The sequence below is a fragment of the Puma concolor genome, chromosome B4 (genome assembly GCF_028749965.1).
Source record: "Puma concolor isolate L17-30 chromosome B4, mPumCon1.1.hap2, whole genome shotgun sequence".
Lineage (NCBI taxonomy): Eukaryota > Metazoa > Chordata > Mammalia > Carnivora > Felidae > Puma > Puma concolor.
Window position 1 is genome coordinate 44924361 of NC_141673.1, and position 72089 is coordinate 44996449.

A 72089-nucleotide genomic window follows, 5' to 3' on the forward strand; every position below is an offset into this window, starting at 1 on the left:
ACAATATTTGTAGATTTGTGTTGGGAACTTTGCTGGATCAAATTTGTCATCAAAGAGAACAGGAGAGGCTGAATTGCATAGACAATCATAGATACATCCATATTTCCAGGAAACAGTCTTTTGATGGTACAGAATGAAGAAAATGTTGCTTGTTAAGGAGTTCTTTGTGTTTAGAAATCTATTAGATGAGCAAAAGCAAAGACCCAACAAATCAATCACCCATGAAGCTTTATGTCATAAGAAAGAAAGTCCCTGAAATATGGAAATTGGCCCAGGCCTACTCCAACAGGAACTTCCTTTAGACAGCTGCTCCAGGTAGCAATCACCTTGTTCAAAAAATAAATAAATAAATAAGTAAAAAGAAACAGTGCAGAGTCAATAAAAAGATAATTCTTGGTAAAATAAAATGGGAAGAAAAGAAAGACTAGCAGACCAAGAAAGCCCCCAGGAAAAAAATACTATCATGGGAAATAAATAGGCTTTTACACAGAAATCAAGGTGAAAACGGCACCTCCATAAAGCAGAAATTCAAGAATTTGGGGACTATAAAGCAAGATGGTAGAAGGAAATTTAAAACTAGTACAATTGAAAATAAATTGAGGGCGCCTGCGTGGCTCCATCGGTTATGTGACCAACTCTTGATTTTGGTTCAAGGTTTGATCTCACAGTTAGAGACACTGAGCCCCAGCTCAGGTTCAGCGCTGACATTTCGGAGCCTGCTTGGGATGTTCTCTCTCCCTCTCTCTGTCTTCCCCTCCCCTGCTGGCGTGTTCTCTCTCTCTCTCTCTCTCTCTCTCTCTCTCTCTCTCTCTCTTAAAATAAATAAATTAAAAAAAAAAAGAAAAGAAAAATAAATTCATTTAGAAACGAAGTCCACATTGGTAGCTGTATAAAGGAGATAGACATTGCTAAGACGTAATAAGAGGCAGTGAGGTCAAGATTAAGGGACGTCAACAAAATAAAAATGCAAATCAAAGAAGAAGGTTAGGAAAAAAATCAATAGATACAGAAACTGATAGAGGAACCAAAATGCAAACCTTTTGTTTTTGTAAAATAAAAATCCAACCTAATGGAATAAAATACAATTTGAGAAATCTTTCTAGAACCAATACTTAGTTTGAAGTGGGAAACCATATTCTAGGGGGAAGTATACACAGAATTATTAACACCCATAAAAGAAAAAAAGGGATGAAGAAAGAATCCTTCAGGTATTTAAACAATGATCTTACAAGCCTAGTCTCTGACTTCCCCACAGAAATATCCAATACTTACAACAGCCAGACAATGACTAGCAAGGGCTCAAGATAAAAGAGCACTATAAGGGAATTGCGAATACCCAGCTAACATTTGGTTTGGAAGTAGAGACCAGTGGGATTAAACTCAGCGAGTGCTTCTTGAGAAAGCTCCTAGAGGGCTAACTAAAATGCTAAACAATGAATTAGGAAACTACTGCAAAAGGACTGCTGGTGAGCAATGATTCCTTTTAACTGTTTAACTCAGTCTAAGGAAAATGTGGGTGAAACACAGCCCCCTGTGCTATGAGGGATGTAGGCCATACAGAGAGGTCACGTGTAATCTGGTCCACAGCTCCGGATAGGGTCTCAGCAAACAGCCAACATCAATCACCAGATGTGTGTAGATACTTCAAGATGCTTCCAGCCCCCAGTTGGCAAATCAGTCCCACCATTGAGTGTTTCCAGGTGGGACATTATATGCAAAAAGATGCCATCCCTGTCCTGTCCTATCCAAATTCTTGACCCACAGAATCTGTGAGAATGATAAAAGTGTTGATGCCACTAAGACTGTAGTAATTCACATGAAGCAACAGTAACTGGAAGAGCATTAACCATTATACAAAGTCTAACCTTCCTAGTCATTAAATATAACACACACAGGCACACACACACACACACATGCAAGAAAATACAGAATATATGGTGGCAGATATGGAAATATAAAAAATAATATACATCTGTCAAAATTCACGAAGAATTTTTGCTGTACTTAAATTATGCCTCCATAAAAAATTAAAAAATAACTAAAAGTAGATGACAGAATTAAAAACATACTAGTCAATAGGCCAAATTCACCTATTAGATCAGGTATGACATCTGTACAATGACATGATAGTCAATTATTCAATATTCAATTTTTTTAAATAAAGCCTTTCTATATGAACCATTATAAATGATTTCCAAAAATCATTTAAAGTGCAGAGTAGTGGCATTTGTAGTCCGCTGTTGTTTTAAGACAAAATTAGACAACAACAAAAACCCCAAAATAATGTATATGCAAAGTATATATCTTTGAAAATATACATAAATGATAGCACTGATTTCCCCCAGTGGAGGAAATTGGATAAAAAGAGTACAATAGATGAAAGAGATTTCCTTCTTAATATATGTTCTTTTATACCTCTTGAGTTGTTATATTCATTTGCTTCTTGTTCAAATTAAAAAAAAATAAGCTATTTAAAAATAGTTTATTCAGACTTACCTAGAGGAGGTTATTTAATAAGTTCTATGGAAGAAAATTAACAAAACAACTAAAGAAGGCCACCTATTTCGTGAACAGTGAGTGAATTATTTACTGGAAGTGAAATTTAATATGCAATCCATTCTATTTGGTTGGATTGGTTAATCTCTTCCAATATGTACTTATTTAAATTTACTCCCATGGGAAGACTCTCACTCATTGCTGTCCCAAAGGATGAAGTTAAAATTTTTACACAGTTACCTCTGAATTAACTCCATGAGGGTCTTTGACAACTAAAATTGGAAAAATCTTAACCCTTCCAGAAACATTCATCTTTAAAATAAATAGTTTTATGAATGAATGTCCTGCTGATAGAAGTATCACAAAATCATATATATACCAGGACTATGAACTAGTAAAGGGGATATCATTTAAGCAACTAAAACTATGATTTTTCTTATGTCATTAAGAGTCTTGTAATAAGGGTCCTCGGGTAGCTCAATCTGTTAAGTCCAACTCTTGGATTCAGTTTAGGTCATGATCTCACGGTTCATGAGATTGAACCATGCTGTTGGGCTCAGCACTGACAGTAGGAAGCGTGCTTGGGATTCTCTCCCTCTTTCTCTGCTCTGCCCCCAAAATAAATAAATAAACTTAAAAAAAAGAAATTCTTATAATATAAAGTAATTCTTAATTTGTCAAAACACATTTTCAGATGTTTATGAATACAAGCAATTACAGCATAACATAGGACATAATGTAATATAAACATGGATTCATTTTGCTGATGTACATAATCTAAGGATTCTTGAGAATCTAGAATAGTAACATTCTTTTAAATGCAGTAGTTCTGAGACATTTTTGGTGGTCATATAACATTGTTTATAATCTATAATCCTTTCTGCCTGTAACACACTAATCATTGCAGATTTATGATGCAAAAGATAATTTAGATAGCTTGTTCTTCAACTCACTGGGATAGAAAAACATTTTTAAAACATCAATAATAAAATGCCAAGTAAGAAGGTTTCAGACACTTCATTGAATTTTTTGAATGGCAGAACAAACATATCTAAAGATATATAAAAGGGACAAATGGATATTAACTTTATATTTATTTTGGGATTTAATAAAGCTCAAGTTGACTATTTTAACTGGATTCACTTTCTTCACTTATTATCATATTTAGCTAAAGCCAAACAACTAATAGATATGTTTTATGAGTTTTAAGAAGATAATATTTTTCTTCATTAAGACAAACTCTTTCTTCTAAAAATATGAAACCCTCCTTGTTTCTCAGTGAAAATATTTCCTTTCATTCAAGATATTTTCTCATAAGATAAATTTTCCTTGTTGAGTATTATTTCTAACATTTTCCCCATTATACTAATAAGATAAATATATACTATTATAAAAAAAGATGTGTTCGTGGTTAATATTAATTAAAATATGAAGCCAAATTCCTACATAATATATATTGACAGTCTCATCTGAACAAGCATCTTACCTTTACCTGATTAATTCAAACCAATCTTATATATGAAACCTAGCGCTGTCACTCTTATATATCAAATGTGGATATCTACATCTTTTTATCCTTTTTTAAAATGTGAATATTCAGAAGATGTTGTGTTTTGTACTACCGATTCTGAAAGAGAGCTCTTTCTCCCAACACACTTGTCCCAACCACATCAAATTTTCCCCAAACCTGATTCTATAATAGCTATAGTACATATACATGACAACTATAATAACTTCCTGCCATCATATTTTATTATAATGGTCTGACTTACATTTATGACTCGTGACTATATTAGGCTCTTCAAGAACACATTTTTTTGGGTCACATTCTTTTTAGTTCTCCATTATAAACTCTTAGTTTGGAAAAAAATTATTAACAATTTCAAGATATTTTACCAAAGTGTTAACACAGTAATTGCTTTTGGCAAGTCAGCTATCCATCGTCCATTTTTAATAAATTTAAAATAGTAAGTCTACAAAAGAACACATAAGATATGTATATTTCTTCTATAATAAAGACATAAATAAGTAGCAAAAAGACACTTTTATTAGTAAGATGGATAGGAGGAAGTAATGCTGAGGCAAGGAAACTGAATGCTTTAAAATATGTGACTTTTTTGAGGCTGACATTTTAATAATACTTCTTTGGAGTTGCATTGTCCCCATTTTCTTTACAATTCCCATAAAGAGAGATTATTATCCTAATTAGAGCTGTTAGATCTTAGAAAAATCTGTGAGCAAGCTCTTTCTTTTTCTTCTTTCCCCCAAAATAAGTCTCCTAAGTTATGAAGATAAAGTTGATAAAATTGTTCATAGAAAAGATAATTTTACTTCCCTTAGAAATAAATTGGGTCTCTAAAATGAAACTCAAAATTGATAAACCTATATAACACTTTATGTTTGAAAACTCTCTTTGGCTAAGGCTCTTAGGAAATTATCCCCTCTTGAGCCAGTCCTTAAGAATGGACATATTTCCTAGGGTTCATTATATTTAAATATATGACCCATAGTTAAGAAGCAAACAAAATCACTAGTATTTAAACCTAAAGAGTGAACATAAAATACTTACCTTAATTTTGTATTTCAACTTCCTCTTCAATGACCCAATGCAATTTACCACAAACACTACATAAATATTTATTCACTTATATGTATTATACCTGGCTGTTGTTTTCTCAATATCACCTCCAGGATAGGACCAAAAAAAGATCACAACTATTTTAGATACCAACAGTTCATTTGTTTTCCTTTTATTTATTTTTTTTTTTTAATTTTTTTTTTCAACGTTTATTTATTTTTGGGACAGAGAGAGACAGAGCATGAACGGGCGAGGGGCAGAGAGAGAGGGAGACACAGAATCGGAAACAGGCTCCAGGCTCTGAGCCATCAGCCCAGAGCCCGACGCGGGGCTCGAACTCACGGACCGCGAGATCGTGACCTGGCTGAAGTCGGACGCTTAACCGACTGCGCCACCCAGGCGCCCCTTGTTTTCCTTTTAAAATTAACCTACAATTTTGTTGCTTATATAATTTGATTGTTTTTTCTTTTTAATATACTCTGGGGGGGTGCCTGGGTGGCTCAGTCGGTTGAGGGTCCAACTCTTGATTTCTGTTCAGGTCATGATCCCAGGGTCATGGGATCAAGCCCTGCATCAGGCTCCACACTAAAGGGAGCCTGCTTAAGATTCTCTCTCTCTCTCTGTCTCTCTGTCTCTCTCCTCTCCCCAGCTCGTGTTCTCTCTCTCTCTAACAAAAAAATAAAAATTAAAAAAAGTATTTATATAAACAAGGAAAAGGTTTTTTAATCAAATTCAGAAAACTTACTCTTCTATGTTACCGTACCTTAAAAGACCTATTTTCTCCTTTGTTTCACCTTTAGGTAGAGCACAAGTCCAATCTTCCTTTACCTCTCAAAATACCCAGTGTGGTTCAGAAAAACTTTGAGATTTCTTTTACAAACTCACAAACCCTGCTCTAGTAGGTTAACAGATATAAACATAAGAAAAATGGCCTCAAACAAAAAATATATACTGCCTAGTGAAATAAATGAAAATAGGGATTGAAACAGGCACTCACACACACACAGACACACACACACAGACACACACACACACACACACACAATAAAAACAATAAACAACAATAAGTAATGCAAAAATGTCCATGTTTTTATCTGCTCATTAAGTATCTTTCACTTCACTATAGTTTTAAATAATCTATATTTGTCATTTATTCATTATTCAAGTTATTCCTTTATTCAACTGTGAGGTATTTAGAGCCTAATAGGTGCTAGACATTATATTACCTATGCAAGGCAAATAGAGAGAAACTCATCTTATATTTCTCAAGGAGCCAATAATTTAGTAGATAAAATTTATCAAATTTTGATCATTATGAAACCTTACAGATTAGACTTGCATATGGTTAATACTCAGGTTTTTTGATCAAATAATTTTCCATCATTCTAATGTGACAGTAATTGTTATTTTGTATGATTGGTAAATAGCACATTTTTTCACATTGGAAAAAAAAGATTCAAGTTCCAAACATATAAATATCCATTTTATCATTTAAAATACATTTTTGGTAGAGAAAGTGAATGGCTATTGACTTTGGATTCTGGCTCATAGTTATGACTATATTTGATATACATTCATACATTTTTATTAATTTCCTTTTCTTTCAGATACTCATCCAGGTCATAGATATTTATGTATATAGTTGGAAAAAATGGTATGCGCCTTCATAAAGTCTCAAATTTAAGGGGGCTATATTTCAAACACAGAAACAAATATAATGGGATTATAATAATTTGATATGAAAATTATAATGAAGATACATAAAAAGTAAAATAGGAACTGAGATGTGTCCAAGTGGACCCATGGAAATCAGAGCAAGTTTCAGAGAGTGACTGATGTTTGGGATGACTCTTAGAAGATAACATATGAGTGTTTCAAGTGGATAGAGCCACACATTCCAGAGAGAGAGATGGACACTGATGAAGGCATGGCCTAAAGCCTTCTTCAGCACTCCCAATGATTGTGTGAATGCTTATTTCCCTGTACTATGGCTCTTGAAGATAGCTAGACTGGTTTCGGTTTCTTAACACTAAAACATAATTTAAGAATCCAGACCTAGCCACAGGTAATCCATAGATTTAGAGATATAGGAAAATTAGACAATAACATGGAGTTAATGATAATTAGAAACCAAGGCAGGTATGCAGAAGTAGGTCTTTGAGTGTTATATAAAATCATGAAATAACATGTACACTATGAATGGAGGCTTAGAATTTGTATTAGGTGACAGAATGTCAATGGCACATTTTACACAATTCAATACCATACATAAAGATGCATTTTAAGAAATAAGACTTTAAAAATGTCACTGAATTTTCTGAAGAGAGTTAAACCTAGAAATTGTATGATGATCTGCTACTATATATATATATATATATATATTCATATCATTATATATATATATATATATATATATATATATATATATTCATATCATTCTAAAGAGAGATGAGGAAGATATGAATGATGGCTCCTATGATTACATTGTAGATGAGACAAAGTGAATATGAGTGATGAGAAAGACGTGTGTCTCTAAAGAACACTTTGGTTTTCCTTTCTGGCCTGGGTCAGAGTGAAGAAGTGTGCACATTATCTAGGGTGGAAGAAGGCAGTGGTGATTTTCCAGGAAGGACAGAGAAAGTCGTGGTTCATGCGTGTGCAATTGGAGAAGATAATACTGAGTTCAGGTTTGATGAAGATTCAGCATTGATTCATGCTTCCTCTTTTATCCGTAATTCATCTCTTTTTTGATTATTCTAAAAACTCCCAAATTCACAACATGGACTTTAATGTCTGTGTTTTAGATCTTCAGGTAAGGAGTCACTTTCCTAACCATCTGTTTCACCTGCTTACCTGCATGGAATATGCGGTTCCCTATCTCTGCTACAAAGCTGAGAATGCTATTTTCACGGGGGACTCTGGAACTGATGTCAGGCCTTAAAGATATTTTTCATGATGGCTTACCATCCAAATGGAAGTGAAAGTTTTGAGGGCTATTGAACAGTAAATGTTCCCCATGTATCACATTACAAAACACAGACCTGAGTTAAAGAATTTGGTGTCCACTTGCTGTGAAAATGTAGTGTTCAATTGTCCAAAAAGAAAAGTCAAATCTATACCTGTGGTAAGATATTCTGGTACTTACAGAGAACTATATAAAACAGTCAGTGACAGATGCTGATGAAATATTTTTTAAGGATATATTTAATACTGCCTTTGAGATAGCACGTTCATCTCTGTTTTATGTATCAAGGTATGTTGGCACACAATCCTGTATTGGCTTCAGGTGTACACTATAGTGGTTTGACACTTACTGCATACCTTGCAAACTAGTCACCACTACAAATCTAGTTACCATCTGTCACCTTACAAAGTTAATGCAGTAGTATTGACTATATTCCCAGTGCTGTACATCATATTCCTATGACATTTACTTATAACTGCAAGTTTATACTTCTTAGTCCCCTTCACCCATTGTGCCCACTACCCTCCTCCCCTCTGGCAGCCACCAATCTTTTCCCTGGATCTATGAGTCTGGATTGTCTTTTGTTTTGTTTGTTTGCTTGTTTTTGGTTCTTTAGATCTCACGTATAAGTGAAATCATTTGATAGTTATCTTTCTTTATCTGACTTATTTCACTCAGCGTGATATCCCCAAGGTCCAACCATGTTGTTGCAAATGGCTAGCTTTCATTCTTTATTTATGGCTGAGTCATATTCTATTGTATATATACGCCACATCTTCTTTGTCCATTCACCCATCAATGGACACAGGTTGTTTCCATATCATGGCCATTTTACATAATGCTGCAATAAACATAAGGGTGCATACATTTTTTTCAAATTAGCACTTAATATTTATAATATAAGTATCCAGTAGTGGAATTGCTGGATCACATGGTAGTTCTATCTTTAATTTTCTGAGGAACCTCCCTACTGTTTTACCTAGTGTCTGCACTGACGTACATCCCCACCAACAGTGCACAAGGGTTCTCTTTTCTCCACATCCTTGCCAACACTTGTTATTTCCTGTATTTTTTATAATATCCATTCTGACAAGTGTGAGGTGATACCTTACAGTGTTTTTGATTTGTCTTTTCCTGATGATTTGTAATGTTGAGTATCTTTTCATGTGCTTGGCTGTCTTCTTTGGAAAAAAGTCTACTCAGATCATCTGTCCATTTTTTAAATCAGATTACTTGTTGTTGTTGTTGAGTTGTATGCGTTCTTTATATATTTTGAATATTAACCCCTTAAATATGATTTACTAATATCTTCTCCTAGTCAGAGGGCTGCATTTTTATTTTGTTGGTTTCCTTCATCACACAGACGCTTTTTGGTTTTGTGTAGTCCTATTTGTTAATTTTTGCTTTTGTTTCCCTTGCCTTTAGACTTAGATCCAAAAAAACACTGCTAAAAATGATGTCGAGGAGCTAACTGCCTGTGTTTTCTTCCTAGGAGTTTTTGGGGTTCATGTCTTACATTTAAATCATTAGACCATTTTGAGTTGATTTTGTACAAGATAGTGGTAAGTTTTAATCTTTTGCATGTAGCTGTCCAGTTTTCCCAGCACCAGTTATTGAAGAGACTGTTCTTTCCTCCATTGTATCTTCTTTTTTAAAAAAAAATTTTGAAGTTTTTATTTATTTTTTTTTCAAAAATTTTTTTTTAACGTTTACTTATTTTTTTGGGACAGAGAGAGACAGAGCATGAACGGGGGAGGGGCAGAGAGAGAGGGAGACACAGAATCGGAAACAGGCTCCAGGCTCTGAGCCATCAGCCCAGAGCCCGACACGGGGCTCGAACTCACGGACCGCGAGATCGTGACCTGGCTGAAGTCGGACGCTTAACCGACTGCGCCACCCAGGCGCCCCGAAGTTTTTATTTATTTTTGAGAGACACAGAGAGACAGAGCACAAGCGGGGGAGGGGCAGAGAGAGAGAGGGAGACACAGAATCTGAAGCAGGCTCCAGGCTCTCAGCTGACAGCACAGAGCCCAACACAGGGCTCAAACTCATGAACTGCGAGATCATGATCTGAGCTGAAGTCAGATGCTTAACCGACGGAGACACTCAGGCGCCCCCTTCATTATATATTCTTGCCCTGGCTCTTGTTGAATCTTTGTCTACAACACCTGACTTATTCTTGAAATGCCCCCATTCTTGAAGGTGTGCCAAGACTCATTTCAATGTCAATGTCATCCTTTTATCCTTCATTGTGGAGAGTAGTTCCTCTAGTTTCAGGGGTTTTTGTTTGTTTGTTATTGTTATTTTTTCCCCAAAAGGAGATGATCCATATGTAGCTATAGATTTGATGTATTTCTGAGAAGAGGTTCTTCCTATAGAGGATCTCCCCATGTCACCATCTTGGGTTCCTTACATGTTCATCTCTTTTTTCCAACTGTCTTGACTTCTTAGGTTTTATATTATGTCCAGACATATTCAATGGCAGTTATAGGATATTTCAAGGTAGAAGAATGTCATGGACAAAAACGACAAGGTCTTCCTTCACAAATATAACCAAGCAGCCACAAGTCACATATTTATCCCATAGATGAATTATAACAAGGAGTGCTGCTCAATTTTCACTTCAGAGCACAGGTAATATTAAATTAAGAGAAGAGATATGGAATCCAATCCTTGATCTGGATGATTTTGTTTTTTACATCAGTCTCTGCCTTTCTATCAATTCATGACTTCACTTTAAAGAGCTTCACCTTAAAGAGTGTTTATAGAATTGTTGTCTGTACTGTGCCTTCATTAATGCAGAATTCAACAGCAACACAAATATTCCAGATGTCCAGAAAGATTTTTTTAGCACAGACATTATCAGAGAAATGAAATCATCATAAAAGAGAAGATAAAGCTCAAAGTTCAAATATGTGAAAACTACTATGGGTGGAAGGCATCACAGAAATAGGTTGTTTTACAACAAAAGAAAGAACAAGATGAGGAAGGAAAAAATCAGTTTCAAATATAAAACCAAGGTTGGGCTTTAAAGAATATGTGATTTGGGATTAAATGTTTTATATTATTTCTTCTGTTTCCTCCCTGTTATGTTGGAAATTGTGTTGGAGCACCTGGATGGCTCAGTCAATTAAGTGTCCAACTTTTCATTTTAACTCAGGTCATGATCTTGCAATTTGTGAAATTGAACCCACATCAGGCTCCTTGTTGAAAGGAGGAATTCTCTCTCTCCCTCTCTCTCTGCTCCTCCCCCATTCACACTGTTTCTGACTCTCTCAAAATAAAGAAATCAACTTAAAAAAAATGTCTGTGTTGAGAAAGTATGTATTACTTTGCTAAATCAAAATATTAAAGTATCATTTCACCCCTCACCCCAAATTTGAGGTAATCTGAAATGTCATCATTAAAAAACAGGTAATATAAAGTCGTCACTACCATACCTAATGGGATCTAAGTTAATGTGTGGTTTTAGTCAGAATACTTTAATCTACAGCTATTATAGTAGGTAACTGTCTTGATCTTCCTCATGATTATATTAATATTGACAATATATCAAAGGTATATGTTAATAGCTACATATGTTAATATGTACTGAAGCTTTCCTTATCAGAAAAAATTAATATGAATGCCAGAATGTTTATAATTCTTTCCCATGGAGTAATGAAGAATAAAGGGAAGGAATAATCTTCAGTTTATTCAATTATAAGTATGTCTTCTATGATCAAAAGGTAGGCTTGAGAAATATGGATTATTCTCTAATAGACACACTTTATCTTGAAAAACAAGGAACTTTTTATTGAATTGCAAAATAAATGGACCCAAGAATTACACATTATTGAAGGGAACTTGCTAATTTTTAAGTTATAATGGTGCAGAAACTATTTTGTATCTTAGAGTAAATGAAAAGTAAAGCTGTATGAAGACTTCTAAAAAATTAAAGAAATTTTTCCTTGAAAGACTCTACCTATACAAAAGTATATGAATCAGATGTGTACAGCCTGATTATTTCAAATGAATACAACTGTGTAACTACCACCAGAGTTAGAACATTACCAGTAGCTCCCTAACATTTCCCTTCTAATATATGTCCTTTTGTCCTACTTGAGGTAATTCCTTTCCTTGACTTCTAACACCATGTATTAGGATAAATATGTTTGCCTTTAAAAAAAAATAGAACTCTACTTCATGATTTTTCTTTTTTGTCTTCATCTTTTGTCCTAGCTGTTTCTTATGTATGAAATGAATCTATGTTGTTGTATGTAGCAGTAGCTACTTTGCTGATTTTTGTATTTTTGCTGGTACCTGTTAATCCTTGAACGACTATATAAAGATTTTTGTTGTTGTTTGCTTTGCTTTGTTTTGTTTTATGTTGATGGGCATATAGAATGCTGTCAACTTAATTGTGCTCTCCCTCCCCAATTCATATGTTGAGGCTTTAACAAGCTTTAACTTCCTAGAACTGTTTCTGGAGATAAGATCTTTAGGAGGTAGTTAAGGTTAAATGAAGTCATTAAGGCTGGGACCCCAATCTGATAAGACTGTTACCTATGTAAAAAGGAAGAGGGGAGCCTGGCTAGCTTAGTCAGTAGGGCATCCAGCTCTTGATCTTGGGTTGTGAGATTGAGTCCCATGTTGAGTGTGGAGATTACTTTTAAAAATTAGATAAAAAGAAGAGGAAGAAATCTCTCTGTCTCTGTCTCTCTCTCTCTCTTTCTATGTCAAATAAGGACACAACAAGAGAATTATCTGCAAGCCAGGAAGAGAACTCTCACCAGAAACCAAAGCCTGTCTAAACCTTGACTTGAACAGTCCACACTCCATAACTCTGAGAAGATAAATTTCTCTTGTTTAAGCTACCCAGTCTATGTTATTTTGTTATGGTAGTAAATAGGAATATGGTAGTTTGAGCAAACTGAAACAGACATGTAGATTGTTTTTAATTGGGAACTATTTAAAATAATCGTGTCATAGACATTCTTAACATTTCTTGTTCTTTGGAGCATGTATGTGTACATTTCTGTGGTGTATATATCAGAGGGTATGCATATGCTCACAGTTTATAGATAATAACAGGTGTTCCAAATAATTTTCAACTCCCTTTATTAACATGTGTTAACAGTTCCGGTTGATCTGCATTTTAATCAGAACTTATAAGTGACAGTCTCCTTAATTTAAGCTATTTTTGGTTTGTTTGTAGTGGAGTCTCCCGTGACTTGTAGATTGAAACACTTCTTAATGATTATGGGTTATTTGGGTATCATTTTACCTGAGGTTTCTATTCAGTTTTTCAACATTTCTTTCTATTGGATTATTATTTAATGATTTGTAATATCGTTTAGGTATTCCTTTTATTTCTTGACAAATATATTTTCCTAAAGACCTTCTGATATTGCCTCATATATTTTAAAGTAATGGATGCTTAAAGTAAGTACTAGCAGCTCCTGGTATTTGGTTGTGTGTACAGTGATGGCATGAACAAATTAGTTTGGGTATTCACTTGAGAACAAAACAGGCCAATGGTATCCTTAAGGTGGAGAAAATATTCTTTATTTAGCAAATGTCTAATGTGAGGAAAAAAGTTCTACCACTATACACAGGTGGAACACCTGTGATGCCTGGCTATACATCTGATACCTTATAAAAAAGGAGACCCCAGGACTCATTTATTTCCACTTCAAAACAGTCATTCTTGACAAAAACTCATCCAGCAATGCTTAGTAATGGTCTCTTTTCCTTGCATGACAGTTATCAACTCATTGAGAGAGAGAAGATATTAAATGAGAACTCTTTCACATACTTTATAATGAAATAGGAGTAGGTTAAGATATTTGCTCCAGTAAAATTTATTAACATATCAGAATTTATGTCTGGAACCAGAAGTTGGAGATTGAGAATACATGCTGGGTTTTTGTTGTTGTTGTTGTTGTTGTTTGTTTGTTTTGTTTTTGTTTTGGTTTGGTTTTTGTTGTTGTTGATTTTTTTCTTTTTTACAGAAAAAGGAAACTTTACTCTCAGAAAAAATAGACTGAAAGGAGTTCATTCAGGACCAAACTTTCCTGGGTTTTAAATATATTATTCAATCAAAGCTTGTTATAATCATTATGTATGTTCCTGAAAATAGGACCTATTTCTGCTGAGCTCTCACTTTGAAAGATAAGCTGATGGGTAGAAAACTATGCAAATTTTTCAAAATTATATGAATTATTCCTGTAGGCTGAATTTTAGAGTAACAAAGATTTTCCTGTTTCATTGAAGGCTAAAAAAAAAAATTAAACATTGCAGAAGTCTTTTGAAAACACTTCTACCTGATGAACTTACAATCAACATAAAGATTTTTAATTATTTTCTTCCTAAAATAGTCAATAACCAGGTAACGTACTTTGTGAAGATGAATTACTTGGATCGAAGACAAAGAAAATAATTCTACCCTCTGTCAATGCAAAGAATCTTGGATGGGGTGCCTCAGTGGCTCAGTCAGTTAAGCATTGGACTCTTGATTTCAGGTCAGGTCAAGGTCATAGTCTCACAGTGGAGAGACAAAGCCCTGCCTTGGGGCCTACACTAGGCATGGAGCCTCCTTAAGACTCTCTCCCTCTCTGTCTGTCTCTCCCTTACTTGCACTCTCTCTCTCTCTCTCTCTAAAATCAAAAACAAAAACAAACAAAAAAAAAGAAACAAAAAAACACGAAGAGTATTGGAGATTGTTGGTATTCCTTGACCCAGGATAGTCAATTTCTGACTGTAGGAGCTGTGAAGTTTCTGATTTTGTTTACCAGATCTTACCTTTGAGAACCAGAGTTTAACAATAATTACAGACAAAACCAAATGCTGAAATGATTAGATTTCGAAGTACTATTATTTAATATGCTAAGTCAAAGTTGCCACCATAATTTAATTTTTATGATTATCTAGTAAGTTATTGTGAAAAAGCGAGTCTTCACAATGAATACTTTATATTAGAAAAATTAATATTTATACAATGAAATAAATTGCATAATAGTTGGCATTTATGTTTTCATGTAAACATGTAGATGAAAAAGTTCCATTACATTAATAGTATTACATTCTTGATTCCTAAAAGTAGAGAAGAAATGAATCTAATTTAAAAAAAAAAAAAATATATATATATATATATATATATATATATTTGAGATTTGTAGAGTGAATTACTTTTTATATGGGAAAATTTATGCTAGTGATAACATTTTAGAGATATGTATTATTGCACAAGGTTTTAGGATTCTGTAAAACCATCTTATAAAAGATACCATCTTATAACTAGGTTCTTTGGTATACTACTATGGAGAAATAATAGATGGAATTTACAAGGACTGATCCTGCATTATGCTACTAGAACAAATAGCCTTACTTAGGTTTAGAGTTTGGATATCACAGCTTTGTTTGTTTGCTTTGTTTTGTTTTTAAGTTATTTATTTATTTATTTATTTATTTATTTATTTATTAAGAGAGTGCAATTAGGGGAGACGTAGAGAGAGAGGGAGAGAGAAGATCTCAAGCAGGCTCTGAGCTGCCAGCACAGGAGCCCAAGGGCTCAGAGCCCAACTCAGGATTCAAACTCGGGAAGTGTGAGATCATGACCTGAGCCCAAAAAAGAGTCAGATGCTGAACCAACTGAGCCACGCAGGTGTCCCTGTTGTTTGTTTTAATAGGAAAAGAACTTGTAAGAAAAACTTTTGCATGAATTACAATACAACATATTTTTCAGGGTCAATCAGAAAGCAGAGTTCAGGTAAAGGTTGTTTTTATCTGCTCTTACTGCATTTTGTCTGGAAGTTCCATGTTGTCCTTGATAACTTGAGAACCTCTTTTTAAAAGCATATATTTTGAAACCAGTACCTCACGGATAAGAACAAAAGTGAATGAGCTGCAAAGTTTATCTAAGGCTGGGTTTAAGGATAGTTAAATACAAAAATAAAAACAAAAACTAGTCCACAGGACACTGGTTGACACATTTCTGTTCTCTTAATATTTTTTTTCCAAGCAAAAGAAGTCTAGCACTCAGACATTTTGGACCATAACAATAAATGAATAAACCATACATGCTTTTTTTTTCATCATTCTGAACATTTCTAGAACTTTTCCTAAAGACTCATGTGCCATGAGATCCCAAGCAAATTCTTCCTGACGGGAGAGTATATATGGTTCAAATGAGTTGCTATTGGGATTTTAAAATACTTTCGGCACAAGGTCAAAACTATGATTCCAGTATTCACTCCTGACAAGATTTTACCTATCTTCTGCTCCCCCCAACCGAATGGATTGGCACTTTTGGAAACTTAAACTAAAAGATACAATAACATTTCAATTGTTTCATGCTCCATTGTTTTCTAAAAGTGGCTATCTCTACATGGAGGCAGAAAGATAATCAAAAAGGAAGACAGGGTAGGGAATGCGCTTTTGAAATTGTAGACATCATGATAAAGCATCGCCATGCATGATGACCCCTACCATATTCACAAGAAATACTTTTATAAGTTGAAGAAACTACCTTGAAGGCTCCCTGCTGATTGAATTCCAAAAAAATACATAGCACATTTGTAACCAGGATAAAAAATGTACAACCAATTAGAGGAAAAAACATAATTCTGGGGAAGAGATAAACTAATTTCATAGAGCTAGTTTTCTAAATTCAATGTTTATATTCCAAATTTTGGGCTTTTAATTCAAAGGAAAATATACATTATATATAATATATATGTTTAATTTGTTAAATCATGGTTGTTCACGTATATATGTATACATATGAAGTATGTGTAAATATCTGATTTGTTATAGCATGGGTGTTTTGATGGCAAACTATAGATTAGGGAAGAGGGAAGAAGTTATTATTGTAGATTGCCATATCTTTGAAAAAGAGTGCTCAGAAAGACAGGGATTTTTGCCTCTGCTCTGTTAAAGGGACAATTCCAGAGAGGATCAAGAGCAAGTCTGTGCCTGTCAGGGGGAAATTGGAAGCAGAGTTAATCATTTTGGGAAGTCTCAAAACAGCCTAGAAAAAAAATTGCAAAATAAATCTCAAACAGATTGTGTCCAAGAGAGAAATTCCACACCTATAATGAAAAAGTTTTGTTTCAGTAGCTAGTGCATTTATCCTTTTTTATTAAAATTGATTATCTTTTTTTTTTTTTAAGTGAATGAAGGTTTCAGGTATTTTTCTGCATTGATTCCTTGGTGAAAGTACTTAGTTCTACTAGATCTAGTTGAGTCTTTCATATTGCTATTGATCAATAAATACATTGGGATGAAATCAGTCATCTAAACTTCTCTAGACAGGTATTTATCTACCAAATTACATAGGACAAGTAACCTTTAAATGATTTAGCAAATTGTAGTTTATCATATTTAGTAATATGGATTAGTCTTCTGGTAATATGAGTTCAACCTTTTCTCATTTCCTTTTAAAACTTAACCATTTAACTGTAGATTTGGACTGGTCAAAATAATTTGCATGTTTTTGTTTTAAAAATATTATATGAGTTCTGCTCCATTGCATAGCACTTATGATGAGAGTGAAATAAGAGTATGGAGTCAAAGTTTTAAACATGTTTCAGCAAAAGGAATAGTAAAGGTGTAAGAATTTAACCCTTCTATTTTCAGAAATACTACTGGAGGAAAAGGCATTGTTTTAAAGATAATAACGGTGGCTACTGTTTATTTACTGTTTATGGAACCACAGGCACTGTATTAATCTTTTTATTTCTATAGGTTAAATTTACCTGCAAACAAAAACCAGAAATCCATATGAAGAACTTCTGTGATTATCTCCACTTTACATATGAGACATTTGAAACTCAGAAATCTTAGTAAATGGGCTAATGATTATATATCCTGCTATTGGCAAAATTAGCAGTTCTAGGTAATTCTGATTCAGTTCTGCCCAAGGACAGAAGCAGACAGTGAGCACACACCCATAGTTAAAAATAAGGTACCCAATTTTGAGCTAACTACTCACCTTAAACCAACAAAAGAGAAGGATAAGGGATAAAGGACTAGGGAAAACTAACTGAACTGTCACTTCTTAGAGCGAGAACTCTTCTCTGAGCTTGGAAGCTGGTTACAGCAGATTAATGTCTACATGTAATATTTTGAAGGCTAAGGATTCTCTTTAGATGGAGAGTGTCGTCTTCAGTTCTGTGATACGGGTGATGATTTTTCTGGCTGTATGTTTTGTATCTCACCCTTCAGTCCCTGGTTCTCCGCGGTTCATATTCATGAACACTATCCTCCATACTTTCCTTTTTCCAACTCAAAGGACCAGAAAGAATGGTTAATAACAAAAGAAGACAGAAAACAAGTCATGAACAAAGAGAAGAAGCTAATCACACACCCCTTTTCCATCCCAGGACCTCGTCTAACTCACACCATATTTTTGTTTTTTATTTTTTTTTAACGTTTATTTATGAGCATGAACGGGGGAGGGTCAGAGAGAGGGAGACACAGAATCTGAAACAGGCTCCAGGCTCTGAGCTGTGAGCACAGAGCCCGACGCGGGGCTCGAACTCACAGACCGCGAGATCATGACCTGAGCCGAAGTCGGCCGCTTAACCGACTGAGCCACCCAGGCGCCCCCTCACACCATATTTTTAAAGGAGAACAGATATTTTTAGTGAAGTTTAGACTTTGATTAATATATTACTAGACATTTTAATTTCTCAAATGAAACTGCTTTTGTTGTTTGAGATGACTAGAGGAAATTTGGTTATCTGTGTGTCCAGAAAATTCAGAAGTTCTGCTCAACAATTCATCCAAACAATGAGAGTGAACTAGCCTAACAGATTGGATTTGGACAAGCGGTATAAGCAGGAAAGAATAAAGTTGATTTTGTTGTAAACAGCAATCCCTCTTGAAACATCCAGCATTATATGCATGAATGATCTAGTATCTTCATCGATCTTGATATATAGACAGATACCATGCATGCTAACCATTCATTAAAAATATTAAATAACTCCCTGCTATTATCAGGTAGTATGTTTGGCCCTGGGGATATAATAATAAAGAGAAAAACAGGTATGAATGAATCAGGCACACACGAAATATAAAGGTATAACTGTGATTTTGTTATATCTTGCCTGTAATATAGGGGTTTATCCTGTTCTTGTTCATTATTCAAGGCATCCCTGAATAAACCCTGAATATATCCCTGAATATATTCCTGAACCATACCATGTTTTCTATCTCACAAGTGAAATGACTGTCAGATATGGAGAACTAAAAATAAAATTAACTCCAAAATCTTTCCTTTGTCAGAGGCTCTTTTTCTCTTTGCCTGTTAATTAGATTAATGAGATGATCTCAGATTGCACCGTGTTCAGAGACCTTTCTAATCACTTCAATAAACATGACTCTGGACAATAGCAATTAGAAATGCAATTATCATTTCTATTATAAATGATATGATAATTATATATTGAAAAATTATATACTGGCCTCTACATTCTTTTGTTATTTTCTAACTTCCATCTACCCATTAGTAGTATAAAAAATTAAATAATACCTAGGCTGACAGTTTTGTAAAGCAGAATAAAGGGAAAATGTGGCTACAATTTTTCCTGTTTTTTTTTTTTTATTTGTCACCATCTTTTTAAAAATGACAAGGAAGAATTTATTGAAGTTTTGAAAAGTGAAAGGGAACTTTGGAGATTTATCAAATGGGGAGCAAGCTATTTGAAGAGTGGAAAGAAAAATGGTGGTTATCTTGGGAGGTGTTTACAGAGAAGATCCTCAGAGCTCAGGGATACATACATCAAATACATTGGTGGTTTAGGAATTGCTGAAAATAGAATATTACTACTATACAACCTAAGATAATAGGTACATTAATTATCAGTAGGAAAGAGCAAAGTCTATTGTCCCCGATGTGATCTTAAACCTACTAATTTTTGTTTAATCTGTATAATCAGGCTTTTAAACTCTCACCATATATTTAAGGCATATCTAATCTGCTCAAGTTTAGGGCATATTAAATCATTGAGATGCCCATTTCTCATTGCTTACAGAAAAAAAAAAGAAAGAAAAGTATAGAAAAAGATTCTGAGTGTACTATTAGAAATAAATCAACAAACTCAATTAAATTCTCAAGACATACAAAACACAATCAATCCATCCATAATGATATAACACCATTTCATGAGTGTGATTCATTTCTTATAATAATAAAAATCCCAGTGAATGGTACGTGGCCAAGGTGGTTTGAGTGCTATTTTTTTTTATATCTAGTAAATTAAGATAAAAATAGCATATCAAATTCTCAAATATTTATTGTTACAAACAAGTGATTAGAACCTGATGACTGAGAATCTACCTCTCTGGATAAGTCTCCTGTTTTTTAGTGACACCAGACCCTACCCCCTGCTGAGATTCACATATCTGTAATAAGTTGTTACCTCCATAGCATTATTACCGATCAAATAAAATGTACTTCATATGAAGGCATACTTTGTAATTTATGTATTTTAATATTAACACACAATGTATATATACAAATATTAAATATTTAAATATTTAATATATGCACAATATGATAATAATTCCAACAAGCTTTTATTAAATTAAATGGAATGTTTTGTTGTTAATCATCATATAGTTGTGTTCAAGTAAATAATGCAATATATAGCTTAGTTAAAATTACCCTATAAAGACAGCATTTTGTGAGGAAGTTTGCCTATTCTTACCCATGAGAATAACAATTTTGAGTGACATAAATAACATAATTTTAAGGAACAAAAATTCATCCTATTGAAACATTAAAATCCCAGATTTAGTGAAAATGACAAAAGGATTTGTATCTGAATCTGAAATAAAAATATTTTAAGAGATATCCACTCCCAGTTTATCCTTATTGGAGATTTGATGATGACCATTATCCAACATGACTAAGAAAACAGTACTAGTGACTAGGGTCCTTGGCTTTCCCAACTCTTAATATTTCTTTTTTTTTTTTTTTTAATACAGAACACTTCACGCATTTGCATGTCATCCTTGCACAGGGGCCGTGCTAATCTTCTCTATATCATTCCAATTGTAGTATATGTGCAGCTGAAGCGAGCACCGAACTCTTAATATTTCTGATCACATGGCAGCTTTCCCTATTTCCATCCTACTGGGGTATCACAGTCCCACTTGTAGGCCCTCAGTATGGCTAAGTACATTGTGTGTGTGTATATACATATTTCTATAGTGAGAATGTCTAATATATATGTAATAGGTACCCACAGGAAAAGGAGAAAATGAACGGTGCAGAAGTATCTGACAAAAAAGTAACCGAAAGTTTTCTAAAACCAACAAGTCATTAAGCTACAGATCTAAGTTCTAAAAAAACCAAATCAGATATATAAAAAAGAAAGAATGAAAAACAAAACCATATATAGACACATCATAAGACTACTGTTAAAAAACATGACAAAGGGAAAATCTTAATAGTAAATGGTGTATTATTTACCACCAAATCAATGAGTACTTCCAAAGGAATGGTCATTTGATTCACAACTAACTTCTTAACAAAAGCAGTATAAGCTCAAAGACAGTAGGCTGGTATTTTCAAACTGTTGAATGAGAAGAACAAGAACTGCCATCTTAAAATTGTATGCCTGTAAAATAGTTTTCAAAAATGAAGGTGACATAAACATATTTATAGATAAAATTTTTGAACATTCACCAAATCAAATTTTTGAATGAGGGGATTTTTAAATCAGAAGAATGATCCTAGATAAAAACTTCTGGATTTAAGAAGGAATAATAAACATTGAAAGTATGTCTAAAATATACTAATATAATATATGGTAAAATATTATCTAAACAGGTATAAAACATGTATTAAAAGAATTAAAGTTCACAGCAATAATAGCTGTGCTATGTTGGAACATGGTAAATGGATTTAAATTGTGCTAAGTTCTAGAAAGAAAAGTGTAATTAATATTGAACATATAATTAAATGATGAATGTCGCTATCTCTGACTAAAGCTTAACCAAAAATACCATGCTTGTTATGCTATGCTATGTGAATTATCCTAAGTAAGGTTTAAAAAAGGGTGAGAAAAAAGAACATAGAATATTTACTTAGCAAAGAAAATATGAGGTCCTTATAAATTTCCATGAGACCAGGCAAATTCTTAGGAGAACAAGGTAAGACAGTTTCCAAAATTGCACTCAAAATGAAATCTCCACATCTACTAATTTAGCAGTTAACTCAAGTATCCACCTAGTCACATTTAGGGAATAAACTAATATTTCTGGGGTAATAAAAATATATTAATTCAAATTCAGGGAAAGGAATTAAATAGAATTCCCTTTTAACAAATGTTTATGGGTACAAATGCTATCCAGTATGCACATTTGCTTAAACTAGAAGAACAATTAGAAATGTAGAACTAAGCTGTAAGAATTGAAAACAACAACAACAACAACAATCCAATGCTTTTATAATCCAGGATTCACTTTATGCAGGTTAAAATAAACAAATGTGCAGATCAAAAAGTTATGTGTATAATTTAATTTAATTGCTCAGAGTTACTTGTCTCCTGAAAGGCATAAATACCAAAAGTAATGGTGATTTTGCCCTTATCCTCTGTTATCTGGGAAGTAGATGCCATGTTGAGTGAGTACTTGACAGGTTGCTGGATTTGTTGGTGCCTAAAGTAGTCTGCTTCCCCCAGGCTTACTGCTGGTAAACGGGCGCCAATCAATCTCTTTTCTCTATTTTACCATCACTTTTTATCACACAGGAGGCTTACTATCGACTTTTCTATTAATTTTTTTTTGAAAATTTTCTTCTCTGTAAACACTTAAAAGCGTACTTTTTTTTATCTTTGCTTATTTACTTCTCTTCCATCCCACAGCATTTTCTCTTAGCAGTTCAACTCAGAAATCAAAAATGTTATTTTGTACACCTAGCATGATATTTAGAAACCTAAAAATCTAAGAACATGCCAAAAAGTACTGCAGTACTATGCTCTTTACTTGGCTCTTCTAGCTTTACTTACTCATCAATGCATTATTTCCCAGTAAAACATTGAATACTGTGCCAAATAATGAGAGTTTGAGAGGAAAATAAATGTACAAGAGTTTATACTTCCACGTATTTTGCCAATCAAATTTAAAGCATGGAGGGAGTCCATGGTTTTCAATGATGCTGCTGTTACTCAAAATACTGTTGAAAAGTTTATCTTATAAATTCTAAAAAGGCTATTTTGAGGGGCACCTGGTGGCTCATTCAGTTGGGCATCCAACTCTTGATTTCAGCTTGGGTAATGAATGATCTCATGGTTTGTGGGATCAAGTCCCACATCAGCTGTGCTGACAGCATGGAACATGCTTGGGATTCTTTCTCTCCCCTTCTCTCTCTCAAAATAAATAAATTAACTTAAAAAAATCAGTATTAAAAAATAAATAAAAAGGCCATTTTGATATAAAAGCATGAAACTGGATAATTTTTCAAGTTACACATTTGTGTTTTCCTCTTTCCCCCTATCTCTTCTCAAGCAATTAGGAACGATTTTTTTTTTTTTTTTGGATGTAGCAGAATCTAATGAAGTAGTCTTCAAAGGGTGCCTGGGTGGCTCAGTCAGTTAAGCATCCGACTTTGGCCCAGGTCATGATCTTGTGGTTTGTGAATTCCAGCCCCGCATCGGGCTCTGTGCTGACAGGTCAGAGCCTGGAGCCTGCTTTGGGTTCTGTGTCTCCCTCTCTCTCTATGCCCCTCCCCTGCTCTCTCTCTCTCTCTCTCTCTCTCTGTCAAAAATAAATAAACATTAAAAAGAAGAAGAAGAAAAAGTAGAAGAAGAAGAAGAAGAAGAAGTCGTCTTTAAGACTTCATTCCCCAGATACTATGGAAAACAGAGTGGAGTTTCCTAAAAATATTAATTAAAAATAAAACTACAGGGATGCCTGGGCGGCTCAGTCGGTTAAGCATCTGACTTCAGCTCAGGTCATGATCTCACGGCTTGTGGGTTTGAGCCCCGCGTTGGGCTCTGTGCTGACAGCTCAGAGCCTGGAGCCTACTTCAGATTATGTGTATCCCTCGCTCTCTGCCCCTCCCCACTCATGCTCTGTCTGTCTCTCTCTCTGAAAAATAAATAACATTAAAAAAATAAAACTACAATACCATCCAATAATCCCCACTTCCCACTTCAAGGTAATTTTACAAAGGAACTGAAATCAGGATTTTAAAGAGATATTAGCACTCCTATGACCACTGCAACATTAGTCACAAAAGTCAAAATGTAGAAACAAATGTCTATTGACAGATGAATGGATAAAGGAAATGTGTTATATACATACAATAGAATACTATTTAGCCTTAGAAAAGAAGGAAATTCTGCACTATGAGACAACATTGATGAACCTTGAGAACATTACACTAAGTGAAATAAGCCAGTCACAGAAAAACTAATCCTGCATGACTCCACTTATATGAAGTATCTAAAATAGTCAAATTCATAGAATCAAAGAGTGGCATATATGTTTCCAGAAGACTAATCAACAGGCTAAAGTTCCCATGAAGCAAGATGAATAAGTTCTAGAAATCTGCTATAATATAGAGTACCTATAGTCAATAGTAATATATTACACACTTAAAAGTTTGTTAAGAAATCAGATGTCATGTCAAATTCTTCCCACAATTAAATTAATTAAATTAAATTAAATTAGATCATTTAACTTATAGATATTAAAAAAATAAAAAAGACCTCATTTCCACCTCCACCAGGGAATCCTAACCCTATTGAAGGGAATAGAGTTTGAATGGAGACTTTCTTCAGGCCAGAAACTTATTTTAAATTCCGATGAGCTGGAAAGAGTAAAAAGTTTGATGATTGCAGGAGAAACAGCATTTGGTTCTTTGATTCTGGTGGCTCTCCAAGGGAGGAAGCAACATCTCAGAGGAAATGACCAACCAGCACATCTAAGAGAGAAGAGTAGGTTGATAAGCCAAGGTTACCAAAGTCATACAGTTTTCTCTACCCACAGCTTGAATGAAAACAGCAGAGTAAGTATACCTGAGGGCACCATGACAGGGAACATCATTTGTCTATCTTAGTGGTAACCACACTGAGCCAGGAGAGGACACTCCGATTACATTTGCATTTAGTAAAATCTCAATAATTTGGCCCATTGTTACAGAAGGAGAAAATTCAAGTATCACGAGTTTTCAAATTTCTGTCTGTTAGGATGTAGGGTTGGAGGCAAAATTCATCTGACTAATTAAACACAAAAATGTGACATTTCTTGAATGACTATGAAACTACTACAAACCTAAACCTTTTAGTTTTATTTCTAATCAAAGGAAATGATTCAGACTTCTGTTCAGTTAAATAAGCTAATATTTAGAATGGGGCTGTATCTTTTATATGTCAGATACACTTCCAGAAGAGCAATTAAGGATAGTGGTACTAGATTGTTTTTGTAGTGGTCTTCATTTATTTTGTCTTCCCCTATCCATTTCCTCGAATAGTCCCTTTCCATATGAACTCTGGGTTTGGTTCATATGACTAGTTTTGGCCAGTGAGATCTGGGAAAGCAGACTCGAAAAATGTTTATACTTAGGGATTTGTCCTCCTGTGCTCTTCATTTGAAACCTGGGGATGCCATGTGATACCTGGGCTTAACCTGCTGGCGAATATGAGACCACTTTGAGCAGAGGGATGCCAACCCATAGGAGGCCTACCCACGTCTATTAGACATACGTGTGCCCACCTTACATCATTCAGCCTAGTTTTCCCAGACTAGAAAAACTGATGAAGCTGGAAAAGCTATCCAGCAAAACCACAGAAAATGAGATAATACATTATAGCTCTTTCAAGTCACTATATCTTGCAAAACTAATTGATGCAGTATTCCATAGTTACTAAAGAGGATGGCTAATTATCGCTAATGCTCCCTTTCATTCTAAACATTCATGTTTGGATGGTAAATTATATGACCACCCTAATTAAAAAATAAGCACCAATATCCCAAGGTGCAATCAAAAGCAATTTGTTATATATGGAGTTTGAGAGATACCTGTATAAAACTCCTCTTTTCTTCATGAGTTAGGAACTAATTAAGAGATGGATGCAGAAAGAAGACAGATGAAATTAACATATCAGCTTTGTCATTGGCAAATGCTATTTTAGAAAATGCAGTTTATGAATTTGGAAACACTTGACTGGCTAACCCATCAACTCAGAATTAAATTTACCCACCCTGTCTGAAATAGAGTAGAAAAACTGCAGAATCATAGGGCTATAGAATAAGTCCAAATAAAAGAGGGCATATATGGGCCATGTTTGTAGTTTGCCATTAACTAATAATTAATCTACTTCGGTGCATTTGTGGTCCAGGTAAAGAAAATAAGAATTATTATAAGTAAAGGTCCTTTGTGTGTGCTGTCTGGCATAAGTGAACATTTGATTAAGTTACATGTTATATATTCTTGAAAAGACATCTCCTTATAAGGACTGGGGCACTAGAAAATACTCTGAAGTTATTAATGAAAACCGACAGACTTTGTAAAAGCAGGTCACATAGAGGTATCCTTCATGCTGCAGTTGCTTGTGTATTTATCTTACCTTGACAACCATTATTCTTGCCCACATAAGATTGGCTAGTCTGGCTCTTTGCCCACTCCATGCTACTTGCTTGAGCTTTGATGACTCTGAACTTTATTGGCTTGCCATAATCCAATGTAATTGCAAAACTCTATGTGCGTCAAACCATTGGAATACCAGATAATCAATTTCCAAATCTTTTGTTATGGAAGGAAGGAAAAATGGAAGGAAGGGAAGGAGGGAGGGGGGAAGGAAGGAAGAGAGAGAGAGAAGGAAAGAAAAAGAAAGAAAGAGAAAGAAAGAAGAAAAAAGAAAGAAAGAAAGAGAAAGAAAGAAAGAAGAAAAAGAAAGAAAGAAAGAGAAAGAAAGAGAAAGAAAGAAGAAAAAAGAAAAAAAGAAAGAGAAAGAAAGAAAGAAAGAAAGAAAGAAAGAAAGAAAGAAAGAAAGAAAGAAAGAAAGAAAGAAAGAAAAAAAATCTCAAGCTTGAATATCAAGCCCCTCAAGCTTCTGCTCTGTTTAGTTTAGTGTCATATCCAGCCTTGTAACACAAGAATCTTTACAGGAATCGTAAAGACCATCTTAGAATTCTGCCTAATATAATCAATTAAATACAAAATACGTAGACAAAAATATGATTAGGTAAAGATATACAATGCTGTTAGAGATTTTCAGAGTATAATTTAAATATTTTAGTAACTGGGATCGGATTACACTGATGAGAATCAAACATAGAGAAAAAGTGACAAAGTTAAACAGTTTTCATTAGTAAACTCAATGGAAAAAATTAAGTATGGTATAGTGTTCATAGGTGTCAAGGATAATTTTGGATTTTGGACTTCAAAACTGGGTATTATTGAGTGCAGGGGATTAACTACTAATCAATAGAACATGGCAAACGTAAAGGGATTCTGTGTAAATAATTAAGGTCCAGGTTTATTGTGAACTAATCAAGAGATGGAGCTCCTGCATGGTGTTAGTCAGTCAGGTGGAAACCCTTAAAGAAAAGACTTGATGAGGTGAAAGCCCTTCAAAGGACTCAATCAGGTGAAAGCCCTTAAAAGAAGCCAGACTCTCCTTGTGGTGAGGGATTCTGTTGGAGAAGTTTATCTTCAAGTGATTGTGTGCAGCCTCAAGGATCCAAGAGAGAACTTCAGGCAACAGGCAGCACTAAGTCGGGGTCCATAGTGACGCCGCTGTAAGGAAACAAATTCTACCAACAACTCAAAGAAACTTTCCAGTGGATTATTTCCCAGTCAAATCTCCAGATGAAGGTATAACCTGAAAAAACCTCATTTACAGACTTTGGGACACACCAAGCAGAGGACCCGGCTAAGCTGTGCCTGGACACCTGAGCCACAGAAATGGTGAGATAGTGCATGTGTGCTGATTTATGCTGCTAAATTGTAGTAATTTGTTATGCAGCAATAGGAAAATAATATAATGGTATTTTCATATTCATGAGTTAGTCTGAATAACTCAGGTTTTGTTATAGAAACAACCCTCAATTTCAAGAGCTATCAAATTTCAAGTTTATTTCTTGCTCAAATTCAGCAGGCCACAGGTTCTGGTGTACATTCAGTGATTTTAGCCTTAAATGGGAGTAAAGTCAATTCATCCGTTACCATAAGATGAATATATATGGATACAGAAATAGTAGGATAGTAGCTCTGGATGTTGAGAATAAGTTCCTTTCAGAACACTTACATTTCTCAAGGAAATTAGAAGCAAGTAAAATAAGAATACAGTGAAGAGTAGGTGTGAAATATTCCTCTCAGAGAGTAAGAGCGTAAATTGCCTTGGGAAATGCTGCAGGATTGCCAGGACCTTAAAAGGAATCACCTGCGGTTTGTGGTAACACATTTAAAGTGAGGCCAGTGTATATTTCGCTTAAAAGTTTTCTCAAGCCATTTTTAGCTGGTTGGGAGAAGAGGTGGTAGATGCAAATCCTATATTTAACAATATCTGAGGTTGTTCTTGGAAAGAATGATAAGAAAAGAGAAAAGAGAATTGAGGCACATGCGATGAAGTGATTTTAATGATGCAAACTGAAATCAATTGGCTAAAAAGGCAAATGAGAACATGAAGCAGCTAATGGATGTGAAAATGAGGGATATCAGTGGATAAGAGACACTATTAGGGTTAAGGAACTATTGGATTACAGGTTTAAGAAATACTAAACTGGAATTATAAGAAGCAGTGCCCAAAGATTGGAATACTTGAAAGTGAGACTTACAAAAGGTGTACAATTATTGCTAATGCCAGATTTGATAGCACGGATGTGGTAGCTAACGGAATGGACTGAAAGACAAAGTTATTTGAAGCAAACAAGTCAACTGGATCATAATGCAACATCTATAATGCAAGGAATCATCAAGGATGCTGTCAGGAGTAGTGGCTGAGAGAGGGTGATATAAATGACAGGCAGTAGCTATTGGGTGATAAATAATTGCAACACTGAGGGCTTATATACAACATAATCTGATGACATGTACTTTGAAGACTTGAGCTGTTCAGTTTCAATTGTTCAAAACAATTAATCTGTTTTTAATTTTTGAAGTTTTTTTTTCATCTGGCCTGAAAACGGCAATGAATTCACATAACATACTTTATCTCATGGTTCAGTTTCATGTGAGGTATCGGAGGAACAGAAGTCCCTACAGGAGACAGTTCCCAGAGAATCTGGGACCTCAGGGTTCTCACCAGAAATATTGACTTCTGTCACTTCTCAGCTGCTGCTGCATTGGTTTTGCAGCCGTGGAAGGTGTACAATTACCAGTAATGCTGTTCTAGTTCAGAGCCATTATTTTTTCTTTAAGATTTCAAAAGGTTCCTAATGATCCCTGCCTCCACTTTTACTCTCTACCCTTCTATCTTCCACACTGTGGCCAGAAAGATATTTCCATATTGAAAATTTCAATTAATGACTTTCAGTTATCCCCCCAAAGAAAATAGAATTAATTTCCAGTTCCTTACATTTGCATTGATTAGTACTCTAAGCTTTTGATATTCTGACATGACCTCCTTCTCTGTTCACTCTCTCCTCACTCAGCACTTAGCCCTAATACCAGTTTTCTGAATGTCATCGTCTTTCATGCCAAAGTGCCTTTTCACTTCTATCATTCCTGCCTAGAATTCTGAGTTACCTCTAACTCATAAGATAACTGTGCAATTAAAGAAAAGGGTGGGGGGGAGGTGGCATCTCTACATTGATGTAGCCCTTTGGAAACATGACTTGGCCTAGCAATGATTTGAGAATTCAGAAAAGGTAATCCCTTACTTTGGGTAGAGCCAGCTGCTGAGGGGTCCGAGGTGTGTTACAGTGGGAGTGATTGCTTTAGATACACGAAGTAGGTGGAGCCCATTGTCCTTAGAGACCTCAAAGGCAGCAATATAAAACTAACAAATTTGGTCTTCCTTTCATCACTGTGCGCTTCCAATTGTAAACATTAGCACTGGGAAAATACTGTTCCCTAAAAATCCCTTTTTCATGTTTTAAACAATCATTGCAATTACTTTTTAGTTTAAATTTGCACACACATATTTATAAGTTCTATATTTAATTACATATAATATGTAAATATACACTTTGTATATACATATGTATATATAAGTATATAACAAATATTTATGTGTGTATATGTTTTATAATACATAAATATTTAATATATAGATATGTATGCATATTTATATGTGTAAACACACATATATTTATGTGTTATACACACACACACACACACACACACACACAAGTGTGCTTGTGTTTGTAAACACTGATGTCTAAGAGCCGGTTTTTAAAATATTTACAATGGTAATATAAGCAAGTGACCTAACTTTGTTTATCTGTAAAATAAGGTTATCATATTCCTCATAACATTTTGTGTGTTAAGTGAGGTAAAATATGCACAGCATTAGTAGGGCATTTAGCACATTGAAAGTGATATTAATGTTTGCTATTACAATGATAACCAGATTCCAAAAGTATCACCAGGCCTTAGGGCTACAGAACTGAAAAAGGAGTCTCTCAAGAAGAAAAGGAGGAAAGAAGGAAAGGAAAGAAAATCTGCCTTCCTATGGGGTGCCTGGGTGACTCAGTCAATTGAGTGTCCAACTTCGGCTCAGTTCATGATCTCGTGGTTCATGAGTTTGAGCCCAACGTCGGGCTCTGTACTGACAGCTCAGAGCCTGCAGCCTGCTTCAGATTCTGTGTCTCCCTCTCTCTCTGCCCTCCCTCTGCTTGAGCTCTATCTCTCAAAACTAAATAAAAACACTTAAAAATTTTATTTTTAAAAAATCTGCCTTTCTAAAATAGGTGTTTACATGTAAGCAAGTAACAACACAGTGTGACTAAGTGTTTGAGTAAGAGTATATATATGCAGGTACAATAGTAGCTACAAAGAGAGATGTATCATTTCTTCCCAAGACGTGTCGGGGGGTATTTTCCAAAGGTGATAACTCATACAGGTTATCAAGAGTGAGTGTGAACTCAAAGCCAGCATCAGGATATCAGAGCTGTGCCTCCATGTACATTGGTAAGTATTAATCGCCACACAAGGGTATCTGGCAATGTTGACATATTACCATATGGTCGAAATTGGCACATGCTCTGGCAAGTTGTACGTCCTTGTGCTGGCATTATTCACCAAAGAGGAAGAGATACCATTTATAATTTGCAAGAAAAAATGCTTTATGATATCTAATGGCACCACAAGGATGGAGAAGCTATTTAGGAATGACAGTCAGGAAAAAAGAATTAAGAAGTACTGAAGTAAACATGACACATCCAGAAAACTGTGATGAAAACATAGCCTGTGTTTGATCAGAGATCTAGAATATAGAATACTTCATGGGGAAAGCAATGAGAGCTCAGAAATTCAACCATTATCAAAAAAGTTTTGGAGAAGCACTGAGTGGTTTTAAACAAAAACTGATGAGAAATATTTTCAATTTGAAAGATTTCTCTGTCTGAAATGTGTAGTATAGAGGGAAAGAAAATATTGCTAGAGGCAAGGAGATTCATTATGAGGCTATTGAGCTAATGAAAAAAAAGAAGGAGGAAGAAAGGAAAGCAAGTTCAGACAAAAGCAGTGCTCCTAGTCAACCACCTCATTCAGCTTCAAGATCACCGAAGCATGGGCTCCTAGGTGGCTCAGTTGGTTAAGCATTCAACTCAGGTCATGATCTCACAGTTCTTGAGTGTGAGCCCCATGTAGGGCTCTGTGCTGTCAGCTCAGAGCCTGGAGCCTGCTTCAGATTCTGTGTCTCCCTCTCTCTCTGCCCCAACCCAGCTCAAGCACACACATGCATGTGCATGTGTGCGTGCTCTCTCTCTCTCTCTCTCTCTCTCTCTCTCAAAATTAAACATTAGGAAAAAAAAAAAAAAAAGATTACCAAAGCAGGATTTAAGGGAAGTCCAGAGAATTCTGAATGTTTCTGGTGGGAGCATTTGTCTCCCAGAATAAACCAGAAATGTCCCCATATACTATTGGGCAAGCCTGTGAATGCTTTCAACCAATACAATATGGCAAAAGTAATGCTATTTCAATTCTGGCCCCATCATTTAATAAGAGGACCAATAGTTTCCATTTTACTACTCTTAGAAAATTACCATCATGGAAGAAATCCGACTGCCTTCCGGCCACTTTGCTCTGAGATAGTGGAAGGTGTCCGTGTAAAGAGAGTGATGCAGGCCAGCCCAGGTACCAGTGAAGAAGCCGTTTTAGACATTTCAGCACGATCAAATGCCAAGTGGATATTTGAGGCCCTAGAAAATTGACCCAGTTGAGCTATCTAAAATCTCTCTAGTTGTTTGAGCTACGTCAGCTGATGCTGCAAACATCATGCAGCAAAGAAAAGGCACCACTGCCTGAATCCCTGACCTCACAGTTGTGAGTAAAATGAACTAGTTATAAAGTCACTAAAATGTATCTATTGTTCAGCAACAATAGATAATTGAAACAATTCATTGATTTGTCCATTTGTTTATTATTTTTCTACCTTCTTGTATTGAAAGTTTCATCACTATCAGGACTTGCCTATTTTTCTCACTAATATTGACAACTCTTACAGAAATAGCTGGAACATAGTAGTAATTAATTCGTATTTCTTGAAGGAACAAATAAAATGGATTAAAAAGAGTATCAAAGCTCTCTTTAGAGGATTTATAGTACTTAGTAACTAACTGGATATAGCCGATGGGTAAAAGATATGGATGGCCTCCATCTGGGCCACTGGACTGATAGCTGTACCACTAGTAGAAACCAAGATAAGGAGAAAACTGGTTGGGGATTGTAAAGTGATAAATGTGGTATATATTGGAGTTCAGCCATCAGGACATCTAGGGGGAAACATTAAGCTGTGAGTTTCATGTAGAAATTTGGGTATCTACCAGTTGTATATTTGACACAAAATGAGTAGGATTTTAATAAAGAAATAATAGATACATTTTCAAGTTACAAAAGGAAAAATAGGAAGAAAGTTTGAAACTGAATGACATCTATTTGGTTTGATATATAAGGAGGCTCTCTGGAAATTAAGTTAAAACAGATTCAATGAAATAAGGCAAAACTACTCCAATCATAGTACATTGAGAAATTAACACAAAATTAAGAATTAGAGTGATTGAGTATATACTACTTTTTCAAAAAACCTAAGACAGGTAAGAAAAATACAGAAGAATGAGTTCTAAAGGATTATATGATCCCACCATTTGGTATAAAACATAAGAGTTCATGAAAGAAAGAAGGAAAAATCAGACCTGAACCACTCCTAAACTAAATGAGGAAATTAAGAATCTTGTGGCATCTCTTAATATTGAATAACCAAAAAGTCATGGGGGTAAGTGAGAGCATAATAGGCGCAAACTGTTAACTGCTTAGTAAAATTTAAAGCATCATTATCATTGATTTAAAAATACTATGGGGGCGCCTGGGTGGCGCAGTCAGTTAAGCGTCCGACTTCAGCCAGGTCACGATCTCGCGGTCCGCGGGTTCGAGCCCCGCGTCAGGCTCTGGGCTGATGGCTCAGAGCCTGGAGCCTGTTTCCGATTCTGTGTCTCCCTCTCTCTCTGCCCCTCCCCCGTTCATGCTCTGTCTCTCTCTGTCCCAAAAATAAATAAACGTTGAAAAAAAAATTTAAAAAAAAATAATAAATAATAAATAAAAATACTATGTAATTGCTTAGAGAAATCTGTAATAAATCCAAGATTTGCTTGATGTCTAGACTATAAAAAAATCTGATATAGGTAACAAAGAAAATAATAGTTACTTAAAAATAATTTCTCTTCAGACTTTACATGAATTGTTACTAATAATAAAAAATCTAATAAAAATTCTATTTTTGAAAGCACTAAAAAGCAAGTATTAAAATTATTAAAGCAGACTAGAGACTACTAAGTCAGGTTGGTGATTACACTGCTTTCTTCTAAAAGTGCAAATAATGTTATCTCATGAGTCACTCCATTATTCTGTCTAGAGACAGGAATATGCTTATATTATCCTGCTTTTACTAGATAAGTAAATGTAATTATAGTAATGTGTGTGTGTGTGTGTAGTCATATAACATTAATGTTTTGGAGAATCAGGACCGTATCCTAAGCTTTATAATTTGGGAGGTATAATAGGTACTTTAAATGGTTTGGAAATATTTGTCACTTTTAATTAGTTCAATTTGATCTCAAACATTCATAGAACATTCAGTTCTTAAAGTTGCCCCATTTATAATAAAACAATCTTGAAAGATTTGGAGAATAGAAGATAAAAACAATATTAGCTAATTCTCTACAATGCAAAAGAAAACAAGGTTGGGGGTGGGAAAGAAGAAAGAGAGATGTAAGTGTTGAGATGAAGGGGAGAAGATACGATATTTTCAGCAGACAATTGGCTGGAAAATTAATCTCCAGGTTATGGTATCTTGGAATTCTGCAAGAAAGAGTATAATAGATTAAAATCAAAGATTTTCATCAGCTTCCCAGTCTTCCCTTAGAAGAAAATTGCTGGCATGCTAGTTCACTGGGCTAGATTTTCCTTTTTCTAGAAATCGCAATTTATGAATTATATCATGACTCATAGTGACATCTACTGTGGGCAAATGAGTGGGAAGTGATGGCCTATACCACACATACACATATAGTTCACTTTGAGACTATAATCTTGAAATATATATAATGCTCTCTCTGTGCCTTGATTTTATTATATATACCAGCAGAGTAATGGTATCAGGCTTATGTAATCCAAAGGATGTTATAGGAATTGAATAAAACAAAGTGTTTAAAAAAAACTTTTCATTTGGGGTGCCTGGGTGGCTCAGTTGGTTAAGCGTCCGACTTCGGCTTAGGTCATGATGTGACAGTCTGTGAGTTTGAGCCCCGCATTGGGCTCTGTGCTGACAGCTCAGAGCCTGGAGCCTGCTTCAGATTCTGTGTCTCCCTCTCTCTCTGCCCCTCCCCGACTCATGCTCTGTCTGTCTGTCTCTCTCTCTCAAAAATGAATAAATGTGAAAAAATTAAAGAAAAACTTTTCATTTATATGATTACTTAATATTAATAAAATGAGGAAGGGAAAGAGAAGGGAAATGTTCTCTGCTATTCAGAACTTAAAATTCCTATGCTGCCCTTCTAAAACCCTCACCTCTAGGATATTGCCAGTTTTATTCAATGGCTCCTCAAACAAGTCACCTGAGAAAATTAAGATAGTTCAGAGTAGTCTCATTCTGATTTGCCATCATTCACCATTGCACTTAGTCTCACCTTTTTGAACTTTGCTGGGTCCAGACTTCCCTTGGCCAAGTAAAATAAGTTCGGTGTTCAGTAAGACAATGGATGTCTGAAGTGGAGCTAACTTAAGACAATCTTTCCACCAGAATCGATGTATATCACACTCCATTGGTCAGTGATTGGTTATGACAGGCAATGAGAAAGAAATCCCAAACTTTTCAGGAAGAAGTAAAAGGTGTATAAACCACACAATGCACAGATGGTGGTTAAATGAGGCTTTCAAAGTGCTAAAATACTGAGTAATTCTGACAGTACTGAGAAGACTGAGCTGCTCATCATTCATTTTTATGTGTGACACTCAACTTAACATGCACATCTATTTAACATAGATATAATTCACAGTGTATATCCTCTCTTGTTAATTAGAATGACATATTACAAATTACTGTGGATGGAAAGTGTGCTGATTAAAATTTATCCAAGAAAAACTGTGTACAAACAATTTTAAGAAATCACACAAACCATCAAGACACATTTTAAGTTTGTAAATTTAAGTTTTATTATTTAAAATTTTTTTTTTTTACATTTACTTATTTTTGAGAGACAGAGACAGAGCACAAGTGGGGGAGGGGCAGAGAGAGAATGAGACACAGAATCTGAAGCAGGCTCAAGGCTCTGAGAGAGCCTGACACAGGGCTCAAACTCACAAACTGTGAGATCATGACCTGAGCTGAAGTCGGATGCTTAAACAACTGAGCCACCCAGGCGCCTCTGTTTTATTATTAAAAGGAACTCAGTTTATGACATTTATCAAGTTAGATAAGGTTTTCTTTTTCCTATCATTATGATGATTATATTTTCTAAACCTTTTAGAAAATATAAGAATAAGAGGCCAGAAAATGGGTCAATGGATTGTTAAGGATTTACTGATATACATTTTATTAACTATTACCTTAACCACATGCAATTAAATACAGTTTAACCATTTTGGGGAAAGTTCTTCATTACCATCCTTGTAGTTGTCATAGAATAAAGAGAAACCATGCATCATTTTCTCTTATATTAAAAAGTCATAACTTTTTTCCATTTATATTGAAGAAAATATTATGGAACATAACTATAGAAGTCACTTTAAGTATTAAAATACTATTGGCTAAAAGTCATACATGCTTTTGTACATGAGGCATATACAATATTCTGGTAACAGTAGACAAAGAAATGCCACATTTATTTTTTTAATTGAGATCTAATGACATATAACATTATTTAGTTTCAGGTGTATAACATAATGATTCAATGTATTTATATGTTGGGAAATGATCACCATAGTAAGTCAGCATTCATCATCTCATATAGTTATACCTTATTTTTCTGTGATGAAAACTTTTAAGATCTACTCTCTTAGTAACTTTGAAATATTTTAATTCAGTGGTATTAACTATTGTCACTATACTGTAGATTATATACTGAGGACTTATTTCTTTTGATCACTTCTTCCATTTCACTACAGATGATAGTGGCCAAATTTCTTTTTTGTTGACCCTAAACTTTAGAATTACTCAAAATAGCTTTACAAAATTAAATAATACATTTTAAAATTTGTGGATGTTTTGTTTGTATTATTTATAGTTATAAATATTTTTTATTTTTATTATTTTTTATTATTTTTTATTATTTTTGAGAGAGACAGAGACAGAATGTGAGTGGGTTGGGGCAGAGAGAGAGGGAGACACAGAATCTGCAGCAGGCTCTAGGCTCTGAGCTGTCTGCACAGAGGCCATTGCTGGGCTTGAACTCACGAGCTGCGAGATCATGACCTGAGCTGAAGTCGGAGGCTCAACCAATTGAGTCACCCAGGCGCCCCTATAAATATTTTTTAAAATGGAAGCATAAAATTAAAATTGTCTTAGCTTTCAAAGCAATACGTTCTTTATAATAAACTTCCTCAGGGCACACCATGGGTGGCTCAGATGGTTGAGTGTCTGACCCTTGACTTTAGCTCAGGTCATGATCCCAGGGTCATGGGATCAACTCCTGCATCAGGCTCTGTGCTGAGTGTGGAGTCTGTTTAAGATTCTTTCTCTCTCTCTCTCTCTCTCTCTCTCTCCCTCTGCCCCTTTCCCCCACTCGCACTCTCTCACTCTTAAATAAAAAAATAAATAAGTAAGCTTCTTCAATTATAACCAGGGAAATCATAGATGAAATTTATTTATTTTTTATTTATTTTTTATTATTTTTTTTAATATATGAAATTTATTGTCAGATTGGTTTCCATAAAACACCCAGTGCTCATCCCAAAAGGTGCCCTCCTCAATACCCAGCACCCACCCTCCCCTCCCTCCCACTCCCCATCAACCTTCAGTTTGTTCTCAGTTTTTAAGAGTCTCTTATGCTTTGGCTCTGTCCTACTCTAAACTTTTTTTTTTTTTTTCCTTCCCCTCCCCCATGGTTTTCTGTTAAGTTTCTCAGGATCCACATAAGAGTGAAAACATATGGTATCTGTCTTTCTCTGTATGGCTTATTTCACTTAGCATCACACTCTCCAGTTCCATCCACGTTGCTACAAAGGGCCATATTTCATTCTTTCTCATTGCCACGTAGTACTCCATTGTGTATATAAACCACAGTTTCTTTATCCATTCATCAGTTGATGGACATTTAGGCTCTTTGCATAATTTGGCTATTGTTGAGAGTGCTGCTATAAACATTGGGGTACAAGTGCCCCTATGCATCAGTACTCCTGTATCCCTTGGGTAAATTCCTAGCAGTGCTATTGCTGGGTCATAGGGTAGGTCTATTTTTAAATTTCTGAGGAACGTCCACACTGTTTTCCAGAGCGGCTGCACCAATTTGCATTCCCGCCAACAGTGCAAGAGGGTTCCCGTTTCTCCACATCCTCTCCAGCATCTATAGTCTCCTGATTTGTTCATTTTGGCCACTCTGACTGGCGTGAGGTGATATCTGAGTGTGGTTTTGATGTGTATTTCCCTGATGAGGAGTGATGTTGAGCATCTTTTCATGTGCCTGTTGGCCATCCGGATGTCTTCTTTAGAGAAGTGGCTATTCATGTTTTCTGCCCATTTCTTCACTGGGTTATTTGTTTTTCGGGTGTGGAGTTTGGTGAGCTCTTTATAGATTGTGGATACTAGCCCTTTGTCCGATATGTCATTTGCAAATATCTTTTCCCATTCCGTTGGTTGCCTCTTAGTTTTGTTGGTTGTTTCCTTTGCTGTGCAGAAACTTTTTATCTTCATAAGGTCCCAGTAATTCATTTTTGCTTTTAATTCCCTTGCCTTTGGGGATGTGTCAAGTAAGAGATTGCTTCGGCTGAGGTCAGAGAGGTCTTTTCCTGCTTTCTCCTCTAGGGTTTTGATGGTTTCCTGTCTCACATTCAGGTCCTTTATCCATTTTGAGTTTATGTTTGTGAATGGTATGAGAAAGTGGTCTAGTTTCAACCTTCTGCATGTTGCTGTCCAGTTCTCCCAGCACCATTTGTTAAAGAGACTGTCTTTTTTCCATTGGATGTTCTTTCCTGCTTTGTCAAAGATTAGTTGGCCATATGTTTATGGGTCTAGTTCTGGGGTTTCCATTCTATTCCATTGGTCTATGTGTCTGTTTTTGTGCCAATACTATGCTGTCTTGATGATGACAGCTTTGTAGTAGAGGCTAAAGTCTGGGATTGTGATGCCTCCTGCTTTGGTCTTCTTCAAAATTTGGCTATTCGGGGCCTTTTGTGGTTCCATATGAATTTTAGAATTGCTTGTTCTAGTTTCGAGAAGAATGCTGGTGCAGTTTTGATTGGGATTTCATTGAATGTGTAGATAGCTTTGGGTAGTATTGACATTTTGACAATATCTATTCTTCCAATCCACGAGCAGGGAATGTCTTTCCATTTCTTTATATCTTCTTCAATTTCCTTCATAAGCTTTCTATACTTTTCAGCATACAGATCTTGTACATCTTTGGTTAGATTTACCCCTAGGTATTTTATGCTTCTTGGTGCAATTGTGAATGGGATCAGTTTCTTTATTTGTCTTTCTGTTGCTTCATTGTTAGTGTATAAGAATGCAACTGATTTCTGTGCATTGATTTTGTATCCTGCAACTTTGCTGAATTCATATATCAGTTCTAGCAGACTTTTGGTGGAGTCTATTGGATATTCCATGTATAATATCATGTCATTTGCAAAAAGCGAAAGCTTGACTTCATCTTTGCCAATTTTGATGCCTTTGATTTACTTTTGTTGTCTGATTGCTGATGCTAGAACTTCCAACACTACGTTAAACAACAGCGGTGAGAGTGGGCATCCCTGTCGTGTTCCTGATCTCAGGGAAAAAGCTCTCAGTTTTTCCCTATTGAGGATGATGTTAGCTGTCGGCTTTTCATAAATGGTTATATGATGTTTAAGTATGTTCCTTCTATCCCGACTTTCTCAAGGGTTTTTATTAAGAAACGGTGCTGAATTTTGTCAAAGTCCTTTTTGCATCGATTGACAGGATCATATTGTTCTTAATCTTTTCTTTTATTAATGTGATGTATCACGTTGATTGATTTGCGAATGTTGAACCAGCCCTGCATCCCAGGAATGAATCCCACTTGATCATGGTGAATAATTCTTTTTATATGCTATTGAATTTGATTGCTTCTATCTTATTGAGAATTTTTGCATCCATATTCATCAGGGATATTGGCCTGTAGTTCTCTTTTTTTGCTGGGTCTCTGGTTTGGGAATCAAAGTAATGCTGGCTTTATAGAATGAGTCTGAAAGTTTTCCTTCCCTTTCTATTTTTTTTGGAACAGCTTGAGAAGGATAGTTATTATTTCTGCTTTAAATGTCTGGTAGAATTCCCCAGGGAAGCCATCTTGTCCTGGACTCTTATTTGTTGGGAGATTTTTGATAACTGATTCAATTTTTTCTCTGGTTATGGGTCTGTTCAAGTTTTCTATTTCTTCCTGTTTGAGTTTTGGAAGTGGGTGGGTGCTTAGGAATTTGTCCATTTCTTCCAGGTTGTCCAGTTTGTTGGCATATAATTTTTCACAGTATTCCCTGATAATTGCTTGTATTTCTGAGGGATTGGTTGTAATAATTCCATTTTCTTCATGATTTTATCTATTGGGTCATCTCCCTTTTCTTTTTGAGAAGCCTGGCTTGAGGTTTATCAATTTTGTTTATTTTTTTCAAAAAACCAACTCTTGGTTTCATTGATCTGCTCTACAGTTTTTTTTTAAGATTCTATATAGTTTATTTCTGCTCTAATCTTTATTATTTCTCTTCCTCTGCTGGGTTTAGGCTGCCTTTGCTGTTCTGCTTCTATTTCCTTTAGGTGTGCTGTTAGATTTTGTATTGGGGATTTTTCTTGTTTCCTGAGATAGGCCTGGATTGCAATGTATTTTCCTTTCAGGACTGCCTTTGCTGCATCCCAAAGCGTTTGGATTGTTGTATTTTCATTTTCATTTGTTTCCATATATTTTTTAATTTCTTCTCTAATTGCCTGGTTGACCCATTCATTCTTTAGTAGGGTGTTCTTTTTTTAAATTTTTTTTTTCAACGTTTATTTATTTTTGGGACAGAGAGAGACAGAGCATGAACGGGGGAGGGGCAGAGAGAGAGGGAGACACAGAATCGGAAGCAGGCTCCAGGCTCTGAGCCATCAGCCCAGAGCCCGACGCGGGGCTCGAACTCCTGGACTGCGAGATCGTGACCTGGCTGAAGTCGGACGCTTAACCGACTGCGCCACCCAGGCGCCCCTAGTAGGGTGTTCTTTAACCTCCATGCTTTTGGAGGTTTTCCAGACTTTTTCCTGTGGTTGATTTCAAGCTTCATAACATTGTGGTCTGAAAGTATGCATGGTATAATTTCAATTCTTGTATACTTATGAAGGGCTGTTTTGTGACCCAGTATATGATCTATCTTGGATAATGTTCCATGTGCACTCGAGAAGAAAGTATATTCTTTTTGCTTTGGGATGCAGAGTTCTAAATATATCTGTCAAGTCCATCTGATCCAATGTCTCATTCAGGGCCCTTGTTTCTTTATTGACCGTGTGTCTAGATGATCTGTCCATTTCTGTAAGTGGAGTGTTAAAGTCCCCTGCAATTACCACATTCTTATCAATAAGGTTGCTTATGTTTATGAGTAATTGTTTTATATATTTGGGGGCTCCCGTATTCAGCGCGTAGACATTTATAATTGTTAGCTCTTCCTGATGGATAGACCCTGTGATTATTATATAATGCCCTTCTTCATCTCTTGTTACAGCCTTTAATTTAAAGTCTAATTTGTCTGATATAAGTATGGCTACTCCAGCTTTCTTTTGGTTTCCAGTAGCATGATAAATAGTTCTCCATCCCCTCACTCTCAATCTAAAGGTGTCCTCAGGTCTAAAATGAGTCTCTTGTAGACAGGAAATAGATGGGTCTTGATTTTTATCCATTCTGATACCCTATGTCTTTTGGTTGGCACATTTAATCCATTTACATTCAGTGTTATTATAGAAAGATATGGGTTTAGAGTCATTGTGATGTCTGTGTGTTTTATGTTTGTAGCGATGTCTCTGGTACTTTGTCTCACAGGATCCCCCTTAGGATCTCTTGTAGGGCTGGTTTAGTGGTGACAAATTCCTTCAGTTTTTGTTTGTTTGGGAAGACCTTTATCTCTCCTTCTATTCTAAATGATAGACTTGCTGGATAAAGGATTCTCGGCTGCATTTTTTTTCTGTTCAACACATTGAAGATCTTGTGCCAATCCTTTCTGGCCTGCCAAGTTTCAAAAGAGAGATCAGTCACGAGTCTTATAGATCTCCCTTTATATGTGAGGGCATGTTTACCCCTTGCTGCTTTCAGAATTTTCTCTTTATCCTTGTATTTTGCCAGTTTCACTATGATATGTCGTGCAGAAGATCGATTCAAGTTACGTCTGAAGGGAGTTCTCTGTGCCTCTTGGATTTCAATGCCTTTTTCCTTCCCCAGTTCAGGGAAGTTCTCAGCTATTATTTCTTCAAGTACACCTTCAGCACCTTTCCTTCTCTCTTGCTCCCCTGGGATACCAATTATGCGTATATTATTTCTTTTTAGTGTATCACTTAGTTCTCTAGTTTTCCCCTCATACTCCTGGATTTTTTTATCTCTCTTTTTCTCAGCTTCCTCTTTTTCCATAATTTTATCTTCTAGTTCACCTAATCTCTCCTCTGCCTCTTCAATCTGAGCCGTGGTCGTTTCCATTTTATTTTGCATGTCGTTTAAAGCGTTTTTCAGCTCCTCCTGACTGTTCCTTAGTCCCTTGATCTCTGTACAAGAAATTCTCTGCTGTCCTCTGTACTGTTTTCAAGCCCAGCGATTAATTTTATGACTATTATTCTAAATTCACTTTCTGTTATATTATTTAAATCCTTTTTGATCAGTTCATTAGCTCTTGTTATTTCCTGGAGATTCTTTTGAGGGGAATTCTTCCGTTTGGTCATTTTGGATAGTCCCTGGAGTGGTGCTGACCTGCAGGGCACTTCCCCTGTGCTGTGGTGTATAACTGGAGTTGGTGGGCGGGGCCACAGTCAGACCTGATGTCTGCCCCCAGCCCACCGCTGGGGCCACAGTCAGACTGGTGTGTGCCTTCTCTTCCCCTCTGCTAGGGGCGGGATTCACTGTGGGGTGGCATGGTCCATCTGGGCTACTTGCACACTGCCAGGCTTTTGGTGCTGGGGATCTGGCGTATTAACTGGGGTGGGTAGGCAAGGGGTACAGGGGCGGGAGGGGCAGGCTTAGCTCGCTTCTCCTTTGGTGATCCACTTCAGGAGGGGCCCTGTGGCAGCAGGAGGGAGTCATACCTGCTGCAGGAGGGGTGGCTCCACAGAAGCCCACCGTTGGGTGTTTGTGCGGAGCAAGCAAGTTCCCTGGCAGGAACTGGTTCCCTTTGGGATTTTGGCTGGGGGATGGGTGAGAGACATGGCGCTGGCGAGCGCCTTTGTTCCCCAACAAACTGAGCTCTGTTGTCCCGGGGCTCAGCAACTCTCCTTCCTTTTGTCCTCCAGCCTTCCCGCTTTCCGAGCAGAGCTGTTAACTTATGACCTCCCAGAGGCTAAGTCCCGCTTGCTGTCGGAACACACTCCGTCTGGCCCTTCCACTTTTGCAAACCAGACTCGGGGGCTCTGTTTGGCCGGCAGGCTGCCCCTCGGCCCCAGCTCCCTCCCGCCAGTCAGCAGTCAGTGCAGCCGGCACCGCCTCCCGCCCTTCCTACCCTCTTCCCTGGGCCTCTCGTCTGCACTTGGCTCCGGAGACTCCGTTCTGCTAGTCTTCTGGTGGTTTTCTGGGTTATTTAGGCAGGTGTAGGTGGAATCTAAGTGATCAGCAGGATGCGCAGTGAGCCCAGTATCCTCCTATGCTGCCATCTTCCTAGGTCCTAATCATAGATGAAATTTAAAACATACTAGAGAATAAAACTAATATGACCAGTCAAAACATTAAGATAGAAAGCAAGCAGAGCCAACATACCCAAGCTCAGTTAATTCTATATATGCATTCCTGAAGTATTTGACTTGCCCCAAAAGGTGTATAGCAAATAAAATTATAATATTGATATGAGTGACAAAATACTAGCTACATAAGTTATTTATATTGTTCTTATATATATAATATATAAAAAATTATATATAATGTATTTTTTTCAACAGCTCTTGTACTTACTTCTTTCCATTACAATTCTAGGTCTCCATTATCTCTCACATATACTTCTACAAAAAAATATTAAAGAATATTTATACGTTGAAAATACTTAAAATTGAAGGGCACCTGAGTGGCTCTGTTAGTTGAGCAATGACTTTGGCTCAGGTCATAATCTCACAGTTCATGGGTTTGAGCCCCACATCAGGCTCTCTGCTGATAGCTCAGGGCTCAGAGCCCTGAGCCTGCTTCAGATTCTGTGTCTCCCTCTCTCTCTCTGCCCCTCCCCTGCTCATGTGCACATTCTCCCTCTCTCTCAAAAATAAACATTACAGCGCCTGGGTGGCGCAGTCGGTTAAGCGTCCGACTTCAGCCAGGTCACGATCTCGCAGTCCGTGAGTTCGAGCCCCGCGTCAGGCTCTGGGCTGATGGCTCAGAGCCTGGAGCCTGTTTCTGATTCTGTGTCTCCCTCTCTCTCTGCCCTTCCCCCGTTCATGCTCTGTCTCTCTCTGTCCCAAAAATAAATAAATGTTGAAAAAAAAATTTAAAAAAAAAAAAATAAAAAAAAAAAAATAAACATTACAATTTTTTTAAAAAAGTAAAATTATCCATAATCCGATGACACCAATATCCATATCTACAAATTTTATAAATATAAATATAGTGTATATGAATTACCACTTAACTTCTATTTTAGGTAGCATTATTTTTGACAATTTGTTGTTTTTATATCACTTTTAATGGCTTTCCATAGTTTTCAAATTGAGATTCGGTCTTTACTTTCTCCTTTCTAATATTCATTCAGCAATCTTACACACACCCACACCCCCCCCCCACACACACATGTGCACACAGTTTCCCCCACTAAGTCATTCAAGAACTTGCCAGAGTCCTTGGAATAAAACTGATTAAAGTTCTTTTCAGTCTGTCTTCATTTTACTTTAACATGATAGCATGAGCTCCAGCCAATGAAGTTTCCATAAACAGATCTTTTACTATTTAAGGTCATGACTGTCTCTAACCCTTTATATTGTAACCTGATACCTGTTTTTCCATCTACTCAAGGCTTATGTTTCCATGCCAAATCTAAGACATTATTAAAATTTTGGAATCAGCATGCACTCACTGAACTAGCTTCTTTCTGATCTCTCCTAAAATTTATAACAGAACTTTATATATTCTCATTTAATTATACTTTGTTTTAAATTCTTGGGTTGTTTCAAATGTATGTGTATGTTGTCTTGAAATGTCTTTGAAATCTTAAAAGCTACGATATGTGAGAGGACTCTGCAACAATGGTAGAGTAGGAAGTACCAGGATTCTGTCTCCGCACCCAGGTAGTAATTACACTGGCAGGATCTGTTTGATGTAACTATTTCTGACTATGGAGCCTATTAACGACCTGTGCCTTCCAGGGGAAGGACTGGATAGTAAATTCGGTTAATTTTGGCAAGTTTCAACTCAGCTCCTCAGCAATTACCCATGTGTTCCCTCAGCTCCATGAAAGTGAACTATGTATGTGTGCTGGAGCATTTTGTACACATCTTGCCAGAGTCTAGGTGGGCAACAAGGATCCTATCTTCCAGATAGCACAGAGCTGTGTCCTGGTCACTTACTTCTGCTTCTCATCACAGAGGTGCAGGCAGAGAGGCAGGCACCCACTATTGTTACACTTCGTTTCCTTATCATGATCCCTGACAAACACCATTCTACTTTCTGTCTCTATGGTTTTTACTATTCTAAGAACCTCATATATATGGAATAATTTAGTATTTGCCTTTCTGTGATTGGTTTTTTTCCCCTTATTATAATGTTCTCATGACTTATCCATGTTGTGGCATGTATTAGAATTTCCTTCACTTGTAACGTTGAATAACATTCCATTATATGTGTGCCACGTTTTTCACCTGTGGTGGACATTTCAGCTTTATTTTTCTGGAGAATTTTTTCGGGCCAAACAGGAGCTTACTTAATTGTTCAACTGGGGGATCATCTGCCCAGCCTCTCTCAGAAGACCACAGCCAATGACTTTCTGACACAATGATATTGAAGGCTGGCTCCCTTGGCTCAAAGTAGAAACAACTCTGGTCCAGTTAGTGGTATAAATGTCCCCGTGGAATATTGCTAAAGCAAATCTCTAGCAAAAACCACACATTTGCTTGGCTTCTCCCCTTACTCTTCTTCTCCTGAAAGCTCTCTTAAATAAGCCTGCCCATATGTCACCTCTGTTCTACTTTGTCAGTGGCAAGAGCAGTACGTGTAAGCTATTCAACAAAAAACCCTAAAAAACCAGGATCATCAAATGAAGAACATAGAAGATGTCTGTGTAATTTAACACCTCTCATTTTGACGATAATCAAGATATCAAAGGTCAAATTTGATAATATGGCCAATGCTTTAGAAATACCCGTTGTAAATTTATTTATAAAGTTCTTAACTTTGGGATTACTGTCCAAAATATTTCAGGTCTGGGAACACAGACTGAAACCATTCATAAAATCTTGCCTATTACAGAAGACAAGTCCAGATGGATGGCATAGGAGATAGCCATGGACCCGATGTTAACAATGTATTAATTTTATTATGAGTAGGTTGGCTGAAAAAGTAAAAGAAACTAGAAAAGCCTTATGGGCATATGGGAACATCAGGGTATCTCTCACAATGGTAAATGGTGTATTGCTGAAAGATAATTGCATAGTTCTTTCCAGTAACCTTTGCCAGAGTATTAAACAGAATACATCATGGCTATTTGGGCACATGAAATGGTGCAAAAGAAGAGCATGGGCTACAGTATTTTGGCAAGCATCCCACAAAGAAATTGATGAAAAAGTAGCTTCTTGTCTGGTATGCCAGTTCTTATAGCATGAAAATATGAAAGTGATACTAATGAGAAGACCAGCAGCTGTCAGACTTGGGAACAAGTTGGCACATGAAAAAAAAAAAAAGTGAAAACCAGTTATTACTACTATCAGAGACTTGGAATTGTTTCATGGTGGAACAAACCTAAAAAAAAGAGGTGAGAGTATAACAACGTAGCCAATATTCATATAGAGTTCATATTGACAAGTATAAAAATTTAAGAATGTGGCTCTTAACAAAATATACTATTTAGGTATACAAAAATAATTTTGGAATTTGCCTAATTTATAAGTAAATTTATGCAGGAAATGTAGATAAGTAAAGAGTATATATTGGGAGGAAATATTTACTAACTTTAAATTCTTCAAATTAATCTCCCGTATATTTATTATGTTAAGTGATCTGCCAATGACAAATTTAATCCTGATAAATTATTGAGTATCATATAAAAAGTATTCAAAATTAACCAAAATGATGATTATACTTTTAAAGTATATATGTACAAATGTTAAAAGTCTTAAGTCAAACAGTAAATCAAATATCAAACCTCGAGAATATCTATGATAAATTTAGCCTGTGATTCCTATAACAAGATATCTGAAAAAGAAGTTTGTTTATTTTACTGACCTTTTGCAAAACAGCCACGTAGTCTCAAAAGGTCTATGTTGTCCTTCTTTAAGTAGTTCACATGGGATCTTTTACACACATATCTGTGAAAAGGCTGGTTTATCTGCATACAAATTCTAAGAAGCACTGTATATGTTACCATATCGATGTTTGCATCAACTTTGTGGGATTAAGTTGTTCACTAACATAAAATCAATGTTTACTTTTTACTGATGCTATCGTGAATATAATTTTTTAATTTAATGAAGCACATAAATAATATTAAAACCCATGTCATCACAATTCAGGCCATATAGACCATAGAAAGTTGGACAGTGTGTTCTAACTCTTGTGACATAGTGAGTCACTATGCTTACCATGCATTTTCAGACCATAAATACTATCATTTAAATGCATGGTACTTACAAACCTGTTTTTTTTTTTTTTTTTTTTAATTTTTTTTTTTCAATGTTTATTTATTTTTGGGACAGGGAGAGACAGAGCATGAACGGGGGAGGGGCAGAGAGAGAGGGAGACACAGAATCGGAAACAGGCTCCAGGCTCTGAGCCATCAGCCCAGAGCCCGACGCGGGGCTCGAACTCACGGACCGCGAGATCGTGACCTGGCTGAAGTCGGACGCTTAACCAACTGCGCCACCCAGGCGCCCCAACCTGTTTTTAAATGAAACAAAAAATTAAAAGCAAGTAAAATATAAATTTTAAGTTAAAAATACTATGCAAGGGGCGCCTGGGTGGCTCAGTCGGTTGAGCGGCCGACTTCAGCTCAGGTCATGATCTCGCGGTCCGTAAGTTCGAGCCCCGCGTTGGGCTCTGTGCTGACAGCTCAGAGCCTGGAGCCTGTTTCAGATTCTGTGTCTCCCTCTCTCTGACCCTCCCCTGTTCATGCTCTGTCTCTTCCTGTCTCAAAAATAAATAAAACGTTAAAAAAAAATAAAAAAAAATACTATGCAATTCATTTGTGAATTTTTTATTACATAATATTTTTGATAATCCATTATTCAAATGCTCTCAAAATCTACTAGGGCCAAGGATAGTTATGTCACACATATCAGACAATAGAGTCCTTTATAACAATACTTAAATTAATCTTGATTTGAGTACCACATCTTTCATCTGATGCTGGGTAAATCACATAATCTTTGTTTCCTCACGGATAAGACATGAAATTATTTCCTGTTGTATTGTCTCTCACAAGGTTGTCATAAACATGAATGTTTAAAGCACTATAAATTCAAAATGTTTTATTAGCTTAGTTAGGAATTCACAATTTTAGGTAACAGACTCAGCTAAAAATATAATGATTCTCTATAATGACCTAATCATAATATGATATGGATAAAGAACCAGATACCACAAAATCAACTTATCTATGTCTTTTCTGGAACTTGAGTTGAAAAACAAATTACCAAGATGATGGAAAAACTTAACCTTAATGTTTGTGTCCGTTTTTAAGTCTTCATCTCCTGCAGGGTAGCTGCTATTTAGAACATGAAATAAAAGGGCTTATCTCTAGTCATGCTTCCAAGTTCTGGTATGTTCTCATTAGAAACCATGTGTCACTAAAATCCTGGGGAGAGAGAGAGAAAGAGAGACAGACAGACAGACAGACTGAGAAAATATCTATCATCTAAACTACCATACGAAGAATGTAAACTCTATGAGGGCAAAAATGTTTAAATATTTTGCTCATTTCTGTAAGTACAATGTTAAAAATGTTGGCATATAGTAGGATGTAAAAAGAATATTTGTTGTATAAGTGAATCACTTGTTTATATTTGGATTATGTTTAGGAAGTATCTAGAACAGGTAAATTGTAAAGACAGAAAGCATATTGGGAATACCAGGAGTTAAAATGAGGAGGGAATGGGGAGTTACTGGTTAAATAGAACAGAGTTTGTTTGGGATGATGAAAAAATTTTGGAAATGGACAGCGGTGGTGGTTGTATAACATTGTGACTGTGATTAAGGGACGTGCGCATACGAAAATGGTTAATGGTATATCTTGTTACATATTTTCCCTAATAAAAAATATTTTTAATTATAACTCCAAAAAAATTAACTGATTTAGAAAAAAGCAGATAAAATCACTCTATAGACTCCAGGAGAAGTAAGAATATACGATCCTAAAGAATCTATACCTTAACACACATTATTGGTCACATATGGTTTTCAGTAGTAAGTGCATAATGTAAAATGAGCAGGTCTTAAGTGGAGAACTGATGAGTTTTGATAAACATACACAACCATGACCCATCATCCCTGTTAAGATGTAGAACATAACCATTGCTTCAGAAATGTTCCTCTTCCAAGGGTATACTGAGAATGGCTTATAAAAATTTGCAAGTGGAGATTGACCCTATTTCAGGAATTTTTGTGAGCTATTAAATAGGCATTATTAAAAAGCAAGTTATACATATGAACTTACAGCTCAATAAATTAAAAAAATTAATAGTTAATTTCAAAAATCAGATTCATTATTTTACTACATTTTACTGTTCTGCTCTTGAGATTATTTGTCTATTGCTTCTGTGTTTTAGAAATAACCATATTTGTATTGTCTTACTGCACATTCCCGACTCTGTCTTCAATAACTTCATGACAGTAGCTTGAGATGGGCAAGGTCGGTATTTACAACATGGAAATCACATTTTTAAAATTCACTTTTACACCCCACAGAGATGTGCTTAAACATACATGTGCACATCACTGCTCACCTATCCAGCCACCCACCACCCACTACCCACCACCACATAGTTTAATTTCCCCATTCTTGAATTTCATATGAATGGAAGCAGAGATAATATTCTGTTTGTTATGCACCTGGCTTCTTCTGTTCAACATATATTTTTGATTCCCCCCTATATTTTCTGCATATATCAGTAACCTGTTCCTTTTAACTGCTGAGTAGTATGCCATTGAAGAAATACACTACAATTTGTTTGCCCAGGATTTTTAATGAAGGTAATTGAGTATTTATTTTTGAGCTAATTTTAATGAAACTGCTACAAACATTTATAGGTATATATTCAACTTTTTAAGAAACTGCCATATTTGCAAAGGGTGTATACCATTTCACATTCCACCAGCAATACATGAGACTTCCCATAAACCTGTTTTTTCACTAACATTTAGTGTTGTCAATCTTTCAGGTTTTAGCAATTCTGGATTTGAAATGATTTCATTGTGGTTTTAATTTTATGATTAATGATCTTGAACATCTTTCCGTGTGCTTATTAGCCATCTGTTTATCTTCACTTGTGAAATATCTGTTCAGATCTCTTGCTGAATTATTTTAAAATTAAGTTGTCTTTTTAAAAAAATTTTTTAATGTTTTAATTTATTTTTGAGACAGAGAGAGACAGAGCATGAGCAGGGGAGGAGCAGAGAGAGAGGGAGACACAGAATCTGAAGCAGGCTCCAGTCTGAGCTGTCAGCACAGAGCCCCACGCGGGGCTCAAACTCACAGACTGTGAGATCATGACCTGAGCTGAAGTCGGACGCTTAACCGACTGAGCCACCCAGGGGCCCCTAAATTAAGTTGTCTTTTTATTGCCTTGTGTGAATTCTTTATATTGTTACAAGTCCTTTATCAAATGCATGCATTGTAAATATTTTCTCTGTGGCCTTAAAAAATATGTTTGGATGAGAAGTTCTAATTTTGATGAATTCTATGTATTTTTTTCTTTCATAGTTAGTGCATTTTGATTCTCTCTCAGAAATTCTATCTTCCCCCATGGTTGTTAAGATGTATTGCATGTTTTCATGTAGGAGCTTTCTTGTTTTACTTGTACATTGTATGAATTTCATCTTACAAATATTTTTGTGTCAAACTTGATGTAGGTTTTTTTTTTTTTTTTTTTCTGATGTGGATATCCAGCAGGCATAAAACCACTTTTTGAAAATACTCCTCTTTCTCTATTGAATTGGCTTAGTGTCTTTATCAAACAGCAATTGACCTTTTATGTGTACCTGTACTTTTTATTTGTTCTGTCAATTTATTTTTCTGTCCATACTCCAAGAACACATTGTCTTGATCACTGTAACTTCATAATAAGAAATATTAATATTTGAAATCATGCAGTTTGAGTCTTTCAACTTTTTTTTACTCAAAATTATTTTTGGCTAGTCAAGATATTTTAAATATCCATATACATTTTAATCTCAATTAAATTTTAAGATTTTAAAATTTTGGTGGAATTTTAACTTAAAATTCATTTAATTGTTTTAGATCAATTAAAATTGTAGCAACATTAAGTTTTTTTAATTGATGAACATAATGCATCTCTCATTTATTTAGGTTATCTTTGATCCCTTGTAGCAATCTCTTTAGTTTCCCATGTGGAGCTTTTACACATCTTTTGCTAAATTTATCTGTATAATATGGACTTTGATGTGTCTGTTAATGGATTTTAAATTCTTCTCTCATTGCTACCAATATACAAAACACAAATGATTGTAATATATTGAGCTGTGGTCTTGCTAAATTCATTTATTAGTTCTAGTAATAGTTCTGTAAACTTCTTTGGATTGTGTCATCCACAAAAGCAAGCAATTGTGTCATCTGGGAATAAAGAACTTTTACTTCTTCATTTTCAATCTTTATTTCTACTATTTCTTTTTATCCCCTCACTGCACTGATGAGCACAATTAATACAATACTGAAGAGAAACTGTGAGAGATTTCTTTTCCTTATTTGGGAGATTTAATGAAAAGATGTTCAATATTTCACCATTAAGATGCTCTTCATCTTAATGAAGAATTTGCCTTCTATCCATAGTTTATTGAGAGTTTTTGTTATGTATCTATTAAGATGAACATATCTTCTTTTTTTAAAATTTATGATCTTGTTTTTTAGAATTTATGATCCTAAAGAATCTATATCTTAAAACACATTATTGTTCACATATGGTTTTCACATAAAATTTGCATAATGTAAAATGAACAGGTCTTAAGTGGAGAACTTGACTGGATTTTTTAAATTTTGCATTTCAGCTGATTTAGTAGGTGCAGCTCATTTTAAAAATTTACCTTGCTTGGGGTTTGCAGAGTTTTTTGGTTTGTTTAGGTTTGTTATTTGATGATTGTCATCACACTGATAAAATCTGTCCCAATTTTTCTACTCATCTATTTCTTGGGCTCAATTCTACATGTCTGAAAACATTTACTGTTGCTTCACAAGTCACTGAGCTTCTCTTCATTCTCTAAGTCATTTTTCTCTAGTTCTTGACATTATATAGTTTCTATTAGTCTATCTTAAAAATCAGCCCATATTCTGTCCTCTTGTTTCTGTTATCAAGCCTATCTAGTAATTTTATTTCTCATGTCAGATTTGCAATTTTCAATTTATAATTTCCATTGGGTTGTCCACTATTGATTTTCTGCATTTATATTCAGTTAATTTAACCATGTTTTCATTTAAGTCCTTAAACATATTTGAACATTTTCTTTAAAGATATTTACTGTTATTTCCACATTGGGTTATTCCTTACTGTGTTTATAATGTCTTTTTTTTTTTCCTGAACAGTTGGTCACATTGTCTTATCAGTGTATTTTATACATTTCTATTGTATATTAGACTTTATAAATAACACTCTGTAGAGTTCTTAGATTTTAGTATTCACTGATGATGGTTTCTTTTTGTTTTGGCAGATAATTAAGTTACTGGCAATTCATCTTTAACTTGCAGAGGCTTGGTTTTGTGCTCTATTAGGGCAGACTCTGGAAAATTCAAGGTTTTTAGTCAATACCTCTAACTTGACAGGACTCAAAACTCCTGTTCCTGCCACTCCTGTTCCTTTGAGCAAAAGCTGAAATTCTTTCTTGGTCTTTCAGTCCTCCAGACTTTGTATGTATGTATGTATGTATGTATGTATGTATGTATGTATGTATTTATATATACCACATGGATCTTCAGAATGTTCCACATATGTGTTTAGCTTAGAGGTAAGCCATGGTTTTAAAGGAATTTATGGATATACTTGGGGATAGACCCTACTGGATTTCATTCTTTCTGAGATTTACCTCCTTAATTTCTAGACATTCTAGTTACCTAAAATTCTGTCTTGTGAAACATTAAACTGATAGAAATGCATCTTTCTACTTGACTTCCAGCCTCTATATTCATTACCTAGGAAATATCCTCACGGGAAAGATATGTGTACTTAGATCTCATCCAGTTAACTTACGTTGTAAAGTGTTAGATAACCTAAAGTTTTTTCGTGCTTTGGATAGCTCTCTAATACCTTTGTATAATTGTTCCTCCCACCACCAGAGTTTATAACGGTTATCTTTTGGCTGGTTATTCCAATATAACCTACTTTGTCATTTCTGGAGCTGGGATTCACTATTTTAGAAGTATGGTATGTAGGCATCGCTTAGTTATTCATTTACTATGTTTCTAACTCTGATTTTTACCACAGGTATTTAGACTCTGATAAACCATAGGGAACATATATTAAAGACTGAATTTCAGGAAAATACTTAGAGTTAAGTAGTAATACATTCAATTACTATGTGACATATATGTGGCTGAATTCACTGTCAATTTCCTATAAAAACTAGCTTTAAAATAACCAATTTATATTTTAATGCTGTTCATTCACTCTTTCAAAATTAGTGGCTTGAGATCTGAAATTTAAAAGACCACACAAAAAGATGACAGCTGATTTTTCAACTTAAAGGATATTTGCTATATTCTATATACTTGGCTGCTTGTGTTCACAACATACCCAGAGATGCACTTAGGAGAATGGGTTAATAATAATAAGGAAATAACAACAACAAAAAACCCTATCAGAAATATAGGTCTGCTAATCACAATAGGATTGTTAAACTTCAGTAATATCTATAATTAGGTTTATAATATATTTGCCTTTCAATACAAAGAAAAATGAGTGTCTTATAATTTAGCACCCAAAAAGTACAGATAAGTAACTTTTTTCTTTTACTCTGAAGGAAGTAAATAAAGATATATTTTTTATTCAGTAAGTATTTTGTTAAACATCAACATTCTTCCTGTTGCGAAATCTAAAAGAAGTGTGAAAGGTAGTAAACTGAATTAAGGGAAATTTCTTCCTACCATTCATCAAAGTTGAATTAATACTCCTACAGATTCTTTTATGGTCTCACAGTGGCTGCAGAAGGCCCAGTCCTCAAAACCCTAACTTCTTTGCAAGCAGTAAGGGGAAAACTCCTTTCCCTAAATTTCAAGCAAAAGGCGTTGTTTTTAATTAACTCTGCTTGGTCACATGAGCATCTTCCTGGTCATGTGAGTCCCAAGGATATGATGGTTTGATTCTAAGAGACATTTTCCATGTAAACTTGTCCAATCTTGTCAAAAGGCATATGGAACTTCATCCAAGATACACGTCTGAGTGTGGGCACATGTGTGATTTTCTTGAACGAAAACGGTGAGGAAATAGTTACTGGGCCACAATATAACTCGTATCCAATGATTAGCCAAATCAGTCTAGCAGTTTCACCTTTGGGCCCCATCTATAAAGATTTATCATCAACCCTATTACAGATGTGATTTTATTTGGAATGCACTCCCACATCATGAATTCTATAAGTAAAACTTTATCAACTCAGGTTTCTGTTGAAAAAAAAAAAAAAAGAGGGCAAGAAAGAGGCAAAGACGGAAGGTAGGAAGACAAGAATAAAAGCATTATCTCAGTTCTTACAGCCTGTGAAGTAGGATAGAAATATTATATTAACAATAGGACTCACATTTCATTACTCTTAAGCTATATTCCTTGTTTTATACACATTCAGCTCCTCAAACTGTGCATGACAAAACATACCCACAACAAAAAAGCGGGTAATAATCAATATGCATTTCTGTTGGGTATTCTTTCTCTTTGATGTTTGTAAGTTGGATTGGGGGATGGAGAAGCTCATGGTAATGTTATTTTGAGGTACCTTAGAACAGCTTATTAGCGGGTTCTTATTAGCAGCTTTTTATTGCCAGCTTCCCAGGCCTTTGTGACATGTTTTGAAGATAACTCTTTTGTTCCATCGAAACCATAATGCCTACTTTAATCTGCAATGAATTCAAAAAGAAAGAAGAAAAGGCCAATTAAATTATAAAATACCTTTAAAGTCACTGCTATGCACAACTAGTTTTTATATCTTGGACAATATTAAATTATAGAGCCTTTAGTGAAAAATTATGTTTTGCTTTGAAACCAGTCTGGCAGCAATAATATGTGCTGCCATATGATGATAAGTGCCAATAACCCCGTTAGAGCTAAAAGAAACACATAAATGAAATCACTTAAGAGAAGCCACTATTTTTTTTTAGTTAAGGTACTTATAGTGTAGATCAAATACAGTATTGATGTGTCAAAAAATTTAATGACAACTCTTGTGTGCAATCATTTCAGCAGACACTACAGAACTTCATTTTATTTCCTATTTGTTAATGTAAGCCATTATATGATGCTAACTATTGCTCTGCTCATTGCTTTATAGACATTGTATGTAAGGACAACTTAATTCTTAAACTGAAGTATTACAACGTTTGTAACAATACTATTGTCCCATTTTAGTGTGAAGAAACTGAGACCTAGAGAGCTAACAAAATTATCCACTGTTATAACAACAATTACTGCAAAATATACCTGTATAGTCTAGCTTCAATGTCTAGGCATCAACTCCCAGTTTATTCTCTTTTTAAATGGTAATGCATGTGTTTTCTGAACCTTCTTTTATAAACCTCCCCTTCTGTTTCCTTTCTCCAGATCTCTGAGGTAATGCTCTACTACTCTACTTAGCAGTTCCCTTTAATTTGTCCAGGCTTCTTACTAGCACCTTTACAGAAATGTTAAGTATTCTTTCTCCCCTTCCTATGATTTTGCTCATAGGATTCTCAGACTCCTGAAATAACTTCTGTTCCACACATATTTACTTAGCTTCTATTTAATAATCTTCAGTGATCCAGACTCTCTACAACTCCTATTAACAAATCTGTACTAGTTTATTCCTTCAAGATTTGGTTCAACACTCACTTTCTCTAAGAAGCAACATGTAATATCCTTTACTCCCTCATCTAACCATTTTTTATTTATTGTCTTATTGCTACAACTTGCATTGAGTATTGTGTATGTCTATTGTTTCTAGTGCATATACAGAGAATCTTACAGTGATACATAAGCATAGGATTTAGAATAAAAGCCAAAGTTAGATAATACTGGCCAAGACTTCTAACTGAGCTGTTTCTTCTTGCCCCCAAATATTAATAACACAAATTATATGATTTTAATTTAAAGGATATTTAGGGGCACCTGGGTGGTTTAGTTGGTTAAGTGTCCAACTGTTGATAATCTTATGGTTCATGAGATTGAGCCCTGTGTGTGGTGCTGTGTTGACTGCAAGGAGCCTACTTGGATTCTCTCTCTCTCTCTCTCTCTCTCTCTCTCTCTCTGCCCCTCCCCTGCTCCAATTCTCTCTCTCTCTCTTAAAATAAATAAACTTTTTAAAAAATAAAGGATTTTTAGTGGAATGAAATATAATGATACAGATAGACATGCTTTATAAAACCACATAGCATAAGTATTTTAATTTCTAGTGCTACCCTGGACCAAAGCACACCCACATTACCCTTAGTACTTAACCAGTTATTTGCAACTGACCATGCCCTGTACATAAATTGATATTTCAGCCAGGTGGACATTTTAGGAGCATTTTGTTTACTTTAGCCTATCAAGTCTCATCATTTCCATTCAACAACTTACTGGACTTTCTAGAGAGTACAATAAGGCAAAAAAAGAAATGTATGGTAGCCATGCCTTGACAATATGATTATCAATGTAGGAAATCCTTAGAAATCAACAAAATAGTTTAGTAAACCAATACATAGTTTTAGAAAATTTTCAGAATAAAATATGAATATACAAAAATCAGAGTGAATTTGACTCAGGGGCAATGTATTTATTCACTCTTTTGCCATTAAATGTATTTTGAGCTGTATATTTTGTCGATGTCCTTTATTGTATTAAGGAAGCTCCTTATATTTCTACATAGCTGAGAGTTTTTGTCATGTGTCAATGTTGAATTTTTCAAATGCTTATCCTTTACATGTTTGTTAGTTCATTATGTAAATTGTTTTAAAAGAATTTTAGAATAGTAAGCAAATATCTCAGGTATTTTGTGCTATACCTGACACTTCAGTCAAATATAATGTTATCTCATCTTATTTCTTAGAGTTAGATCTTCCTTTGATCTTGACTCGGGTCTAGAATCAGACTTAGGTTTATCACCCTCGATGTGAATTACAAGAACACATTTGCAGTTTGTTATCTGTTGAGAAAAGAACTGAACTCTTATCATTTTTCATTTGCTGTTTCTCTTAGAATGGCTAATTATGCACATTTTGAGATCAATTAATGTTACGATTTATTTTCTCAGTACGCAAATTTTAAGTGCGGTAATTAAAAGAATGGGCTCTATGGCCAAATCAGCTAGGTATGACGCCTGAGTTTATCATTTAGTTGCTATGGGATCTTGGCCAAGGTACTTAACCTCACTTTGCTTCAGTTTCTTCATCTAAGAAACAGAGATAAATAGTATTTCTAGTATTATTATAATAATTAAATATATTAATATATAAATCATTTAGATTATAGCACATATTGAGCATGACCTCAGTGTTGGGAATTTTATATTTTTAATTGTATAAGTTTGAGTAGGCTATTCAAGCTCATAAATACATAGTTTCTTCATCTGTTAAAATGGGAGTAAATAATAATAGCTACCAAATAGTGGATGTTAAGCATTCAGCATGTAAGTGATCAATAAATTAAATCTATTTTTATTGTTGGTATTATATTTTTATTCTTGTCATGCTTTCTGCAGTAGGAATGTTTAATTATCCATAACTTGAGCCAGTACTGGGGTGCATGTTAAAAAATAATCTTGAGATATAATTTTTAAATGCAAGATTGCATGAGTAATCAAAGAGTAGAATTGGGGGGGAGCTAAGAATATAATAGGAAAAGATAAAAGTAATAGGAAAGAATGTCTGGAACAAGCTGTACATTAACCTTTCTTATCTAAAGAATCCTGATGGATTCACCTATTATCAAATTGGATAAATGAACAACATATATGGGAATATTCTTTGAGCCAAATAAAATTACAGCAAGTTTTCTTCCTGAGTGACAAGATGTTTACTTTCTAATAGATAAGATGGTATGTTTTAGAGAGAGGAAGAAGCACCACTCTTAAATTCCAGCAATGGACTAATAACTTTTATAAACGAGATTAAAAGATTTTTGACCGCTCTGTTCTCAGAACTGTTGGTCTACGTAACTCAACACTGTCAGGGTAAAAATACTTCTAGCAACCGAGTCATTATATATTAACACTTAACAGGATTTGAAGATGGTATGCATTAAAGATGCAAAGATGTGCCTCACCAGCCCTCTCTTCTTTTCTGTGCCACCAGCTTGCCTTTCAGACTATTGATGGTCTCCACCATCAAGACACCAGTAGACCCAGAAATAGAAGGCATTTTGCTTGGACATTTGGGGTTAAGTTGTCTAAGGTCTTGCCTCTTTCATTTATGTTATTTAAAAATGATCACAACAAGTACAAAGATCTTGCTGCCATGTTTCCCATACTCATAATCCTGTACTGCTCAATTCCACTGCTCCTTGAATAACTCTACAAAATAACTGTGCCCTGTTGAAAGCCCTATTCAATTGTGAACAACCTCTCCTTCCTGTCATCCCATCCAATTTCAAGACTTCCTTTCTGAAATCTAGCTGGATAGCATCCAGATTGTATCTTTACACATCTTTAGGCCTAGAAGTATGTTTCAAATGGCTTATAGGTTCGTGGAAGGTCTGTACTACAGCTAATGAAATCAAGCTTGGGGGCCCCTTATTTGCACTGGTTTTTTTCAAGGGCTCTAGAAATATGTTCATACATTTTTGTAAAATTTACAGCAGCTAGAAATTTGACGACAATCAGCTAAGACCACTTTCAGTTAAGATTTGCTTTTGTACTTAATTTTATATTTGTACAATTGCATTATTTTACTTAAAGAGAGTCTCCAAAATTGTATAAATTTCGGGTACCACAAAACCTGGACCTTCCATTATTATTATATAAGTTAAAAAGTTTGTTTTAAAGATGATAATAATAGCTTGATCTGAGAATATTTCTCAAATTATTACCTCAGCCATTCTGAGCCACCTTGGAAAGCATGTGTACCCTAATACTGTCAATTAAACTTCAGAATTCACTTTAGTAAAACATGGTTAGTGAGGTAAGGTAAGAAAAAAAGCAATCTAGCCCATTGCAATCTAAATATGATGTATTTTGATTAACTAGAGTTTTGCATTATCTCCTCTTTTATTCCCCTCTCTTGATTTGGGTAAGTAAATGTAAGCAGTAACATTCCATTCTGTTCTTTCTGGGCAAAAAAAATGACTATACATTTGTCAGGTTGTAAGCTTTTACCTATACACTGGAAATTTTTTGTCTTCTAAGCTGGGATTCAGGTCTGATGTCTGACACAGGTTTATAGAATTCCACCAGGATTTTGACCTCTGAAGTTTGATTTTAATTTTTGGAGAGTACAGTGGGGAATATGATTTTTATCTATAGCAAAGGAGTTCATAGAGTAATGCAAATGTATTTAAGTACATTTTTTTTGCATTCCTATCTGAATAGAGATGTGTACTTTCTATTTGGATATCTCACTGACAGCCTATGTCAGAGTATCTCATAAGTAGACACATAAAAGTCTAATGCTCAAACAATTTTCCATTATTTTGCTTAAAAAAATATGGTTTTACGTGCAGAGTACATATAAGTGTCATATCACAATTATTTAAAGGTGAGCGTATATGGTAAATATCTACTCATTAGGAATTCTATATATGTTTTTACCTGATTAATTATTATGCTTCAAATTTAATACATATAGAAAAAAAACTATTAAACTGTAATGATACCAGAAAAGTCATAGCATAATGAAAAACACCTGCTCTGTAGTACCATTTACTAGGTATATATAGCATATTTGGAATAATTCAGTTATATGTTCTTTTCCTTAGTTTTCATATAAATAGTTTTGAGATATTTTAGTTTACATGCTCTGTCTCAATTCTTGTCTGACTTTAACTATCTGAAATGATGATCCCGTGTTAAAACTTGCCATTGTCTTTTCACTTAAAAAATTATTGCTGTATTTTATGTTTCCATTTAAGACTTTAGTATTTTTCCTAAGCATTTAACAAGGATTAGTAGGAAAATATAGTGCCAGTAAAAGGCAAACCATGGGGCTTATACAGTGTACATCAATGTTGATTATTAGCAAAAGGGTAAAAATGAAAGCTTGGGAGTAAATGCAGCTAAAATTACCCAATTCTATATATGATTAATAAAAATTAACATTAATTATTATCCTATTATTTTTATTTTCTCATCATGGTAATATTTTGAAATTATTTTTCATTTTCATCTGCATCTTTATTTTTGGATACATGCCAACAGTGTAGTGGAAGACCCAGAAAGTTCTTGAGACTCTTTCATCTCTAGTTTATTCAGCTTATTTCAGCCAATCGAAGCCATCTTATTCAGAGCAATAAGAGTAAAAAGAAAAAAAAAAGATTTGCTATAACACAAATAAGCACTTAAATTTTCTTTTAGCCTTCTGTAAATTTCAAGGTCTTCTCTAGTAGAAATAGGTATGTTATAACTTTACATTGTGTTCAGAAGACAAAATAAATGAATGTAAATATAAAAATCTAGAAAATATAAAAAGTATAAAGGAAGTATGCAAACTTACTTTTCAATTGTGAACCTATGCAATCAATGCAGTTAGTTCTTGGACTTAAAATATATCTTCTTTACACACCTTGCCCATTTATCTTGTATGACAGCGTTGATTGTGATCAACAAAGTGATTATGTTTATAAAAAGATAAATCATCTTTTAACACCAACACTTCCAAAATATCAGGCCTGAATTATCATTTTCAGGTCAACTAAAAAATGTGTGATCAGAACTTAACCTCAGAGTGACTTTCAAAGTGAAACATTCAGAAGCTGCGTGATGGAGTAGACCATAAAAAGCTAGAAATATGGAGACTCCGCTGGAGCAGTAACTCCATTAGGCAATCTTTCAGGTACTTATTCTACATTATCCATTACTCTAACTAGATTTATTTATTTCTGAGCCTAAGTAAGTACAGATAAACTTTATCCCGTAAACTAAGTAAAGTCATTCTAATTGCTTATTGGTAGCTTAATATTGAGTGTAATACCTTGCAAACTCCACTGTAAATTTTTGGCTAAATAATATTCCTACATGAATAGATGCTTTTCAGTTTGTTTTCTTAAACAATATCGCTATGTCTTTCATTTCCTAAAAAGAAGTACACCTATTTATAATTTTGCATAATTATATTTCTTTGGTTTTCTCTTGTTTACGTGATCATAATTTTCCATTGTAAATATCACCTATATTATGAGGTCTTAGAGAAAATTACAGATGGCCTAAAAATATGATTTACAGGTGCAAGGTTGGGATATTTAAAAATATATTTGAAACCCAAGGGAGATTATAAACAAGATCAGAGTAATTAAATTTTTGACATTGTAACTTTAATTTACACTGCTCATTTATTTTAATAAAAAAAGGCTGCCAATGTATACTCCCTAATAAAATTGTTTTTAAAAGAAAATTACAGGCTCTTACTTTACTAGAGAGACATCCCTATTATTTTTTGATAGCAACATGATGTGATATGTTTAGAGCCTACATGCTTTTACTCCTGCTGCTTCCTCCTTGGTAAATGTCTTCTCCACATCAACTCTACATTTTTAAATCCTATCATTTTTTTTCAACAACTAACAGGCACACTCTTCATTCTGAAGTGTTCTTTGGAATGCTCAATTAAAATCAATGAATTTTATTTTTATAGCAACTCCTATCTCAATTTTAACTTTTTATCTCATTTTTCGTCTCAAAGTTATTCAGTTCTATTTTGGTCATTTATTGTGACTTGAGGACAGAGACTTTTTTTTTAATCTCCCTAGGGAACCTAGAACATAGTAGGTGATCAAAAAATGTTAAACTGTATGTACATAAATAATGCAATAATCAGAACCCCAAACCTTAATTTCTTTCTTTCACTCTCTTTCTCTTTTTTTAATAGAGAATTTTTAACAGCTTGGTTAAGGTATAATTTATATAGCAAAAAATTAAACTCGTTTATAAGTACAATTTAATGATTTCAATGAATGCATACAGTTTGTGCAGTTTTAGAATATTGTTATAACCTCAGGCATCCTCTTGTGCTCTTTGCAGTACATCCCCACTCTGATACCTAGTCCCAGACAACCAGGTATTGGATTCTATCTCTATAATTTTGCCTTTCCCAGAAAATCCATATAAATTATATATGACTTCTTTCACATAGCATATTTTTCAGATTGATCTATGTTACTGCATGCATTAGTAGTTCCTTCTTTTTTTGCTGAATAGTACTCCATTATGTTAATATACCACAGATTGCTTATCCGTTTACCAGCTTGTGGATTGTTGGGTTGTTTCCAGATGTTGCTATTAATTTTCTATAAAAGAATTTAGTGGGCATATATTTTCATTTCTCTAGAATAGACTTTGAAGAGTTGAATGGGTGGGTTACATGGTAAATGTAAATTTAACGTTGAAAGATTAGCAAATTGTTTTACCAAGTGGCCATGGCATTTTATGTTCCCACCAGCAAATCATTAGTGTTCTAGTTCTTCACATTCTTACTGACAGTTAGTATGCCAGTCTTCCTTCCTTATTTCTTCTTTCTTTCTTTCAATGAATTCTAGTGTAGTATCTCTTGTCACTGTAATTTGTTTCCCTAATGATTAATCATGTTGAATATTGAATTATTCACATGATTGACATGAATCATTTTGTCATGTGTTTCTCGCCATTCAGTCATCTTTTGGAAGGTGGGGCTAGGCTAACAATTAAAATATTTTTTCCTTTTAATGGAAATTTTTGAATTCTTATTTTTGAGTTTCAAGTGTTCTTTATATACTGTATACATAAGATGTAGGTTTTGCAAATATTTTCTTCCAGACTGTTGCTTATCTTTCTGTTGTCAGGAATGTCTTTTGATAAGTAAAAGTTTTAATTTTAATAAAATGTTTTTAGTCATTTTTCTTTTATTTTTTGTGCTGTTTTGTATCCTACCGAAGAAATATTTGACTATGGCAAGGTCTCAGAGTGTTTTCTTTTGTGGATCCTTCTAGAAATTTTATAGCTCTGGTTCCTACATTTAAATCAATAATTCATTTTAACCTGATTATTTATATGGTGTGAGGGAGAGATTGATGTTAATTTTTTGTTTGCGAATAGATATACAAATATTTCTGTACCATTTATTTAAAAGAGTATTGTTTCCTCATTTAATTACAATGACACTTTTGTTCAAAACGAACTCCCCATATGTGTGGGGCCATTTTTGGACTCTATTCTGTTCCGTTGATCTATAAGTCTATTCTTGTGCCAATACTAATCTCCTTTGATTACTTTAGCTTTTATAGAAAACTGGAAAATCAGAGAGTTATGTATTCCAACAGTATTTTTTTTTCTAAATTGTTTTGGTTGTTTTAGATTCTTTATGTTTCCTTATAAGTTATAAGCTAAGCTTGTAAATTTCTATCCCCTCCCCCAACAAAAAAAGCTAGTGAAATTTTGTTAGGGTTTGTGTTAAATCTGTAGATAGATCAATTTGGGAAGAATTTGCTTTTTAGCATATTGAATCTTCTAAATATTAAACATGGTATGTATATCCAATTATTTGTCTTCTTTAAATTTTATCATCAATGTTTCTATTTCGTAACTATTTTCAGTGGAATTTCTAAAGTTCATTATCAGATTTATTTTGCTAATAAGCAGAAATGCAGTTGGGTTAGGGGTATTGATCTTGTAATCTGCAACCTTCCTAAACTTGTTTATTTGTTCTAATAAACTTTTTTTGATTCATTATGATTTTCCACATACAAGATTATTTTGTATCTATTTTATCTGCCACAGAAGACAGTTTTATGTCTTCCTTAGCAATCAGTACATTAAATATTTCATTCTAGTGCTTACTAGTCTTTATTATTTCTGTTGAGAAGTCAGACAATGATGTTTTCATTTTTCCTTGCACGTTGTGGGTCAGTTTTTTTTTTTTTTTTCTTACTACTTGGGGTACTTTGTCTTTGTCTTTGAATTTGAGCAGTTGGAGTATTACGTGTCTGAGTGTGGCTCTATGAGTTCGAGTTTTTGATTAAATATGACAAATAATTTTTGGCTATTTCTTCATTTTCTTCTCCTTTCTCCCTCTCCTCTCCTTTTGAGACACTCATCACATGTATGTTGAAATACATGATATTGTTACAAAGATCTTTGAGGCACTATTTATTTTCTTTCAAACTTTGTTCTCTTTAATCTTTGAAATATATAATTTTATTAATTTATCTTCAGTTCATATTTTTCATCTTCCATCTCCAGTTTACAGGTGAGGTCTTCTATTGAATTTTTTCATTTTAGTTATTATAACTTTTATCTCTAAAACTTCTACTTGGTCTTTTCTATACTTATCATTTCTCTTTTAGAGTCCCTATTCGTATTCTAACTGTTATTATAAAATTCTTTAAGTGTTTGGACATATTTAATTATTGGACTTATTTATAATAGTCACTTTGAGTGACTTTGGTGTAATTCCAACATATACCATATGAGACCATTTTGAGTTGTTTTAAGGTTACTGTTATATGCTGTTGTTGTTGTTGTTATTTTCCCCTAAGGAAGTGTCACAGTTTTCTTTTCTCAGTATATGTAGGAATTTTGCCTGAACTGGGATGTTTTAGATGATAAATTATAGGAATTCTGGATTCGGTTTTTATTTCTCTAAGCACTCTTGCTTCTTTGTTTTATTCTCTTGTCAGTAATTAAATTATATAACCACACTTTCTCATAGTGTGCAGCTATAGTTATCTCTGCTCAGCCCTTCTTTTTTTTTTTTTTTTTTTTTTTTTCCTTTGGAGAGGGGCAAGAGGACTCATACTGATGTCTTCATAATTTAGTCATTAGCCAATAATTCAAGTGGATGTTGTGCTCATAAACCTCAACACTATAATGCTTCTGCCTTTAGCAAACTAAGCTATTTGTGACTAGAGAAACACCTTCAAAGTTAAAGTTACTTCCCAAATCTCACTGGGCTTCTATTTTTTTCAGGGTTCTCTCAGGTTTCTCCACATTTGCAAAGTTTAAAAAATATCCAGAAATATTTGGAGAACTCATATCAACATTTCTGTTTCTGTGTCACTTCTAGAATCTCCCTGTTGTGTTCTGGCTGCTCTTCCCTCCGCCATACACTTGGCCTATAACCTCAGTCCCAGTCAGCTATCTTCAGCCAAAACAACAACAACAAGAACCTGTTGTTGCTACTCTATTGTCTCTCAGTCTTCAACGGAGTCTTCTATCTCTTATTTCAAAGTTGCTGGGTTTTGCTCTCCACCACAGTTAAAACTGGAGCTTTCTCTGATTAAGCTGGTGGGGAAGCCCAACAAGAAGGCTACAGATTTGCCACCTTTCTCACCCAACTGTTGGAGTTTTGAAGAATAATTATTTCTCAATTTGTTGTCTGTGTTTGGTTGATCTTTTGTACTATGAAATAATTATGATGGGGGGGAAGGATTTTGTCCAGTTTTATGCTTATTTCCTGCAGAGGGGGATCACCTCTGTAGAAAGCAAAGTAACAAAACTTTAAAAGATTTTTATTTTTATGGAAATTATGATAAAAATCAATACAATCATGTAGAGAATATAATAATATGGATCCTATTATTTCTTAACAGGGTACCACAGCATTAAAGCAGTAACTTATAAGTGAAATGATACCTAATAAATTTATAGGCATTACTGAATACCTAGAGACCTGGGTTTTGTAAGCATATGTGAGCATGTGCAGTCTTTTAGAAAACTAAATAATATAAAGCTATATTGAGGTAAAATAATTTACACGTATGATAAAACAATGTAAAGGCACTTCCAGTGTAAAACAACATAAAGCCAACTCCGGAACAAGTGACCATAATAATCTGACCCCTTATCAGAGCAAAACTGAAAGTGGAAATTATGTGTTAAAAGCAAATCACCTGTCACCTTATGGACAAAAACAAAGAAAAGTTACTTTCCTACTAACGCAAATAAAAAATCAACGTAATACAAGTGCTGTATAAATTGGAATATGCTGCAAAACTTATAAACCCAGCTTTTCATACAAAAGATTTTTTAGTGTTGAATGATGTCAGAAAGTACCTTTCACTTAACAAGCTAATGATGTTGTACTTGATGCTATCTCATGACATGAGCAGTATTATTTCAACAGAATAAGCAAAATTTTATCCAGGTGCATAATGTTATAGTTAAACATCTCTATAGTATTAATATTATTCTCAGATTTAATACTTCTAATGGAACTAATATATTTAGTAGTAGTATTATTTTTTCCATGACTTTTTTCCATGGACTTTTCCATGACTCAGAGCACCACAACCCATCAACTTCTCCAAGTCAGTGGCTGAAAGTGCCACTATAATTTTATTTTCTTAATCCATGTACTCTTTCTATATTACTTCAGGCCACAGAGTTCCATCTGCAACATGATTATGGGCTTTGCAATTAGCAACTGCAATTAACCTCTATTTTAAAGACTTATGGCACTTGTATAAATATATAGCTTTGAGACCCTGCCAAGTTATTTAAATGTCTTGGTTTCAATATCAAGAGATATGAGGTTAACATTTACCTAAGAGTGTTTTTTAATAGAGGTAAAACAATTTTATTTAAGTTGGCTTATGTATAGGAGATTATTAAATCTCTCCTTGTCACTTGGTTGGAGGAAAAGAAAACCAGATCTATGCAGTTATACCTAGAGAACAAATCAATCATTTAACAAAGTCATCATTTAATATAAAATGACATTTTTACTTGACTAAAATGGAAGAAACGGATTTTAAAAACTTTCTCATTTCACGACCTGAAACCCCAATGTGCAGGGAAGGATCAGAATACATTGTCGATTTATTAATTTTTTCACCTAGAAGGAAATAAATTGTAATTTGAGAGTCTATTTATTTTTCAAGCACCAGGACAAAAGCAACAAAATGAAACGGTAGTTTCAAATCTCTTCCAGATGCATTATTACATTAATCTGTAATATCTGATTATCAGGTAGACGGAGAGTGAGATAGAGCTCAAAATACCTAAAAGACTATTTTTGCTCCCATTGGAAACTGTCTGATATAATAAAACCCTTCAGAGAAAAGGTCTCACACTAACAAAAACTGACCTTGGAAGTAGAATGAATTATTTGTTAAGAAGATCGTTTCCTCAGATTCATTCTGTCTAAGTACTATTGTTGAACCTCATTGCTGTGTGTGTGACTAGTCAGACAGGAGCCAACTCCCATGATCCAGCATTTGTATAAGGAAACTGACTTTGATATGAAGCCACCACCTGCAGGAAAATCACTTTCAAATCTGTTCTTATGGTAGACATGAATTTAAACATATGGTTGGGGGGAAATTCGATCAATTGAGTAGGAATAAACATAATGTTTGCTCAAACTGTCGAGTAAGGAATTTGGAAAGTTGTGTGTGTGCCAGTTGAGAAGGAAACTGGAAGATAAACCCCTCATGGGAGATCTCAGATGAAAATAGCTTGGGGAAAATAAGAGCTTTAACAATATGTGAGTTAATTTAAAAAAAAACAAAGTCTGGAAACTTTAAGGTTTTGACAATTTTTGTTTTGTACCTTATCTTGCTAGAAGGGTAAAGAATTCCATCAGTTTTAACTTTATTTCTTAGTGTATCTATCCCATAGATATTTTTTATAGAGAATTTACAAAAGAGAAAGCTGGAGCGAGTGAACCCATGGTCTTACAAGTAACATAGAGATCAAAGAAAAGTGTGTAACTAAAAAGAGGAAATCACACTGTGAAAATAAATGTAATTTCATGGAAAATTTCCCCATGATTTAAGTTGTGGAGAATTCATCAACAGTTTTTACTCACATATCAATGATCAAATTTCTAAGTATCTTAAAGTGAGTTTTGCCAGTGTTTATCAATAATAACAATGATTGGAAAAATCAACATTAAAAAGCATGCATCATGTAGATCTTCATTTAGAGTAATGAATCAGAATGAAGATAATAAGGTTTACACAATCTAATTTCAAAATTTAATGGTGAAGGATATCAGGGGAATATATTTGTTGTATTTCTGTGTATATTTTGCATGTGCATGGTGACAGCAGGTATTGACAGCTGGCTGGGGTAATGTAGCACCTGCTAATAAGCTGCAGTGCCTGGGAAGGCTCTGGAATAGTTATCAAATAATTATATAAATTGGTTTTTGATTTAGTCCTCCTTAGTCCAGTTCAGGATGTTCCATAAATCTGCAGTTGGCACACTGACATTTTGAATGGTGAATTTTTGTTTTACCCCAGTAAAGTTTTGCACACGGGAAAGAAATTTTACATTTATTTGTCTTTAACTTTACAAAATTTCAATATTATGAGTCACAATTAAAATGTACATCTTGTGGAAGCAAAATTGGCTAAATGAGTGTGTCCTTAATTCATTGGCCTGCAATATCTGGATATTTTGATGCTTGTATTTGCTGCCCACAGCTCTCCTGTGAAAAGAGAAGACAAGGAAAAAGAGAAATGGAAAATATAATTTACCACTTTTCCAAGTATAAGTTTGGGTCAGATGGAGTAAAAGTTTTCTAAGTAGCAAAGCTATTTATGTGATTATTAATCAGATACTTGTCAAAATATTACCTTTTCCCACATGTGTCTTTCTTTATGTCCTAGTGAAAGGAGACCTTTGTTTGAAACTCTACCTCACTATGTATTTGTATTCAAGATATTGGAGGATCAGATTTATTCCTCCACCTGGATTACACATTTGTACCTTTAACAGATTAGATCCTTCTTCTTATCTGACACAGTGATTTCTTTTTGTTTTCTGTTTTTTTCAAGAACTAGTTTGACCAAATCTGAAGTGCTATTAGAATATACAAAATCCATCATTTTTGAAGCACCTTCATTTCGAAAGGTACTCTGATAAAGGAGAAAGAAACATGAATAAGAAATCATACTGGACTTCGGGAAGGTAAACTGTAGAAAAGAGAGACATGTTTGCAATTAATTATAATGAAATACAGAATGACATGTTTAACATAATAGAGATCCAAACTGATTGCCACAGGAATGCCTTAAAGGAAATAAATTGAACATTCTTAAATAACAATCAAAAGAGAATTACAATGTCAATATATTTTTGCTAACTTTATGAATTTGTTTCAGAGACAGGGACTAACAATAGGTTAATTGTAAGTGATTACAACTGCAGTGTTTAGAGCCACAGCTTATACCTAAAATGGTTGTTTTATAGTTATTTTCATTTTAAAATTGGACTCACTAAATTCAGTGTGTGTGTGTGTGTGTGTGTGTGTGTGTGTGTGTGTGTGTATCCTCAGATCTTTGGAAGAAGTAGATAGAAGTGTTTTAAAACTATAGTATTTTGTTGATTTAGGCTTAAAAAGGAATCCAAAGTATTGTAAAAATATGAGTTTTTTGAAAGATAGATATTTCTTATGAGTCTACAGTGAAAAGAAATTTTCACCTTTCTTATTCTCTGCTCCAATAGGGAAAATGACAATTCTAATTTTATACTTCCAGCTATAAAAAAGAGAGAACCAGGCTTTCTGACTGAGCTAAGCCCTTTCTAACCTTCCTCCAGGGTAATAGTTTTAGGTAACTGGTCCATGGACCCTGTCACACAGTTCCGTGAAAACTATAAACCATTTCTACATAGGCAAAAAAAGTTCACTCAAACATGGAATTTTGCATTCAGTTTTAGAGGATTTAAAGACCCCAGAATTCCATTCTCCATCCCCAAATTCAGAATGCTTAATTTAGAGCCTTTCTACCTTCAACTGCATTCAACTACAAACAGTACTAACTGTTGCACAATTACAAAATATGCTTCATAGTACTACTCGAGATAGAAATCTCAGAGAAAACAAGACATTTGGCATTTGACTAGGAAATCAAATGTATAAATCAGAATTAGAAACTTTGCTGTGATTATCACTCAGTTAAAAATTTAGTGCAAAGCGCATTCTCCAAATATACAGTGAAATGATTTTCCTTATGAGAAAAGTTTGAGATGTTTTTATTAAGATTCTTTAATATTTGAGATATGTTAATATTTTTCCAAACCTGTGGGGAAAACCATTATTGTTACATCCTACTGTAGTTTTGTGAGCTGAAAGCAAGAATGCCTTGCAACAATGCAATTCATTGGGATTTTTGATATTTAATTTTTTTGCAAAACATGTAGAAAAATAATCTTAAAAACAATATCTTTACGTGCCATTCTCTCTGCCTTTTACACTTGATCTTAGCCAAAAGGCCGAGAAGCGATCTCTCTGCCTTTTACCTAACACATCATTAGTATTGAAAATACTTTTTTAAAGTGTATTTATTTATTTTTGAGAGAGAGAGAGAGACAGACAGACAGACAGACAGACAGCATGAGTGGTGAAGGGGCAGAGAGAGAGAAAGAATCCCAAGCAGACTCCTCAATGTCAGCTCAGAGCCTGACGTGGGTCTCAAACTCATGAGCCATGAGATCATGACCTGAGTCAAAATTGAAAGTCAGATGCTTAAATGACTGAGCCACCAGGTGCCCCAATACTGAAAATACTTTTTTGAAAGGCATATATAAATATTGTTTTATAGTATACTTTGAATAATTTATATATCTGTACACTTATAGCTTATTTGCCTAAACTGATTCATACAAGATTAAGAATTATTATTTTTGTTACTCAAGCTCTCATAAAAAAAGCCAATGTTCGGGGCGCCTGGGTGGCGCAGTCGGTTAAGCGTCCGACTTCAGCCAGGTCACGATCTCGCGGTCCGTGAGTTCGAGCCCCGCGTCGGGCTCTGGGCTGATGGCTCAGAGCCTGGAGCCTGTTTCCAATTCTGTGTCTCCCTCTCTCTCTGCCCCTCCCCCGTTCATGCTCTGTCTCTCTCTGTCCCAAAAATAAAAATAAAACGTTGAAAAAAAAAAAAAAAAGCCAATGTTCAGTTACCTATCCAGGATTCCCAATAATCCAACAATCTCTGCTCAATCCTCAATAATTAGCTTTGTACAGTCATTAAACAAATAGAGGCACAAGCCTTCACCATCCCAATACCTGCTGTCCCTTCTCAGTAGACTTTTACTTCCTGACCTCAAGCCTTCATGGATGCAATTTTTCCAGATAAGTCTTTTTTTTAATTTTTTTTAATTTTTATTTATTATTGAGAGACAGAGACAGAGCACGAGCCAGGGAGGGGTAGAAAGAGAGGGAGATACAGAATCCAAAGCATGCTCCAGGCTCTGAGCTGTCAGCACAGAGCCCGATGCGGGGCTTGAACTCACGAACTGCAAGATCATGACCTGAGCCAAAGTTGGATGCTTAACCAACTGAGCCAACCCAGGTGCCTCCAAATAAGTCTTTATTAATATGTCAATGTTTATCAACCTTGACCTATTGGCATTTGGGGCCAGCTAATTATTTATTGTCAG

At 34.9% G+C, this 72089-nt stretch overlaps 1 non-coding gene and 1 pseudogene across 1 annotated transcript; both read right to left on the reverse strand.

Moving 5' to 3' along the window:
- Window positions 1-21004: 21004 nt before the first annotated feature.
- Window positions 21005-21111, reverse strand: LOC112864000 (U6 spliceosomal RNA). The gene has a single exon (XR_003223931.1). It is a non-coding gene; the product is annotated as a U6 spliceosomal RNA (small nuclear RNA).
- Window positions 21112-70779: 49668 nt separating this feature from the next.
- On the reverse strand, window positions 70780-70937 carry LOC112863984 (U2 spliceosomal RNA; annotated as a pseudogene).
- Window positions 70938-72089: the final 1152 nt, after the last annotated feature.